This window comes from Nothobranchius furzeri, chromosome 13 (genome assembly GCF_043380555.1).
Source record: "Nothobranchius furzeri strain GRZ-AD chromosome 13, NfurGRZ-RIMD1, whole genome shotgun sequence".
Classification (NCBI taxonomy): Eukaryota; Metazoa; Chordata; class Actinopteri; order Cyprinodontiformes; family Nothobranchiidae; genus Nothobranchius; species Nothobranchius furzeri.
In genome coordinates, this window is record NC_091753.1 from 25,397,973 (window position 1) to 25,470,061 (window position 72,089).

General features: G+C 41.1%; 2 protein-coding genes across 10 annotated transcripts; one reads left to right on the plus strand and one right to left on the minus strand.

Moving 5' to 3' along the window:
* Nucleotides 1-5,354: 5,354 nt before the first annotated feature.
* kcnj1a.1 (potassium inwardly rectifying channel subfamily J member 1a, tandem duplicate 1) lies at nt 5,355-8,350 on the plus strand. Its single transcript, XM_015952020.3, has 2 exons — nt 5,355-5,433; nt 6,675-8,350. Exon 2 carries the CDS (start codon nt 6,693-6,695, stop codon nt 7,812-7,814), a length of 1,122 nt encoding a protein of 373 aa, XP_015807506.1. The 5' UTR covers nt 5,355-5,433; nt 6,675-6,692; the 3' UTR covers nt 7,815-8,350.
* A 6,059-nt stretch (nt 8,351-14,409) lies between these two features.
* fli1 (Fli-1 proto-oncogene, ETS transcription factor) lies at nt 14,410-53,221 on the minus strand. Of its 9 annotated transcripts, none has more exons than XM_070543176.1 (10): nt 53,077-53,221; nt 51,735-51,811; nt 40,590-40,801; nt 39,830-39,984; nt 37,110-37,313; nt 27,395-27,463; nt 16,422-16,481; nt 15,950-16,012; nt 15,363-15,410; nt 14,410-15,086 (listed from the first exon to the last, which is right to left on the minus strand). In XM_070543176.1, exons 2-10 carry the CDS (start codon nt 51,771-51,773, stop codon nt 14,557-14,559), a joined length of 1,380 nt encoding a protein of 459 aa, XP_070399277.1. In that variant the 5' UTR covers nt 51,774-51,811; nt 53,077-53,221; the 3' UTR covers nt 14,410-14,556. The 9 variants fall into 9 exon arrangements, with proteins under 9 accessions (XP_070399277.1, XP_070399276.1, XP_070399274.1 ...); XM_070543175.1 differs by having other exon boundaries at nt 15,950-16,009; nt 39,830-39,981; nt 51,708-51,811; XM_070543173.1 differs by having other exon boundaries at nt 39,830-39,981; nt 51,708-51,811.
* Nucleotides 53,222-72,089: the final 18,868 nt, after the last annotated feature.

Here is a 72,089-nt window from a genome sequence, read left to right on the forward strand (position 1 = left end):
GTACCTCATCACCTTCATGCATCACACCTGGCTCCCTCCTGTCACCTCCAGCCAAACCCTGTTTCCACAGCAACCTAACCTACACCTCATCAGCTCATCACACACAGCTGCTCCTCCTGCTATATAACTCCCAGCCTGCTCTCCAACCAGTGCCAACTTATTGAACACTCCACGGATCCGATCCTCTGACCTGCCTGCTCCTCGTGCCCTCATTGGATTACCGCCTTGCTCCCGACCACGTCTTTGGATTTCCCCTATTGGAGTTACTGCCTCTCTGACCTCCTGGCCACGACCCTGCTCAGTCCTCGACCACGTCTCCGGATTCCCCTGTCGGATAGTCAGCCTCTCAGATCTCCTGGTGACGACCGCCTGTCTTCTGACCTAGCCTCTGCCTCTCCCGTCATCGCCCCTTTTCCCTCTTTAATAAACATTCTTAAACGTGTCATTCTGTGTTGGGTGTTTTTACGGGTCCGCCAGTTTGAGTACATTACAAGCTCTCCCCATTTTCTCCTGTTAAATCCACAGCCTGTGCGCAAAGCATGCTGGGATAGCCTTGTTCTGTGAGGATACAACAGACCCATCCTCGAAATGTGGGTGGAGCGAGGACATGTTTGAGGACGCGAGAATGAGTATTCTTGGAATTCGGACAGTACTCGTCGCTGCGCTGTGACGTCATCGACCTCAAAATGCACTCTTACAAGCATCCTTCCCGTGGATTCGGACACACCCAGAGTCATACTGACTTGAGCGTGTAGCTAAACTGAAGTTAAATCATCTCGGTCTGGAAGTTAGTTGGTTGATGTGCTTTCTCTTTCAGGAACAAACTGATTCCTGAGCTCAGATGTTGGCAAATAGCTGAATAAACTCGGCGCTGAGGAAGAGGAGTGTTTTCAGTTTGTCTGAGATTGAGGAGGTTAACGCTGCAGATGCCAAGTAGTAGCGTGGATGCTAATGAATGTAAACAGAGAGGAGGGACTGCAAAGCACTGTGGGATTTGTAGTCTTTGTGGCAAAATCGGCTGGAGGGACACTTTTAATAAATATTTGATATTTGATCTCACGGGCCAAATAAAATTAGACCGTGAGCCAAAATGGGCCAAGGGCCTGAGTTTGCCACCTGTGATCCATGAAAATAAAAAGCTATTTCTCCAAACTGAGGCTACCTAAGAAGCTTAGAAAACGGCTGGTTTTGATAGTTACACACACACACACACACACACACACACTAAAAATTGCACCATTTTCAATTTAAAATCCAACAAAACCCATTTAGTTTTTAGCTAACTCCATACCAGCTTTAGCTTAACACACCGATTTGAATGATAATGAATTGGTTTACAAAGAAATACAAAAAGGCCTTCAAAGGCAATGTCCAAGGAGAGCACGAAGGAACCCTCCTGACATCTTTAACACATTTGTTAATCTGTGATGTCCATCGGCACAGAATGTTGATGTCAAACAAACGGGCATCCTCACTTTAGGAGTGTCTTCCTCCAAACGCTTTGTGTTCAAAACAAATTGTGCAAAGAACTGCTGACAGGTTGTGTTCTGAGAGACTGAATCTTGTACCGTGTCATCCCTGGAGGCCAAAACATTAGGACATCTCTAGAATGCAATATTGTAGCCCCGGGGTATGGAACACGTGAGAGGTTTTATGTGCAAGTTTAAGGACTTATCTTCTCTTTTACCTGTGCTCTGCTTTTGTCTGCAGGGGGATGCAGCTAGATCATCATCAGGACCAATGCATCCTGGAGTTTAGTCTTAGATTTCAGATTTCAGATTTATTGGCCCAGTAAAATTACATTTACAAGGAATTTGGCTTTGGTTGATGTTTGCTCTCTAAAACATACAACAACCACAATAAATGAGAATAAATATACCTAAAAACATATAAGAACATGTACACCCACACACATGTTCATTTACACACACACATATACAGTACAGCTGCACAAAGATCTTTTATTGTTTAAGTCTCAATAAAGCAGAAGAAGAAAGGGTAAAATTGTATATGATACATTACCTGTTCAGTACATGCAGCCTTTTAAAATATAAGTAAATGGGATCAGTCAAGTGGAGCAGGAGTTACATGGTTTTTTGTGCTTTTGCAACTTGGCGTCGATTTCCGACTTACAGAAGAGGAATGCGGCTCATTGCTCATGTGGGACTGACATTACTGCTGCACAGAGGCAGGGTGGAAGAGAATAGAATGAATAAAGGAAGTGATATGAAGCGTTTAAAGAGGGGTTAGTATTTCCTTTCCCCTTCACTGACTTAATTATTCAGGCTATGTGGCTGCTTAATCAGGCTGAAGTCCTCTGAGTGGCGACTCTGTGACAGCGAGTGGAGATCTTAATTTGACCTGAGAGTCAAAAGTGAGCCGTGTCTATGAACACATTAATTCACAAAGGGGAACGAGATGTCAAGCATCACTGAGATGATGGATTCCATCAATTAGAAACTAATTTCAAACGTCCTGCAAACCTTAACGATGCCGTTTCATACTTCATTGTTGGTTCTTTTTAAAACACAGTAGCGGTTTCGTTTTTACTGTGCTGCTGACAGTTTCGTTCGCGGCTGCGAACTTCCTCAGAGCTGACGATGATGTTGTTTCATAGCTGAGGATGAGTTCAGAGAGTGTATCACAAACCTTGTCAACATGAAAACATGGAGGTGTTTCTGAGCTCAAAAAGGTAGCGGACATTATGACAACGTTCTGAACTGGAAATTTCCATCAGATCCTGCCGCACTAGGCATTTAACAGTTTACCTGCAGGCCTGAAAGTTGCAGTCCCCACCTTCTGCTGGAATTCACATCAACACTGAATGCACGGACCTTCAAGGTCATCACAGCCTGTTTTATTCCTTCATGCCTAAAAGCAGTTGATAAAAAAAGTCAGCTAAGAGCAAATGAACCTGCAAGAAATGATTTGTAGCTTTGGCCGGCGTTATGATAGGAGCTAAATACTTTACAAGCACTCTGCACAGCTCCTGGATTGCAGTGCTTGGCATTTAGAGTGCTGCCATTTTTACTCTAGCAAAGATGGAGATGAAATATGAATGTTCAGAGGTAGGATGGCCCAGCAAAATGGTACACCCCCTCTGTCTCACAAGAACATATTCGTACATCATCACTGTCTTTGAGATGGCTGTTGAGTTCACTCTATTGTACACACAATTGAATGTGCTGTTGTTGTGAATGATTAAAATGTAGGTTTAGGCTAAGAACTTAAGAGAAAATAATACACTTAGTAAACTAACCCATTGATAATCAATGGCACCTGCAAATAGGACAACATGAAAAAATACAGTTTAAATGATTGAAGTACAAGTGAAGTTGAAGGACTTGAGCCTGAAAGATGAAAACAGGGTTTGAGCATTATAAATTATTCACATATTTTTTATCATAAAATTAATTGAATAATAAATATTAGGAATATTATTCACTGCTTATTAAAGACGGAATGAAATTTCCCCTAAAAGCTTCACCCTAGTTTCATTACTTGCTTTGTTAGTTCCTCTTTTAAAATGTAGCTCGGCAGCAAGGCTCTAGCGAGTTGGGCCTACCAGCCTCGTTGATCTCAGCCAGGCCCAGGGATTTGGGGAAAGCCCTAACCCTAACTTCTTATTTTTTCCTTTCTGGTATTTTTTAGGCCTAAACTGAAGAATAATTCCAGGCCACTTGGTCTTCTGCAAATGTTTACTTGATAGGCTTCAGTTTCAGCGTTTTCATTGACCTGCTCAGGTCAACAGACAACATCAGTCTATAATCTCATAAAGATTGATTGAATAGGGTTAGGGTTAGGGACAACTGAGGTTGTCAAGTAAAGCCCATATCATCAGAAGAACATCTTTACCATCAGAAAAGGAAACACTGTCCTGATCTAGAGTTATTCAGCACAAATCCTCTACTAAAATGTATTTTAGAAAAAAATAATTATAAAAGAGGTCCCAAAACAACAAGATCCTTTCCTAAACCACGTGAGGCACGGCTCCTAATAAAAGTTTTAGTTTGGTCAATAAAAAGTTGCAAAGGATCATGAGGTCAGAGCAGATGACCCGAAGGCCTGATTCTGTTACAGAAACTGGAGCTGCTAATTTATGCTCATAAAACTTCTGATCTATTCTATCAAACATGTTCCTACATTTATTCATAACAAAAAGATGTTAAACCATTCAATTTCAGTTGGTTTTTATTTTACTGGTAATGGCCTGAGTGAAACCAACCAACCAACCCAACAGTTAGCATATGCAATCAGGTGGCTATTCATTGGCCCTTTGTTTAAAATAAAAGGAGTAAAACAAAGCAGTTTGTGTAAAGATGGAGTTGATTCAACATGGAAATAAATAAATATAGAAAAAAAATAACTATCCTGAAAACCAAATGATCACCATTCTTCACCAGAGTAAACTAATAATAAAATAAGAATAATATTAATTTAAAAAACAATACAAGAAAAATTAGACCTGTCAAATCTTTGTCAACATAATTAAATCAAATTAATATGCTGCACTCACTGCTAGAACAAACATTACACAGCACATCTCGCTTTTTATAGGATTCATTTTGAAAAGCAAATCCCCTAACAATTTACAACTTTAAATCCCCTCATGATCCAAACGTCTGCAGGCCATTCATTGATTTGGTTTCTGAAAAAAAAAACCTAAGCGCTGCTTCTTTTTCATCTTTACAGCATCTGTTGTCCCATCTTAAACCCAAGGAGGATAAGGTTCATTACTTAGATAAATAGAATGCTACTTTTGAAACAAAGATTTGGTAAATTAATGAATAAATAAGAAATGCGTTAAAATGCATTAAGAGATTCGACTCATGTTCTCTTTGACAAAAGTTGCACCTTTTGTCCATTTGTGGGTCAAATAATCTATAGCCTAAAATAGCCAGGAACCGAATTAGCCTTCTCCAGAACATGCCATTGAGAGTCAAAGGCAGAGTGTGCGTGCATAAGAACTGACAGTTCCAGTCCATTTGACATTGAGACACAGCCCACTAATGTCATGTACGGATACAGCACATTCTAGCCTTGCATTGACATTGTCAACACAAGCTTGTCTTCCGTCTCTTAGAGCAAGTGCAGCCGCATCAAAACTCTCAATCAAACAAGAAACAACCAACTCGGTTCATAGTCGACTGACAGAGGTCAGTTTGGTCCTTGGGTGCCAGGTGTTTGTGGACACAACAAAAATTATTTTTGAGCCAAAAAAGGGCATGAAAGAAGGCGGAGGGTTGCCTGATGCATCTGTGGGCGTGAACATCACCTGGAAGACTGAAGAACATCAACAGACAGAAAGTATAAATACACTCAAATACCAGTCACCAGACAGAAGAGGACACACCTCTACTTCATCTGATCATTTTCCAGCTGAGAAGACAGCTGCCCGTCCGCCTTTGGAGATTTCGCAAACATTTCTGTTTGGTGAGTTCAGACTTTAAAATAAAAATTTCACTTTTTAAATCATTCAGTTTCACAATTTATGTAATCTAAACATTTGTTTATCTGATTTGGCTTCTGCTGTACTTATTTGTAAAATGACAGGAAAAATGAAACCACCCAAAAAATATAAAAGTAAAAATTTATAACTGTTAAAACTTCACAGCACTGTAGGCACCATTGTAAACATTCTGGGATCACAATGACCCAGAGATTATGGATTACAGTTTTGAGATTTCAACCGAAACACATTTAAAAATGTCATGTGACTCAATAAAGGAATGCGCAGAAAGAAAATACAGAAACAAGTGTCTGGTATAGTTGCTGATTTACTTTGATTATTCAATGAAACGAGGGCACTGAGCATAATTTATACTGAGATTACTTACAATCTAAGATATCAGTGCATCACCTTACAACCGTCTCATCTGATGCTCCTTCCTTTGTAAATGTAATTTTCCAGTGAAAAGCAATAATTTAAAGTCACTTACCATGCATGTTTAAAATCCCTAAGTACCTGAAATTATTTGACTGCAGACCTTGTTACTGCATGAGTTCCTGCTGACCTAATGAATAGGTGTGGGATGACTAGTTCCAGCACTTAGGGGATTAAGGTGTGCAAATAATTTTGCTGCGCGACTATCTGATTTTGTTTAGCAAAATTACAAGTTGTGTATTTGAGGTTTGCCAACAAGGAGAAAAAGATTAAACTCCCTGCACCGATCATTTTTAGGACTTCTCATTGGCGTTTACGCATAACATAATCTGAATGGGAGTTTGCTTGCCTTTGCAAGAACAGGGCTTCTACTTAAACCTGTGCCACCAGTACTGCTAGTCACCATCTATTAAGCAGCACATCTTTGACAAGTACAAGCTGTATTAAAGCTGGGGACTGTTATCTCTGTGCAACGCCAGAGCATGAACAAATAATTATTTTGTCTTCATTATATCAAGACCTCCAAATAGTTTTTCTGTGAGGTCATATACGCAAAACATTTAAGTCAAAGTGCTTTAAGTGCTGCAGTGCGACACAGTGTGGATTAGGGTAAACTTTAAATGGGGCAGCGATGCATGAACCCTTAGACTCTGTGCATTAACAGAATACAGCAAACGTTTATCGTGCATTTGAGTTAATAAAAAGTTGGAATTTTATTGTTCTTGCTTATACAGCACTGGAGTGGCAAAATTTCCATCATGTCCTTACATCTTATGTTATTATCTTACAGACTGTTGACTTGTGGAAAATGATGAGCTCCTTAAATCAACGAATCAGAGACTACATGGTTGACAGAAGGAGACAGAAGACCAGACTAGTCACCAAAGATGGCCGCTGTAATATTGAGTATGGAAACATCAAGTACAGCACACACTTTGCCTTCCTGGCTGACTTCTGGACCACCTTTGTAGAGATCCGATGGCGTTATGTCCTCTTCTTCTTCAGTGCATCTTTCAGTCTAAGCTGGTTTCTCTTTAGCCTGGTGTGGTATGCGATTGCCCGCAATAATGGAGATCTAACATGGCAAAACCCCTCAGCAGATCACATCCCGTGTATCGTCAATGTTTATGGACTCACCTCAGCATTCCTTTACTCACTTGAAACCCAGACAACAATTGGGTATGGTGCAAGATGGATCACGCCTAAATGTCCAGGTGGTGTGGCCCTCATTGTCATCCAGTCCATCGTTGGTGCACTTATCAACTCTTTCATGTGTGGAGTCATCCTGTCCAAGATCTCCTTACCTAAGAAGAGAGCTAAAACCATCACTTTCACTGAGATGGCTGTCATCTCCCCCAAAAATGGTTCTCTTTGCCTGTCAATCCGAGTGGCAAATCTGCGGAAAACCCTGATGATTGGGAGCCAGATTTATGGCAAATTATTGAGAACAACGACCACCCAAGATGGTGAGACGATCATCATGGATCAGGTAAACATCGACTTTATTGTAGACGCTGGGAAGGATAACCTCTTCTTCGTCTGCCCTCTCACATTGTACCATGTCATCAACAAGAGCAGCCCCTTCTTTGAGATGGCAGTAGACACTCTACAAAACCAAGACTTTGAGCTGGTGGTCTTCCTAGATGGCACAGCAGAGTCCACAAGCTCCTCCTGCCAAGTGCGAACCTCCTTCATTCCTCGTGAGATAATGTGGGGCTACAACTTCTTGCCTATCATCTCCAAGAGTAAAGAGGGCAAGTATAGAGTAGATTTCTCCAACTTCTCCAAGGTAGTGCCAGTGGCGACTGCACACTGTGCTTACTGTTACCACAACATCAAAGGTCACCATCTTCATTCCAGAAATGGCCAAGACAATCCAGGCTTTGAGGTGATTGAAATTGACAGCCCGCTTGACATCACCAAGATGTGAGGCTCTTACAGTCCACAAACTGACACTGTTGGTGGAACGAGCTTCTCATAAATTGACTCCTCCATAGCAGCCCTGAAGGGTTAGCCCTCTGTGGAATTCGCAATGTCATGATTTCACACATGAAGCAATATTCCAACTCAACTGATATTCTTTCAGACTGAACAAGGATAAGAAAGACTTATGTGGGACCAGGGGCGTTGAATGTATTTGTATGTTAAACCACACCTGCCATTGTCTACGGACATTAAAAGCTGTTCTCAGAATAATGGCCAGGTCACATTAGGATAAAGTTACAAGAACAGAAAGTTTTCTATGTCATGTGCCAAGAGATTAAAAATGGTGCTAATTGTTTTGTTAGTTATCTGGTCAATATTTTGTGAAGATACATTTTTAGAAACTTTGACTTGAACAACCATGCTGAACTAAGCAGGTACTTCCGCACTGGCTGACTACCGGACTTTTAGGCCAGTTTTTTTTATAAATGTGAGTTGTGTAGTTGTGGTTTTCTTCTTGAATTGTGGTATTTGAGAAAATGGTGCTCTCAAACGTGTATTTTGGCTGCATGCAGCACTGACTTTATTATGAACAAGATTTGTAATTTTTTTAAGTGATATAAGGGATAAGAAGAAATAAAAGCTTTTTTGCCCTCAATAATATCTGTCGAGTTATTTTTCACGTTGGGTGACATAATGGCTCTGTGATTAAAAAAGGTCAAAGCAACAGAAGGACAGGTACCTCATACTGGCTTTAGGTGTACACACAACAATGTTGTGACAACGAAATGGAATCGAAACCTAACAGAAGAGAAGACAGATGAAAGCTGTCAACCATACTGTCCATCATTTAGATGGCATGCTTGAACAGGAAGCTTGGACTATCTGTTTGGAGTAAAACAAGAAAATAATGGATTCTTCTATGAAGATCTTACAGGTAGCACAAAGAAAAACAATCACCTCAAAAATTAATGTCCACACTTGGTCCTTGGGATCTATTATCATTCATGTTTCCCTGTTATCAAATACCTTATTTGATATTTAGCACACATTCAAGCTATGCAGCACTCTACTAATTACCCAGTGATTAAAATCATGTTTGCTGGAACAGAAAAACTTTTAAAATTTCCAGGATTGTTGTCCCCAAGGATCTGGGTTTGACATTTCTGGCCTAGAAGCTCTCTCAACTACATAAGGTTTCAGTATGAGGTTGAGTCTGCAGCCAACAGTGTCTAATAAAGATTGCTGAAGCATAATGTAAGCCAGTGAGCCATTCTGCCTGACTTAAATAACGGCCCAAATAACAAGGGATGGCTTTTAAATTTGATGGCAATTTGATGACCCTGGAGGCCTATGAACAACCAACTCTAAGATCTTAGGTGTGCCTTTCAACTCAAAGCAAAGATACTCAAAAGAGTCAAAATCACCACACACACAAGCTGTTTACATAAAAATTAGTCTTTACAAATAGCAGCTACACCACCACCTCTCCTGCCAGATCGAACTACGTTTATTGATGTGACATTTGGTGGTGTGGATACTATGAGAACTGGTGCACTGTTTTTAGCGTTTAACCAAGTTTCAGAAGAAAGCATAAAATCAAAATTATAAGCAGAGTTAAAATAATTTACTACAGAGCAAACTGAGCAAGTGGTAGAGTTGTGTTGCTGTTAGTCAATCAGAGGTTATCGGTAAATGACACCAACACTCCCAAGACTCTGATAAGAGGGGAACTGGAAAAGGCTGCAGGAAGCAAAGAAACACTTTGGTGAAATATGGGAAAGTGTGGGTTTCTCCACCCTAGCTGCGACAGTTCTCTCTTGTTGTGTTTTGGTGTAGCACATTTGGTACCACATCAGATCTGGATGCGAAAAAAGGGCAGCGACAATGTACCTGTTACTAGTGTAAAGGCCTTAGAACCATTCAGAACTGAGCTGAACCAGGCTGAGTAGGTGCTAATAGAAAAGGAACAGAAATGGATAGGAAATAGAGTGAATTAATGACCAACTAGTTGTGTGTCATCAATACATAAAATAAAGATACTGATTTCCAACTATCACTTGTTTCTTTTTCTCTTCGCAATTGCATTAAAATGACAATACACATTATAAAATATATTATATAGACAAGTATATGATTATTGTAATGTGTAATATTATTTAATCAGCAGTGCTATTATTCTTTTCATGTCTGTTTTGAAATAGAAACAAATCATCGTGAATTTCTTTTTTTAATGCAATGATCATGTTGCATTTTTGCTTAAAGTTATCATACAAGCACATGTCCAAGCTAATCTTTCACCTTGTAATGTTTCAACAAAAATACAGGGCTGGGAATTTGAGGTCAAAACTGGTGTTTTTATATTGAGTTGCTGCAGAACAGTCACACGTTAGTTAGCATGTCATTTATTGTCATCTTAACATTGTTTTCACATTTCAATCAGTAAAAATAACTGGTCACAAGACTTGCTTTTGTAGGTCAGAGGTAAACATTTAGTAAAACAATAAACAGACAAGTGAATCGAAATATTATTGGGTGTAACACAAACCTTAAGCTTGTTGGTCTCAGGATTAGATACTGCAGATTCTAAGTGAAGCATGTAAAAAATATTAGACCCTTGTGACAGATGGCTCTGCTGCGGATGTGTTGTGTCAAAGTTATTTATTAAATGAAAAAAATCAAACTTTCTGATAAGACATACCGTAAATCCTCTAATACAGGCCCAGGCCTTTATTTGACTCAAGCTCATCAAGCTCCAGGCCTTTATTGGAAGGAGGGCCAGTATTAGAGCCAGGCCTCTATTTCTATTTGAGCAAAATGAACTAATGGTTCGCTGGAGTTTTTGACAATTAAAATTGCGCCCACATTTTCAAAGTTAAACACATTTCTTTTAACAACTGTAGTTCCTGCTTCAGCCCTCTCCCCCCTCCCCCTGCGCAGCGGCCGCAAACTCACTGATGCGCCTGCAGCCTCTCAGAGTTCCTGCTGCTCTAAACATTAAAATAATTATTTCATTTTCTTTTCCTCACTTCTGATTACCTTCAATGGTGTCTGTTTGTTGCAACCACCAGGTAAAAAAACTAACTTGTTTTAATTTGTCTATTTTTCTGTCCTGCCTGTTTATTATCTTCCTGCATCTCCTCTCAATCCTAAAGAAAAACTGCTACCTGGGTTCATACATATTCACCTTATGAGTTACCTTTGAATTGCAGTTCTAAAAGATCTACCGACCGCAAAAACAGCGGAGTGCTCGCTGCTTGCCGGCCGCATCAGTGATCGGTGCGTCACCGGATGACAAGGTGATGCGTCCCGCTCCACAGCGAAACGCATCAGGCGCAAATAAAAGACAGAAAACATCAAAGGAAATGAACCGACATGAACGATCACATGTTAAATAATTTTTTGAGGTGGCGACACCTGATTTTTACTGTGGCCGTGCTCAGGAGGCAGATGTACTGACCGCAAAAACAGCGGATTGCTCCCTGCTTGGCGGCCGCATCGGTGAGTGGGAGGACAAGGTGATGTGTCCCGCTCCACAGCAGCGAAACACATCAGGCGCAAATAAAAGACAGAAAACCTTAAAGGAAATTAAACGACATGAATGATCGCGTGTCAGTACCGACGCTCTGGCATAGCGCGGTCCCCCCCCCCCCAGCGCAGGAGCTTGTCACCTGCTGACAGCAGGCTGCTGTCTTTTCCGAGGGCTGCCTCTTGCCGATCATTGTCACGTGACAGCGACTAGTCGACGACAGGCATAAAAAGTCACTATAGTGAAGGCGACGAGTTCATACGACCCCTGCTACTGCTCCCCAGAGTGTTCTGCAGCATAATCAGCACGTTCTCTTTGAACTTGATATCAAATGTTCGCCTCCTCATCGTCTCCGCACGGTTAAAGTTACCCTCGTGGTCTATCACTGGCAAATCAAAAGTGAGACGATGACACAACCGCCCCCCGTACTTGCTTGTTACCACATTCCACCCGGCCACAATAAGAGACCGACCATTATTCACCTCCGCCGACTCCGACACCGGCCAAAATTGGAGACCCGGCCTTTAATTGAATACCGGCCTGTATTAGAGGATTTACGACAAACCTATTATTAGCAATTGCTTAAAGAACTCAAGTTGAAAAGAAACTAACTTAGCAAAGAGTTATAAACAAAAGTTATTTTTAAAATAAAATATTCAAGCATTCATCTGTGTTCTTGCAGATGTTTGCAGGCAGGCAGCAACACGTAACTGAAGAGGTAAAAACATTTATTTTGTCACATTTTCCTTTACAAAAGCCATTTTCCAAAATGTTTTACTTCATACAATGCAGGAAATAAAATAATGATAATAATAATAATAATACACTGCTTAATTGGTTATACACAAATATAACACATTTGATATCCAAAATACATTGCCTATATGAAGTAGCACAGATCCCTTTTCATTGATAATGCTTTTGAAACATGAATGTTGTGGGTACATTGGAATAACTCTAAATGTCACAATTGACATGTCCCCTTTAATTTGTTCTTTTTAAGCAATACATTTGCAACCTAAGCTGGATGTAAATATTAATACTGCATTACTGAATATAAAATTCCTGAACATTTTTAAAGCACTGGGCTGACTCTGAGTTTTAGCCGTGAAAAGTGTGTGACAGCTGGACAGATTCATCCTCATCACGTGTTCCATACGATTTAAAGAAATCAGGCATTTGTGGCTTTGGGAATACAAAAACATACAGATATATATTTTACACTTAAAGGCACATAGAATTTTACAACTGGTTTAAAAAAACAGCAATGAGAAAACAAAAATGTTAAAGTGTATTGCCCAAATGTACAGATATAAAAACACTTCAAATGCTTAACAAACTACTCATCAGAAATGGACTTATACGTTTTGCATTTTTGACCGAGGTCAACTCGTATTAATTCTCTTGACTTTCTTATATTGTGTCACATATGAAAATAACTCTGCATAATTTATACAGTAAGTTGCTCTAATGCTTAGTTGACTGCTGTTTATAAAATAATAAAACATAGGTCTGACAAACGCACAGCGTTTGCGAATCTGAGGATTTCTTTGTTTCATGTCATACTTCATTGGTTTTGTTCTTTATAAAAACTACTCAACTGCAAGCAGTTTATTTTCAAGTGTCCATTTTCCATAGAAATACTTTGGCTATCAACAGCTGTGAACACCTGTAGATGGGTATTTTGATATACTGCTATGACTTGATTACAAATATTTTCATTTGCACTTTACTGGGCATTGAGATCAGTGGTGAATACGATTCAAAGAAACATGTTGCCCATGATCCAGCCCTAGTGAAAATATAACACGATTGTCTACAAACATGACTTTATACTAAGTCACTTATGTGTAATGACTTGTTTGGTCCTGACTGGCCTAAAACTAGAGCACAGCATGGCAGCTAAAACCCAAATTTGTTTTCCTTGAAAGAAAATGAAGAATGAGTATGGTGTCATCCATAATCGAGGGAGAAGATATGAAACAAATCAGCAGGTAAATCCTTGCACTAACTCAATAAGTGTTAGGGCTTTGATTTTGAGTAGCTAGCAAAACTAGGTGAACATTAATGGTCTTTGGGTAGCTAAGCACCATATGGGGAAACAATGGTAGACAATAACACAATCACATACTCGAGAGAATTTTTTGTGTTTTAGATGGTGGAATTTAGGTGAACACGAGTTGTTTTTACAAAAAAAACTCTTCCGACATATTTCGGAAAAAGACAATTTGTTACATTTCTTTTCACAAATTATAAGACATTCACATTAATACTGATATGGTTTGAGCAATGAAAGATCTGGAAATGACATGGCTGAGAGACAAAAACACATCAAACACCTAACAACTCCATGTGTGGTCCACTGAAAACCTTAGACCTGGGTGGAATTACTCCTGCAACTTGTGGCAATTATTCCTTGACATGGCTGTAACAACTGCACACGTCACCCGTCGACTCCTTTGGATCCATGCAAAATACGCTGAACACACTTCCAAGCAACTGAGTTGATACAGGTCAGCAAAACTTACAGCGCTTCATTCTACGGCGTCTTACACTTCTGCAGCCCTTCCAGTTTGGAGGATAAATTAAATGGCATCTCAAGCGGCAAATTCCAGTCGCCATTTTTTTTTCAGTGCTAAGAAAAGTCCATTTCACAAAACGTCTTCCTTGTCCAACAAAATTCAGAGGACTCTCCACACAAATATAAAAAAGATGCAGACAAGTAGACAGAGACAGTGGAAGAAACCCCAACAACGTGGTGGACAAGCGACAAAGCCAGACGCGTTCAAGCATAATGTACTGAGGAAGATGTAGATTGAGACCCATGATTAATAGGTCCATGTCTGGTACTGTAGCATGGCCAGAAGGCAAGCAGACTCAGGTTCTCTTTAAGCTTTGGTATAGAAGGGATGCTTACTAGCTTTGTGGAGCTTGGCAGAGAAAGGCACAGGAAACTTAGATGTGCATCCATAAAACAAAGAGTTACTAGTCTTGCAAAATTAAGTAGTATTCCATTTTGGACCATAGTATCCAGTTGTTTATAGAAATTTACACAAAAATTAAATTTAATAATCCTTCATTCAGGCAAAAATTCCTTTAGAGTAATAATGCCTCTTTTAATTCAGTCTTTGATGTTATTAGGAGTGCATGTCAGCAATTGTGGATTTTGTGGGGGGAAGGGTGCATTTTCAAGGTTGGTCAATGGTCAAGGATCTCTGTTTTAATAGTAACTGCCCAGATGAGATGGCACATGAGTATTAGGATGGCGAGGGACATTTGGGTTGGGGTAGATGCCAGCAGTGGGTGAGCTCCAGTACTGGGCAGTTGGTCCAAAAAAATTGGAGGAGGTGACTGGCATGGATGGAGGGTGTGGGGAAACAAAGTTGACCTTCTGCTGATGGGCGTGGTAGGAAGGCACATACGCCAGGTCCGAGGGGTACTTATACATTGATGACTCGGTAGGGTGTGGCTGCAGGGCCTGTGCAATGCCGTGGAAATCAAACTTGTAGGCGTAGCGTTTGCCATGCACCTTGGTCATAATATTTTTGTCATAGTAGTAGCGCAGTGCACGGCTCAGCTTGTCATAGTTCATGTTGGGCTTGCTCTTACGCTCGCCCCAACGCCGCGCCACCTCATCTGGATCCGTCATCTTAAACTCGCCATTGGTTCCCTCCCAGGTGATACAGCCTGCGTTGGCGCTGTCGGACAACAGCTCCAGGAGGAATTGCCACAGCTGGATCTGACCTGAACCTAAAAATGGACACAATCACAAAAAATTATAAATGTTTGGCTGATTGAAGTATCTAACTCTTCATACCTAATGCAACATAAAGAGCTTTGAGTTAATTAATTGTTCCGCCAAGTTGCTGATTTTTGTAATTTAAATCTCTCTCTGCACCCTATTGGTCAAAAGATGCTTTGCACAATATAGTATCAGCCACTAAGTACATGATGGGAGAATTAAGTAGCAGAAGTATGAGTTAACCAGCATTCAGTGTAAAGTAGTGACCATGAAGACAATCTAACCTGGGTTGGCAAGGCGACTGCTGGTGGGGCCCAGAATCTGGTAAGGATCTGTGAACAAATGAAGAAATCACCATGACCACAAGGGAGTCTGGGGTGCTTGTTATTTTGCTAACATTTGCAACCCCCAGGGTTTTTTGACCCTAATGGGCATCCATTGGTAAGGTCAATCACCAACACAAAAATACTGCTTGCTTGCAACGATTTAGGTGTCTACTGCCCCCTATCACAAGGAAACATACACACTGTCACTTTAAGTTGATTATTGATGTGAGTTAAATGGTTGAAATTTTTATTTACAAAACAGTTGCATCGTGGGGGAAGATTATCAGCAGTCATGAAAATTACTTACTGACATACTGTATAAACACACACACAGAGAGAGAGAGAGAGAGAGAGAGAGAGAGAGAGAGAGAGAGAGAGAGAGAGAGAGAGAGAGAGAGAGAGAGAGAGAGAGAGAGAGAGAGAGAGAGAGAGAGAGAGAGAGAGAGAGAGAGAGAGAGAGAGAGAGAGAGAGAGAGAGAGAGAGAGAGAGAGAGAGAGAGAGAGAGAGAGAGAGAGAGAGAGAGAGAGAGTGAGTTAGCAGTTACCTGGTTGAGCTCTGGGTTGCTCAGTGGATTTGGTCACATTCTGGTTTACTACTGGTGAGCCTGCTGATAAAATCAGTCATTAGTCACCAAGCAGCAGACAGAGAATAGGACATAAAAACACTCAGAGAGAACACATCATCGGAGGCGGGCGCACATAACCAAACTACACATCCTAAAGGTATGTCAGCAGAGGTCCAAACTAAATAAGGCAGCAGCTAGGCCAATGTGTTTTGTCTGTGCAATCTTTAAAAAGTCTGCCCTACATGTCTAGACTTAATGTTTGTTAGACGTTCACTGCCTATGTGGCAGATTTAGTTTTACTCTATGTGTTAGTCATTTGGGCATTGGACTGGTGCTTCATGCTATGTGAGAAGCTTCATTTTTCCTGGTGAATTGAAAACAAAATTTCTTTTCTCACTGGATCATTATTGGATTATTCACAATTTGCTGTATACTCAAAAAGTGACCTCACCTTTTCCACTGTGCATGTTGTTGGACCACCCTGTCCGCCGTACAGCTTCATATGAAGGATCTGACAAAAACACAAGAAGCATTCACTTAAATTTTACCAACTGAAATCATGTCGAAAGCTTAACTTTAGTTGTGGAAAACTAAAGTTTAACAGCCATGAAGCACAGTTGTTAAAAGCTTCAGGAGAAAAAAGTGTTCATTATTCCTCTGTTTCTTACACAAGATATTATGAGTTTAATTAAGAATAGTGTGAGTAGGCAAACTTGAGGGAAACTACACATTTTGGTAAAACAGTTTAAGAAAACCCTGCCTTCTTTGAAAATCTGTAGTTTAAACATACACTGAACAAAAACATGAACACAACACTTTTGATTTTGCTCCTGTTATTCATGAGATGAGCTCAAACATCTTAAAAAAATTTTACACGCACAAAACACCCATGACTCAAATATTGTTCTAAAATCTGTCTACACATGTGTTGGTGAGCATTTTTCCTTTACCAAGATAATCCAACCCACCTCACAGGTGTGGCGTATCAACAGGCTGATTAAACAGCATGAATGATGCACAGGTGTGCCTTAGATTAAGTCTGTCACATCAGAGGAGAGCTTTAAACATCAGGAGTTGGACTCTTATTTCCTGATACTTGGACATTTTGCCTCAAGATTGTTTAACAGCAACGCAACTCTCTCACTGACTCGGTTTGCTTTGCCACAATGTTTTATCTCCACAAATAACGCAAACCTGAAGGAGCTTCTGCTGTGTGGTTGAGTTGCTAATGCTAACGGTTAGCTTCTGCTAGTTGGGACATTCTCTGCTCACTCTGGATGCTAAAATAACAACAGCCTTCCCTGTTGCATATAAAGATGGATGAGCCCAAGCCACTGCTTGATGTAGAGCTGTCAGACTTTGCTAATCTTAGACTTTCACCATCTATTTTCTACTTTTTGTCAGAAGCGAATGCAGGAGAGTGACCGTTAATGACCAGAATTACTCATTAAAAATGATTTTTTTCAGTGAACCACACCTTTAATGTGTTTACACTTGTGTTTTGTCGGCGTATACAGTTTAAACACAACCATACCTTTAGGTTTAGATTATGAGGATGTGAATCACCCCTTTTTGAAGAGTCCTGACTTTCCAACAATATTTGCAAACAGACTTTTCTAACTACCCCAACTTATCAATAATCTATACATTAAAACATCTTCTTTATTGTCTCCTTTCACCCTATGTCTTTCTGTGCCGTAGGACAAATAGATTTCTCTCAGATCTGTCCAGAGTACAGAGTTTACATCCTCAGGCTTAAATAGATTTATATTGTATCAGAGCTCATTGTTTTTCCTTCAAAACTAGAAGTGCAGGGTCTACCTAACTAATTATTACCTATTCATGAAACACTGTAGGCAACCAGAATTTTAAATGGGACCACAACACCTGTCTGACACTTTTATTGCAAGATTATTTGCATGGCAGTTGTTTTTCACAGCTTCAGTTTTATTTCCAATAATCCTGAGTGTCTGTCTTTAGCCTTGTACAGTTTATACATAATATCTATGAAAGTTTCCAGTTAGATTTTCCTAGAGCTCATTCTACTGAAACAGCTCTTCTTAGGGTCTCTAATGACCTTCTGACTCACAGAGATGAAGGGGACTGTTCTGTTCTGGTCCTGCGATTTGGTGTGACCTTCATCACCACCTTCTCCTTATTCATCTCTGCCTTTCCCAGGATCCACTGACTTCCCTCTTTCCTATTCCTTTTCTCTTGACCTTTTCTTACATTTTTATTCACATATTTTTATTTACATGTTTCCCTAATTTTAACCATATTTATTAATCAATAAATAAAACGAACCAATAAAAATATTTTTATATTACTTTTTAATGATTTTTATCTTGAGCAGCGCTATATAAAAGGTTGTTTTCTTTCTTTCTTCACAACTAAACATTTAGCCAACTCAAAATGATAGTGTTTCATGTCTGCGTCGTACCTATTTCAGTTTAGCATAGACGGAGTTGCAAGTTCTAGCAACTGATTTTTGTGCAAGAGACCCACTCAGTTAGAGAATAACAAGACAGTTACAGGTTGCGGGTGTCAAATACAAATAAATCAGTCAAAAACTGGTTTGCATGTTTCTCCACAGGAAATCTGGACAGGGTCACGTGGTTTGGTTTGGCTCCGTGTGGTGGGTAAAATGTCAATGGCACAATCTTTCATCAAGAGTGCAGTTGGCGAAGCTGCTTGCAAAACCCTGACCACAAACAAAAGGACTGATGCAAATTAACGTAGAGAACACGCATGCACACACACTCAGTGTGTGTGCACAAAATCAGCCCTCATCTCATCTCCCTGTACAAGAAGCTTTCATGAAAGGTTGACAAATGGCCGAGCCGACCCAGTCTGGATGAGCCCTACCTGCTTTGTCTGTCACAGGAAGTTGGACAGAATCCACCAACGATCAATGACTCGGACGCAAGTGCATGCAACAGAGACTGCAGCGGTCCTCTGGCATAAAAGCCACTCTACACGCTCACACTGCACCGGTCAGCACCCTGGACTGTTTGCATAACTGAGGGATCACACACATTACCAAGACACGCAGGGACACATGATGTAGTTTGTAGTGGGAGATGCTTTACACTGTTTGTGCCAAGCCTGCTTTCCAGAGTGTTCTCATGTGCAGATCTTTTTGTCAGCAGCGTTTCTCCCAGAGGGTTGCAGACAGACAGTGTGATGGACACCATCGATGGGATCAGCAAGCTGGGTGAAGGTCAAGATGCAGCAAATGCTGAATCTGTATAAAAGTACAAATTGTACTCTAAAACTGTCGGATGGAATTGTTTAACTCTGTATCAATATGCATGTTATCTTGATGATTAAAATATTATTTATTATGTTTACAGGAGATTTGCCTGGTTTATTGAGCTTTGATTGATGCAAATAAAGATGGCCTTACCAGGAAATGCATACTTATGGATCATTTTAAATCAACTGATGCAAAGTATTTCAGAGTGCTTTTCTAATTACAAACCAAGAAACTAGAATAACAGTAGAATAAAATGAATATTTATTCACCCCCAGCTTAATTAGATAAGTGCAACAGTTATGTATGTGTAGGTGTATGTCACACATGAATATTTCAGCAAAACCAGCAGTTTTTATTTATCACAGTGTTTCAAACCACTGAAGAAAATAAAAAAACATGTGTATTTTGTATTGTACTGTATTTATTGTATTTCTAATAATAATTCACACAAAAGTTTAAATTTAAACACTCATTGCACACATTTAAATGTGCTCTAAACCATAAAAATCTTGACTTATTTTATTTTTCAATGCCGTCTTGTCCCATGTGACTTTCTCTACACCTGCCGTACGTCACTAAACACTTTACAATACTGCCCTCTTGTGGATCTAATGGTAGTGACGTAGTATAAACTCAAACTCAAACGCAAATATTTTCTAAACATAAATTCTTGTCTCATGTTTTATTTGTATACCTACTACAAAGATGAAGTTTATCTGGTAACTATTAATTATTATTAAAAATGTCAGCTCCTCTTAGGAACAACCAAATGAAAAATATTTCACAGCTAATGAAATAAAACCTTGTTGCGATTGTTCCTGGAGTTTTAAATCTACAAAGGAATTTTGTAAATGAGGGAAAGGTTCCTCAAGGTGACAGCACAAAGTTAAATAGTAATCCCAAATTTAAAAAAGTATTTAAATGTGAAGGTGCGATAGAAAAAAGAGGGAGGGAGCACTGCTGCTGCAGCTCAGAGGAGCTGTCAGGTTCAATCTGGTGTGGGCTGCAGGACAGCCAAGCAGCAGTGACTGGTGGAGAGTCCTGGGAGACTTGTGTTTCCTGCCTGCTTCTCCTGCAGACAACCTCTCTTTGTTTTACTGGCCCTTTTTTCCCCTGTACTCACCGACAGCCGCCTCCACAACACCTCACCCCCACCAACTGATCCCCATCCCTCCCACCCCCTCCAGCTAAAAAAAAAAAAAAAACCAAACCCAACAGGGGTTTACCTCCGTACGTGCACAGAAGGTGTTGGTGGGGGAGAAGAGAGAAGGAAGATGCAAACATGCAGAAAATATATAAGAAGTCTGTGCCTGAAATTGAAAGAGGGAAAGAAAAACACTGAGTCGGACAAAATCAGCCTTTGGAATTTGAAAAGAAAACAATGGCGACCGACCCAGATCCTGTTGGAAGGGTCACCCAGATACTCTGAAGTAGGAGTAAGTCCCAAAAATGATTCTCTCTTTGTCTCGTGCAAAACACACCTAACAACACAAGGTTCTAATCTCAATGATGTGAAAATGTCAGCTTGTTAATGGTGAAATGCCTTTACGCCACACGCTGAAGTAAGAGTCCATGATGGAGCAGAAGGAGGAAGGATGGCTGCAGCGAGGGACGGGGGAGATGTTGAAAAGGAACCTGGTAGATACGAACGTTTTTAGAGAAAGAAGCCTCATCCTCAGCCTATGCATTACTCCCCCCCCCCCCCCCCCCCACAATCCCCCCGTCCCACACACACACACACACACACACACACACACACCACCTTCCTACTCCTGCCTTCATTTTTCCAGGCCTCGCTCTGACTGCGACTGGAGCCAGTTTCCACTCTGGTCTGGGGTGTGGTGCAGGCTCCTGGGAGACTTAAACTACAGGATCGGTTAGTCAAAACAAGACCAGAGCACTAGACAGAGGAGGAGGAAGAGGAGGAGGCAGACTGAGTGCAAGGAGGAAGAGAAGAGCTACCAAGACAAGAGAGAAGACAGAGTCTCGGCCAGCGAGTGAAACCCAGACAGGCTGAACTTTTTAATACGGGTCTAATACAGGTGCTTCAAAAGCCATCTGTGAGAGAACCGAGCCGCGAGAGGAGGAGAGAGATGGCGAGCTGAAGAAGTTTGACAGAGAAGAGACGGAGAGTGTACCAGAACAAAGAACCATCTGAAAAAATATTTGAATAAAAATATAAAAATATCTGATTTACTTTTCCTTAGTTTTGCCTTATTTGTCATACTATGCTGTGACTAGGGGAAATGCGGGGAAATATGTATAGTCTTTATTTAAACTACAAAAATGGCCATTAGAGTTATTAACAAAGTAGAATAACTTACACCAACCAACAGTTTATTTTTACAAAATAAAAGTTTCAAATTAAGGGACATTCTAAAAGTTAAAACCTTAGAAATTATCCATAGAGTAACTACTAACAAAATCCCAACTATTAGAAAAGATTGCAACTTACAGATAATCAGTATAATCTTAGAGGTGTGTTTATTTTTGAATGTGCTAGATGTGTTTAGTGTAAAAATATGCAATGAGTTAAACGGTGACTTGAAGAAATGTACTTATTTACCAAAATGTAACACATATGTCAGGTGTCAGATACTTAAAGAATAGGAAAAGGACTTTTATTCTCTTTTGAAGCACATACTTGGAGAACAGGGTGGACGAAATACGCATTGCTTCTGCCTATTCCTTTTTGGGTTGTAATTCATAATGTTGTCATGATACATCTTTGTTGTTTCAAACTCTTATCTGTTAACTGGACAACCAAAATAAAAAATCAATCAAAAACACAGTGCTCAAAGTGTGTGTGTGTGTGTGTGTGTGTGTGTGTGTTTGTGTGTGTGTGTGTGTGTGTGGGGGGGGGGGGGGGTTGAAGTCACGTTCAAATAAAATACTTGCAACCAAGAGATTTGTCTGAGATACAGTCCAAAACATGCTCCAAACCACATACATGCAAATATATCCAGAAAAAGGCACACACACACACACACACACACACACACACACACACACATTCTTGTCCCACACACACACACACACACACGCACACACACACACACACACACACACACACGCTTTCATGGCTGCTGCATTCCATGTCTTATATGCCCTCTTTTATTCATAAGATTGTATTTTACACCACTGTCTGGTGCAGATTAGGGCTCGTCTCCCGCCGTACACTTGTGCTTACTCTACCCCTCAGAGCCTTGAAGGTATTTGACCGTTCTCAGAAAGGCAATAAGAACAAGAACATCTGGCAGCGCTCGTCTGCACAAACGCTGAAAAAGACTTTTCCCAACAATAAGACACGCTTTTTCTTGCAGAGTCACCAATTCCTGATTTGAACTTTTCATGTTTCATGTCTGACAACGTGGTTGGGTCTAAAGATTCCTCTCCCTAAAAAGTCTTCTGCTTTTTCCTTAATGTCACATGTAAATGTTTCAGATCAAAAAACACATTTCAATGCCAGACAAAGGTAACCTGAGTAAATTATTATTTCATTAGTTATTTAAAGGCTAACTAATATGAGAGAGTAGCTGCTCCCCAAATCTAATATGGTCATAACACTCGCTGGTCATGAGTCTCACTCTTATTTACACAGTTGTTTGAAATCAGCCACATTGAATGGTTTTCCAGCCTGGATGTCATATTTAATGTAAATAATCAGATATTCTCCTTCAGCATTTCTCGTAAAGAGCAGAAATCACGGTTCCATTATTCACAACAAGGTCCGGATGTTAAAAGAATCATTTAAAAACAGGGATTTGTATTAAATGTGGTTATTTTTGTCAGGTGTAGAAGTGTGTTTGGAGAAATGGAACATTTAAAAGTCACAAAAAGTAAAAACAGAAGAAATGTGTAAAGCAACAGGTGCTGTTTTTACACTAGTGTGAGTCCGTACAGCAGCTACAGAGGTGGAGTCGGTGTTACAAGAGCCCGTTATAGAAATCACCTCTTGTGGAAAGGAAATGCTCTCGAAGGGAGTGACCCCGGTGTTCCTGCCAGTCTAAATACCTGGCGCTGAGAACCAGGAAGACCGGGTTCGAAGGTGATGGAGCAGAATCTTATCTGGCCTGCCCATTGGTCTATTAGCACGGCGCTAGGCGAGAACAAGTACCAGGCCTGGTGACTCTCACCACTGGGGCAGATAGAGAGAGAGAGAAGCAGAGGGTACTTATCAGCCCTGAGTATTTCCTCTGCCCCTGCTCTGATAGGGCCCCTCATCCTGTGAGCGAGGCTATCGCTGTTATTGCAGTCCTTTCTCTCCACTCTGGTGGTGACATTTTATAGCAAATGTAAAGGAAGACTTTTTTCTTTGTCTTACAGATATGCAGCTTTCCCCTGTTCAAGTCATGTCAGCACAAAATAATGTTTTTAGGTTGAGAAGGTATCAGGAGGAAAGAGACGGTCATCCTAAACTGCTGTGAGCCGTGTTTTTGGAAACTCTGCTGAGCTGCAACAGTGTTTCAGGTGATGGATGGTTTTCTATTCAGGCTGTTTTACCTGTTTGTTTTTGTAATTCAACTAAATAAAATCAATCATGTAACAAACGATCTAACCCAACACAATAATCTGTAAGTGATTTCAGAAAATCCTCTTGAAAAAACACATAGGTCTATATGCTGATCCCAATAAAGCTCTCATTCACTAATTATTTCAATAAATCTGCGGTGGTCTCTAGCATACATGCATATAATGTGAGTTGATCTCTGTAGGAAAAAAGCTGCAATGTTCCTGTTTCAGGAAGTAGAATTGAGCCGAATGAGTGGAGGGCAGAAAACAGCAGATTCTTACCCATTAATATTCATAATATTCAGAGATCTTGTCCCTGATTGGCTAACTGAAACGTGACTCTTCCAACGCCTCCATTTGCTCTGCAATGTTGACATTTTATCTCCACAAGCAACACAAGCCTGAAGGAGTTCTGCCGTGTTGTGGAGTTGCTAATGCTAACAGTTAGCTTCTACTAGCCGAGACAACCTCTGCTCTCTTCTGGACGCTAAATGAACATTAACCTTCCGAGTTACGAGCCAAAATGGATTTGGATATCTCTCCTCTGATTGGCTAACAGCAACAAAACTCTACCACTGACTGTTTGCTCTGCCACATGGATGTTTTATCTCCACAAAATATCATAAGTCTGAAGGAGTTCTACCGTATTGTGGAGTTGCTAATGCTAACTAGGGGTGTAACGGTACGCTAAAATCGTATTCGGTTTGGTTCAGTGTTTTGAAGGTCACAATTAGTCTACAGGTGAGGGCAGAGCGTCTCGGCTAGTAGAAGCTAACTGTTAGCATCAGGGGTATAACGGTTCACGGGGGAGTGTTAAACTGTTTCGGCTCAGCCTGCTGGTTTTGGTCCACTTGCGTACCGTTTGGGTTTATTTTTTCCTTTGAATAATGAATTTTTATTTGCTTGATTTAAGTGCAGCAGATAAAAGTTCCTAGGCGAGTTTCTGCACAGACGCAGTATTGTGTGACGCATGATGGCTGCACACGCCAGATCTCCGTTTAGAACATATGATCTGCACTTTATGATCAACGCCTTTCAGAGCGGATCAAACCAGTTTTAAAGAAGAAACTCTGGGTGGTGTGAGGTGAGTTTTTATGGCTCGCTACAAAAACAAAAACACAACACTTGTTTGTATGAGCGTGAGACTCATAGCTGCACAAATAACCTGTGAAGTAATTAAAGACATCATGCTAGGTCAGCAGCATGTGATGACACCTGGTTCTGCTCACTGTAGGAGTCGCTTCAGATTAAATAAATATTATAATAGTTTATCGAAAAATAATCGAACTGAGCTCTTCAAAACACTGAACCAAACCGAATACGATTTTAGCGTACCGTTACACCCCTAGTTAGCATTAGCAACTCCACAATGTAGTAGAACTCCTTCAGACTTGTGATATTTTTGGAGATAAAACATCCATCTGGCAGAGCAAACAGAGTCAGTGGTAGAGTTTTGTTGCTGTTAGCCAGTCAGAAGAGAGATATCCAAATATCAGGAAATAAGACTCCAAAACCTGTCGTCTACCTCTCACCTCTGATCTGGCTCACTTCTAGTTCCTGAAACAAGAGCACCAGAGCTTTTCTCCTCAGAGATCAACTCACAAGGCATTCACTTATAGGCCACTGCAAATGTGTTGAAAACAGACTGATCTGTATGCGGACCATAATGATACTTTATCGAATTAGGTCAGAAAAGCACGAAACATTAGCCTCAACTAATGAAAAAGGTCACAATACACAATGAAACGTGGCTACCAACAAAAACCGTTCAGCAAAAAAGCAGCAACAAATTTAACAAGCTGTCTAAAGTAAGGATCACAAAATCTTTTCATCCAGCAGTTTCTTGACCCTCTTATATATTTTTGAGGTTTCACTTGGTTTGACTAAAAATCCCCCTTTTCATTAGCTTTGTTCTGATTGGGCCCTGTTGACACAGCAGCATTTTCAAACAGTGAGAGAGTGCACATGTGGCGATAAACAAAATCACAGATGTAGCAGCAGGTCCAAATGAGTGTGGTGTCTGACCGCATGGCTAAAACTACACAATACACACCGACCGATTCACACATGAACATTCCCCATTCGGGCGGCAAGTCTTCCAAGATCGAACAAGACTTGGGTGTAAACAAACATGGTGGAGAAAAAGTGTGCGGCGTTCTTCCGTGAACTTGCTGTACATTCATCAGGCAGCATGGTCGTTTGTCAGATAACCCATGTTTGATAGCCCTGACTTTAGTGCTCTTTAGTCACCACACATGGCAGGAATACCAGATAAGATCTTTGAAGCCATTACGATAATTGGGCGTGCCCTTAAGATTATCAGAAGGGGAAGAGACTCTCTGCCTGATTCTACACGTAGAATCACTGTGGCTGTTGTCCTCTGCAGGTGAGCCACTATCGACTCATAGCTTCATCATCAAACCACAGCTACAGGTGAAACTAGAAAACTTGAAAATGGTGCAAAAGTCTATTTATTTCAGTAATTCTTAGACTGAGAGACCATCTAAAGGTTCAGGAACCCTTTGCAGGTGTTTAGGATTCATTAGCTGATTAGAGTGTGACACTTGGAGTCTAGAATTTTGAACCTTTTCACAATATTCTAATTATTTGAAATGTTGAATGTGGGGTTTTCATGAGCAGTAAGCCGTAATTATCACAATCATAATAAATAAAATGGTTGACCTATCTGACTGTACATGTAATGAGTATTTCCCATGGATTAGTTTCACATTTGTAAGTTAAATTATTGAAATAAATGAACTTTTGGACCATTTTCCAATGTTTCCAGTTTCACCTGTAAAGCACTGCAGCTATACCTTTAGGAAAATGTTCAGAAGAAAAAGTGATTCATAAATACTAAACACATCTTCACAAGAAAAATGAAAAATTTCAGTGGAGGGATGAAAAATGACCAACCTGAAACACATTCAAATAGTCTAAATAAGAATTAGAAATAATATAAACATAAAAAATGTGTTTGCATTTTTTTCATTGCACAGTTATTATTCACCAGCTTGGTCTAAAAATGATATTTATCTAATGTGAAATGTGAAATGCACTGTCTACAGTAAGCACACATTGTCTCCCCACCCAGCACCTGTTAGATCTCCCTCTCCACCCAGTAAACATCCTCTTTCACATCTTTTCTCCCACAATCGCCGCATTTGAAATCCATTCATGCTCCTGCTACTTTAGAATAAAACTAATCAGCACAACATTTTTGTTTAGTTTATTAAAATGCCCGTCCTTCGTCACTGCACCGTGCAGCTTCTCTGTGTGGTCACAGCCCGCTGGTAGCAGCCCTGAAAGGCGCAATCTGCTGTGGTATCATGTCAGCTACACAAAAGCTGCACCTGCCCAGAGCTTTGTCGTCTGTAATCAGCCTCTGCCCATGCTTTGGTTTGGTGGGAGCTCATATTTATAAATTGTGTGTGTGTGAGTGTGTGTATGCATTGTTTTCTTGTTATTTGCATGTCTGAAGCCGATAAGAACTGTTATCAAACAATGTTTTCAATAGATTTTTTAAATACATTTTCCCATTTTTAAATTCTATTGTTTCCTTTAGATTCATTCAAAATAATTTAAACAAAACAGCAATCACTCCTAATAATAATAATAATAATAATAATAATAATAATAATAATAATAATTCCTACCTTCTTTGGCAGCCAGACGTTGAGAGGGGTCTGGGTGAGATGGTGTGTTGTAGGATAATGATGAACTACCTGTGAGGCAAAACAAACAAACAAATAAATTAATTAAATTAATCTGAAAACATTAGATTTTCTTTAAGTATATGGAAATATCTAGAATATGAATTTAAATCTGGATGTGTTATCATTAATAAAATGTAAAGCCATTTCAGGTATTAACCAGCAGGTGGCAGCAGAAAGCTCAGCTTCATTTGTTTCAAACTGCACAGTGGAGTTGTTACTTGACCTGATCTGCTGGTTGTTACTAAAATAATGTTGATTAAAAAACATTTTCCTCAGACAAGTTTAACTGCAAAAAAATACATAAATAAAAAAAGAGAAAAAAAGCTAATGCAATGTGAGGAAAACTGCAGAACCTCTCAGTGTTTTCAGTCCAAGCGCTGCTCCCGGGAGGCGAGAGTCCTCATACGGCTGCTGCCTATTCACTTCACCTTATGGAGCAGAACTCTGCGCTGCATTCCTCCACTTACACAGGCACCCTGGGCGGCACCAAAATGCTCTCTTAATTTTAGCTGCCCCCAGGCATAAATCAGCGAGTGGAAAAACAGACCCGAAAATCCACAGAGAAAACATGAGCGCAGTTACTACTCGGAGTGCAGATTTAACTCGGAGACAGCTGAGAAGGGAGGTTACTTCTTTTCTGAATGGAGCGATTTCAAAGACAACTTTGAGTCTAAATGTAAAAAAAAAAAAAGAAAAGATATCCTGCAGGTATGTGATGTTCTCCTGAGATCCGAGGCTGGAGCCATACCTAGCTTAAATCACCATTGGCCATGGGGCCCATCGTCTCAGACTTGGGCTCTGTTGTTTTAAGGGGGTGGTGATGGAGGTGGAAGAGTGGGGTGCTCCACAGATGCATTAGCCCCAGACCCCACCCCTCCCAGTCCTACCCACTCCATGGCACCCCCAAGGGTCTGGGTCTAGTTTAGAAAGCCAGGGGCCTTAGAACAGGGGATCCATTGTATAAGAGGGGTCTCTGCACAGCAATCAAACGCAGCTCCCCGTACAAAAATAATTCCTCACACGCAAAGTAAGCACACGGGGGCAAAAGAGCCACCAAAGCTGTGTCTTTGGAATGGGAAGGGGGTGTGTAAGAGAAAGATGAACAGACGAGGGAGTGAAGGGAGGAGGAAAGGCCTTTTAACCCTTTTCCTACTGTGTGCCACATATGTGGGCTGACCCAGACAGGCAAACAGGCCACATTGCAGAGAAAACCTCAAACCATCCCACAGAGAGATCCAGGCCTGCCGTGCAGCAGAGAGTGAGAGTGGCTGAGACAGACACCACAGCTGACTGCCTGCTGAAGGGAAGTGTTGCCTCTGCTGCCCATTTATTTGCCCTGCATCTTCTTCTCCTCTGAAAACAAACACGTACCAGTATAACCTGACAGCACAGTGGGAGGACTGGCCAGTGTTCGGCCTCTGAGACCCACACTCTCCCTTCACCTCTCCATCACATCTGTTCAGACTCTGTTAGATTACATAACATCCACTAACAATTTTCTTTTCTCCCCTCCTTTGACTGAAGGGTTTTTCAGAAAGCTGTGTGCATCGGGATGACATGCCCAGAATTTGGACAGATATTTTTCTGGGCTTGTTCAACGTTGTCTTGGACCCCCAGATGGCCTCTGCTGTTTATTCTCTGAAGCTACATGACACCATTGCTCCAAACTTGTGGTCTGAGTTTAATCAACAAACCAAAAATCACCCAGTTTTGAATATCTTGCCACCTAAGAGATGATGAATGGGTTCCAGCACACAACACCTTCACAGGGTCTCTCTGAATGATTTTCTAACAGCCAATAAAACAATTTGTCACCTGCATTTTTTTCTGCTGATGAGAAAAGAACTCAAGACTTTAAATTTACTGTTGTTTATTTAGTTTTTTAAGTTTTTGTACGATTTCAACATTTCAAACTCTGCTGTTAGAGATGTGGTTTCCACTCGCAAATTTCAGAGGGAAGAATCACCTTCATCAAGGCAGGGTTGCAAATGCTGCCAAGATCTTAGAAATCTCTACAGCTTAAAAATAATCACACAAAACTAGTTTATAATAACTGAGATTTTTACTTGTGAGGGACAGTGCAGGGAGTGAGGGAACGCTGGAGCGTGAGGTCGACAGGCAGATTGGTGCTGCATCTGCAGTTATGTGGGCGTTGTACCGATCTGTCATGGTGAAGAGAGAGCTGAGCCCGAAGGTGAAGCTCTCGATTTACCAGTCGGTCTATGTTCCAACCCTCACCTATGGTCATGAGCTTTGGGTAGTGGCCGAAAGAAGGAGATTGTGTATACAAGTGGCCAAAATGAGTTTTATCCACAGGGTGGCTGGGCTCTCCCTTAGAGATAGGGTGACAAGCTCAGCCATCTGGGAGGGGCTCGGGGAAGACCCGCTGCTCCTTCACATCGAGAAGGGCCAGTAGAGGTGGCTCATGCATCTTGTTGGGATGCCACCTGGTCACCTCCCTAGTGAGGTTTTCTGGGCACATCCAACCTGGGAAAAGGCCTAAAGGAATACCAAGGACACGCTGGAGAGACTATGTCCCTCAGCTGGCCAGGGAACGCCTTAGGATTCCACGGAGGAGCCGGCCCAAGTGGCTGGGGAGAGGGAAGTCTGGACCTCCCTGCTTAGGCTAATGTCCCCACGACCCGACCCCGGAGAAGCGGCTGAAAATGGATGGATGATTTTTACTGTTGTCGATCATATGCCATCACACCACACACAAGGCCATTTAGAATAGAAATTGGCAACAGAGTATGATATCTGCAGCTTTTTGGTCCAGACTGTATTACTGAAACTTCTCCTATTTGTGAGAGTATTCAGGCAACATAAAACTGAACAGCATTTACGAAAATAGCACATGAATAGCCCAGCTGTGGTTAGTTTTCAGCTTTTATTGCTTGGTACTAATGTCTACTTGCTCAAACTTAAACAGAGAAGGTATTAAGTATTTATAATTTTCCACAATTCAAATTCCAATTTGCCCCTTGAAAGCATCTTATTTAAACTAAAAGAGACAACGGAATTTCTGGAAATGAATAAATGATGTCCGGTTGTTGAAAAATATTGGCAGCTTTACACCATATAACCATAAAAATCAGGTCCAAAGTATATACGGTGCAGGTCTAGTGTCTTTGGGGATGCATATTGGATGCGATGTTTCCTCCTGGCCGGCTCAGGGTCCTGCACCTGTTGATGATGTCACACTAGATGATTTGCTGAACGTCTGACTTACGGAAGTTACGTTTCTGAGCTCTCCTTTTCTGTGGCCGTCTCCAAGTTTCGGTCCTCCACCACCTCTCTTACCCGTGGTGTCCCACAAGGTTCTGTGCTGGGGCCTCTGCTCTTCCTCCTCTATCTGCTTCCTCTTCAGCACATCCTGAGCTCCTTCAAAGGAATCTCCTACCATATTTATACAGATGACATCCAACTGTACATCTCCTTTAAGCCCCATGAGATGTCTAAGCTGCAGCTGTTACACACCTGCTTAGACTCTATCAAAACCTGGATGGCTGGGAGCTTTCTTCAGCTGAATGAAGATAAGACTGAGATCCTCATCTGTGCCCCAAACAAGCTGGTTCTCAAAGTCAGAGACTCTCTTGGTCAGCTTGCTTCCCACATCAAACCTTCTGTCAGGAATCTAGGCGTGACCTTTGACCCAGCTCTCACCCTGGATTTTTATGTTAGTTCTCTTGTTTGCTCTTCCTTCTTCCATCTCAGGAACATTGCTAAGCTGAGCCCCATTCTGTCTCGCTCTGAACTTGAGACAGTTATCCACACCTTCATCTCCTCACGCTTAGACTACTGTAACTCTCTTTTCACGTGTCTGAGCAGAACCTCCCTGAACTGTCTACAGGTGGTTCAGAATGCCTGTGCTCGGCTTCTGACCAAGTCCTCCAAACACACCCACATCACCCCGCTTCTTCTCCAGCTTCACTGGCTGCCAGTCAACTTCAGGGTTCATTTCAAGATCCTGGTTCTGGTCTATAGGGCCTTACATGGACAAGCACCATCTTATATTGGTGATCTTCTTAGTCCCTACACCCCCAGCAGGTCCCTGAGGTCCAGTGATCAAAGCCTACTGGTTGTGCAGCACCAGGCTAAAGACCAAAGGTGACAGATCATTTGCTGCTGTGGCCCCCAGACTCTGGAACTCTCTCCCCCTGAGCCTGAGATCAGTGGACTCAGTGCTCTCCTTTAAAAATCAGCAGAAGACTCACTTGTTAAAGCTGGCTTTTGTATGACCTTCTTCACCACTCTCTATTTATTCTGCTCTCCCCACCTATTCCACCTTCCTCAGGATCCACTGATTTCCCTCTTTCCTATTCACTCTCTTTCTTAACATTTCTTCTTTTAAATCCCAATTGCCTATTTTTGCTCATTTTAAATATATTTTTAAACAGTTTATAAATGCTTTTTTATATTTTAACATTTTTTTGTTTTTGTTTTTGTGAAGTGAAATGATATTTTCTTCTTCTTCTTCTACCACGTTCAAAGACATTTAAGAAGTAAGAAACATGAATTTAACAACAAAACTGTTAAACTCTTTCCAAAACATATGTGAAAGAAAGAATCGAAAAAAAAGATGCAATATATTTTGGCCAAGCAGTATTGCCACAGTATGATGACATCATCAGCAAGTGCAGGACCCAGAGCAGATCCAGAAACTACAGTGCCAGAAAACTACAATCAGTGTTGCATTCTCTTGATGGAATTAACTGAATAACCAACAAAGTCTGAGGAGTCACACCGAGCCCACGTGCTTTGTGCTCCACATTTAGTGTTTTTTTTAACTAGCAACAGTCAACCGCAATATGGTGTAAAACTACCCTGAAATGTATGTACTGCCCCCTAGTGGCAGGAAACTACACACTGCAACTTTAAGGGCATGGTTGGTTTGACGGACATCCTTTGGGCTCCCAAGCTCATCCATCCCTTGCAAGTCATTTCTTCCTTAAAAAAAAAAACAAGGTGAGAGCTATATGACAAACTCGAGGCTTCTGAACTGTGGCCTTTTAATTAGCTGGTTAAATCATAGTGTCTACATCCAGAGTCCATGCATGACATATAGCACCAGACTAGCGTAAAAGACTACATCTAAACTTGTTCAAGCTCTGCTGCAAACTACCGATCTGGTAAAATAGCAACAAATATAAGTAACTGTCTCATATTTTTTCATGAATATGTAATTAAACTAGTGCTGTTAATAAAAGAAAGTCCAATACTGTGACTGGGCATACATATGAAATACAACTATCCACATCCGTCTTACATCGCAACACCATTCTTCTTCAAACATTATTATGCAGAAAAACAACAGAACTGTCCTTTTTTTCCCTTTTGAAGGCCTGAGCTGACAGAAATGCAGCGGAGGCTGTGACTGATGAATGGATTGACATAGTGAGTGAATGTGGTGCAGAGATTACATTCCAAATCGTACCACCAGCCAAAAGTAAGTTCTGGGAAACTCAAAAGACCACACCTGAGACTATTCCAAAGCTCCACCACAAAGACCAGGGTTGTTCTAGGAATTAACATGTCTGGCATGATGTGTTGGATGGGAAAACTGTTAAGTTCACTATGCTGCAGACTTTCAGACCTGTTCTTGTCAATAGTCGTCAAAGCCAGTTAGCCAAATAAACAAACAGTGCTTCTGATCTCACCTTTAAAGAGCTGAGGATTAGGTGGATGATGTTGGTGATGCTTCCTAATGACAGTAATATTACAGAAACTACAAAACCCAATGAGGTGAGACCTTAAGTCAGTAGGTTTCTGGGAAACAAGTCTGCCTGTGTTGCTGCATCTGAAACAAATTCAAAAATAAAATACGTATCGTTCATTCCTCAATGTTGGAGAGGAGCTCTGTCTATTTTAGAGCCTTCAACCACCATAGATCAATTGTGAGAAACATACATGACCAGAGATGTTTGTCATTATGAGGTGACCTCCTATAGATTTATGCTAGCCTAGAAATCTACATAAACTGTAGCAGTAGAATAAGATTATGCTCTGCAGATCAGTCTAGCCACGCTCAGTTGCAGCCATTGGCCCAAACAGCTGTATGTCTTTCCAATCACAGCACTCTATGTTTGTTGGGCGGGCTTAGGGCTATGAAAGGAAAAATTCAAAGATGGAGTCAGCTCAGGAATGGCACTTGTTTGAAATAGAATACAATAGAAAAAAATAGCATGCAGAGACAGTTTGAATGACAACCTTGGATTCCACCTCACAACCAAGTTGTATCCATGGATCGTGGCCAGACTATCATATCTATAAGATGGCTAGCTGGGCTAGGTGTGTACCATTCTAGATGAGAACATTTCTTCCATCCATCCATCTGGTGGAGCCTCCAGCTCCAGTTTTATCTGAGGGTGGTCCACAGAGGTAACAGCTCCAGGTCAGAGAGTACATGTGAAACCTCCTGCAAGTTCTGGGTCTGCGCTCTGGTCTCCTTCCACTTCCCAGTAAACCTCTATATCAGTGATCCTCAACTCCCTTCTCCAAGGGCTGGTATTCAGCATATTTTACTGTTTTCCCTGCATCAACACACCTTATTTTAATCAGCAGGTGATTAACAGGCTTCGGCAGAGCCTGATGAGCTGCTGAACAGGTAAATCAAGTGTGTTGGTTTAGGGAAATGCCTAAAACAAGCTGGATACCAGCCATGGGGGGAGGGCGTTGGGGATCATTGAGGAAATCGAGACAGTAAAATCAACCCCGAGTTTTCTCGATGATAGAGGACCTCACCGTTACCATTTGGCAGAGGTCAGCAATTTTTTGTCGGGTCATTTTCTACACTGATACAATATTAATAAAAAATAAAGAACTGTCTCCTGGTATTAATAAAAGTGCCAAATATGAACATTTTTCAAATCAAATAAAAAAAACAACTACCTTACAATAAAAATACGCTCCTTTCCGTGTTTAAACCATGGCGTCTGCTTCAGATCCCTTTCCACTTATGCTATTGTGACATGAACGTGGGTTCCTGTAAAAGCGAAGTGTCTGAGCAGTCAAGTGAGCAGCCACAGACGGCTTTGTTACGGTGGCTAACGGCAGACAGCTAACGGGCTCGGGGCCAGACTGTTGAGCCCCGCTGCACCAGTGATAATCTGCCAATAGAAAGGACTAATGCAAGGGGGAGCTCAATAAAAATGTTGTGAGGGGGAGAAAATGGAAGGAGAGAGTGAGAGCTCCAGAACTCCTTTTTTCCCTACTCAGCCTGCGAGCCCAGATGTTTATGGCCTGTATAAACTGTTGAGGGTTCGAGAATGTCCCCCCCGCTCTGATGAGAGCAGCAGTGGAGCAGAAGCCCAGACTTATCACTCTCCCTCTCAGTCCTGACTCCCTCACTGTAAATCCATTCAAGCACACAAGCAATGGTGACAGCTGGGAAACAGAAGTGTTGCTATTCTCCAACATCTCTGTCGTTTCAAACCATTTCCATACACACCAAAAATGATCCATCTGCTCCATCCTTTTAATACTTTTGTTCGAGTTTCATCCTCTGACTCAGGCTAACAACCTCCTGTTGTTACCCTCAAATCACTACTATCCCATTACCATTCTCTCTGTCAAGGATTTATTCCATCGTTTTGTTCGTACGATTATGTTTCTGTAGAATTACCGCAGATCCGTTTTCAGTTTTCTAAAGTATTTGTCTTTCCCCTGCTCTCCTCTGGTCTGAAGACACAGTCTCTCGCTGTTTGAGGTTTGTTTCTCTGCTCTGCTTCCAGCACATGTGGTATCAAAACGACCTACATGGGTGCGATAAAGCAAACAGTCCGCAGTCCCCTCCCTGACAGACTAATTTGAACAAATTCTCAAATTGCACCCCAAATTGAAAGCACATTGGGGTGTGGGCGGCCATCACTTATAAAAATCTGGATAAATGACCGGCAATTAGGCCAAAATAATGCTCAGGCAACAGCCCTTGTTACTGTAAGCAGCTGGGTACCCAGACAGATGTTCAGCTCGTGCCCGTGGCTGGACCGGCGTGGGTGTCTGAACATTTTCGAGGATGACGTGGCAGGAATGTTTTGTTATGGCATGGCTATGGGGTGGGGAAGGCTGTCCCTGCTCTCTGCCAAGTGTTCCTACAAGCCCTAATGAAGCTCAGGAATGGTAATCAAAGGTTCAATAAACTGCACTAAATGCACACATGCTAAGCACACGCATTTATGAATTGATGATGATTGCACCATCGGTTTCTGGAGGATTGAGGGTAATATCTGAGGCTGTGGAGACTTGGAAAGGAGCTTGACATTGGATGACCTGTAATCACTAATACTTCCAGGGTTTGGCTCTGCCCCCCATTCTTTTCCTCTTTCTGTATTCTGGAAGCTCGCCGAAGCTCAAGCTCTCATGAGTGAAGCCAGAAGTCTATTTTCTGGACACAGCTATTCCTCTGCTATGATTTTTTTTGTTTGTTTGTGCTGTGGGGGTAGAAGAGAGAAAGGATCTAAGAATCGCTAACCCTGCGGTGTTTGTGTTAAACGCAACCCTTTCCTTTTGCATCTTATTTAGATTTGTGTGCACTAATATGGTTCATCTTGCCTTTAGGCTCTTGGAGTTAATAAAGTGCACTTTTTGCATCTTAAAAGAGTTGTGCAAGTCATCCAGCCTACGGGATAATTCATCTTTTCGACTGGTGGGAAAAGATCCAAATTAATTTCAACCGGCAAGCAAAGAGGAGACCCTTCTTGTCTCCAAAACACATAAAATATCCATTTTTTAAAGTGCAGCGAGGGGCAGAGTTGCAACACAGCAAACATAAGCTCAGTCCTGCAGCCAGTGATCATTATGCAAACTGCTCTGCAGAGCGTGCCCAGTGGTGGTCAGACAAATCCACCCGCTACAGCACCGCACAATGAGCCTGTTATACTTATGGCAAGCATCTCACTCTGCCCAGACGCAGCACACATAGAAAACTGTTGACACCCACAAAATACAGTACCCATTACATCACATCAAGGTCCATCACAACTTTTTGGGGAAGAAAAGTTAAATATAGCGAAGCTAGCAGCCACTCCACCCAATGTGTTGTCATGCTATTCTGCAACAGCGGCAGAAGAAACTCTCTTTACTCGGAGGAGCCTAAAGCAACGACAGTTGAGTATTCAAACCACAGCCCCTCCAGATGTTACGTCTTAGATCAAAACTCCATTTGCATACAGCTTCAGAAAAACACTGGCTTTGTTTCCCCAAAGAAACATATGAAGCAGGATTTCTCTGAGGTGCGCTTCAAAGGTAGGAGGCTCACATTTAGTTGCCTCCACTGCAAATTGCAGCTCAGAGTTCTTTGCTGTGCTGAACACGCAGGCCGAGCGCCGATTCCTGAGGCTATGCACCTGGCCTTCATCTCTCTCTCTGGACCATGTGGAATAAGGTCCTGCAAAGTGTAGTGGGGGGTGTAGTTGATGGTTATCTTGAGATAGAAAGAAACTTCTCTTGGTGGAAGAAACAAACACCAGTAAGAGTCGTTTGATTGATAATTGGAATATTTTTTCTAGATTTTTGGAGCAAATTTTTCAAATTTGTGCTTTGCCTTTTTAAAAAGTATTTTTCTGCGGACACAAGAACGTTCTAGTTTACTGATCACCGTCCTTCTCCCCAGCCTGCTTCCTTTGTTTCAGATGTCTTTTGCACACTGTAGACTTACTTTCCCTGAGGTAATTGAGATGAGAGAGAAGCACTTCTGCGTTGTACATGGAGGTGAGCCGGAGGAAGTCGTCCTTGCTCATCTTGCAGAGCTCCTTGCCGTCCGTGTTTTGAAACAAAGACGTGTCGATCTCCAGCAGGCCGTACTCCTTGATGGCCCATTCTAGCCACTGGCGCACGTGGTCCTGGGACCACAGCGACGGGTCTGCAGGAGGACAGGAGAAGAGCGGAAGTTTATTGACTGGGAAAAAAGAGCTTATTTATGGACACTCGGGGAAGGCAACCGGGAAGTTCCTAAAGCTCACTGAAGTGGAGGGAGGGTGAGAAATGAACAGGCTGAAAACTGAATTTGGCTCAGAAACATCAGGAAAGTCATTAAATTCTTTTTTTTTATACTTTTTTTTAAACACATCAGATGAGTTTCCCAGAAGCAGGAGCTTCAGACACATTTTCAAGCACAGAACAGATCTCACAGTTCGTTTGTGATTGATAAAATGTTCTTTGGCCAGTGTTACGACCCTGTGGGTCCACCTGTGGCTGATCAGGACATCCTACATGATGCACCTGACTGACATCTCTGTTAGGTTTAGTTTGCACCTCACCATTTGAACTTCTGTTTCTTTAGAGGCTAATAAATTGTGTTTAAAAATTTAATGGGGTCTCTCTCCTTTTGCTAAGACTGCCTCATCATGACGACGTCAGCTGAAACAAACACAAGCAGAGTTTTGCCCCTTAAAGTAAAAATAGAAACAAATTAAAGAACAACATCTAGGACCTGCTGACGGACTAACAAATTCACCAGTGTAATTGGAAAAGTATTAACGGATTAAATAAGTAAAAAGTCAGACTCCCTAATGTTACTATGGTGATATTTTGTTGAAGGAGATCAAACCTAAACTGTTTATTGTTTGCTGATTTCTCTTTGCAGAAAGAATGAATGACAATGTGCCTTTATTCATGCCATTCATTTAGACTATTGAGTCATATTATGCTCTTCCCTTTATGTGATAACTAAATTCACCATGGCATGCAGCATTCAGCGTATCGTGCTCTGCGACAAACCCACTCACACACCCTCGTTACACCTTGTACAGGTTTTGAGGGTAGGTCAAAAAAGTTGATGCTGATTTTTGAAAGGGTTTCAATTCTTATTTCTTTATACCAGATAAAAATGTCTTAATATGTAAATAGTCAAAGAATCATCTCTCATGTTGGTGAAACTGCTTTGATTCATGCTTTTCTAATCCCCTAAATTTGCCATAAATCCCTTTAATATTGAGTTATAACGTCTTCTTCCGCCTATCCAGGTCTGGGTCGCGGGGGCAGCATCCCAACTTGGGAGTTCCAGACCATCCTCTCCCCGGCCACCTCCACCAGCTCCTCCGACAGGACCCCAAGGCGTTCTTGGGCCAGTTCGGAGATATAATTTCTCCAACGTGACCTGGGTCGACCAGGGGGCCTCCTACCAGCAGGACATGCCTGAAACACCTGCCTGGGGAGGCGTCCAGGAAGCATCCTAACAAGATGCCCAAACCATCTCAACTGACTCCTCTTGATATGGAGGACCAGCGGCTCCACTCCGAGTCTCCTGAATGTCAGAGCTCCTCACCCTATCTCTAAGGCTGAGCCCAATCACCCCGCGGAGAAAACGTGTTATTTAATTATATAAATATATTGTTTTTACTGTACTCAAGAAAACTTCCAACGTTTGCTTAGTTTTTAAATTGACTGAAGATGTGTTCTCTTTCTTTAGACTGCTGTGAAAAGTTAGCCCGACCTGCCAGATACGCCCTCTCTCTACTTTACACAGTGGACAAGTCTGGTTACTCAGAGGCAGAGTCACATGAGGGGCGGGACTAGCCAGCTTAAAAAATAACCAATCAGATAATAGGCGGAAATGACGACTGTATCGCGCTACGCTGTAGTTTATTTATCTGTAGTCAAAGATGGAGTCTGTCAACGCCGCTAACGTCTATCCTCGGAAGAAAGGCTTTTAGCGCTTTTTCCTCTTCTTGTGGTTTTAAGGACATGTCCAAGTTATTGAGAACAGAGGAAAGAGCAGCAGCGAACTCTGCTTCAGACGCCATCTTTGTTGTTTACGAAAAACTGAGCATCACGGTGTGTGACGTACGCTGCACAGCGCTGATTGGCTCGGTTAGAATTCTCAGCGGGTGGGGTTATTTGAATGGGAGCGTTACCCTTTGCTTCCTATGAGGAAGCATTGGCAAAGCTGGCCATGGCTAGTGAAATGTTGGAGTTGCTACTGAAGGTCCTACGAGTTACGTTAAGAGTGAATCTTGACATCAGAGACCCAAGTTTTCCATTTATACTGGCGCTACAACCAGCCGACTCAGCTGATCTCTCCTTGATCAAAATACCACCACATAGCAGGAAAAGCAGAAGGAGAACCATGAGCGGGAAGGAGTAGCCACCATGTATTGGTCTTTAGCTTTTCCTTCTGTCTTCTAATTTTAATTTTATTTTCTTCAGTAAAGACTGAATCTGAGAGAATGATGAACTTATTTATGCTACCAGGTAGACTCCTTAAAGTCAAGGTTATTGCATCACATGTGGATATTCCAAAAGAAGTAAAGACAAAATTAACATTCAAAACTAAAATTTTTCCATATAAAAAACAAAGATGTAATAAACCTGCTTTTAGAGTTGTAACACTGAGAAGCTCTACATGTTTGTGTTATTTTGGTGATGTTCTGTTTCTACCTGCAGGTACGATGACTCTTCGCTCATTGGTGGTCATGTTGGGGGGCGGGGCGCTCTTCTCATCCATGTAGTTTCCATAGGTCATCTGAGATGTGTCATTGCCCCCCACAAGCTTATTACATTTGCCCACACTGCAGTCCACAGGAGACTCCCTGCTGCCCAAACACACACTTAATGCATGCATAGTTGTAAAGACATCATCAGCAGATACATCGGGTGTTGGAGAGTTTCCTTCTAGAAGCTGACGTTGGTAGCCTAGAAATCTAGACCAACTGTAGTAAAAGATTTAGCTTTGCGGGTTGGTCTAGCCACGTTCCACCGGACCGTCAGCAGCCCTAATATTGGCCCAAACAGTTTTCTGTCTTATATGTTTGTTTTCCGGGCTTTGCACCAGAGCTGTGATGTAGAAAAACAACAGCGGGGAAATGACGCTTAAACTACGTTGGCATCAACTTTGAACAATTTAGACTTGAGTTTTTATTTGAGACATGAGCAGATAGAGGTACCTAATTAATTTATTTAAAAAAAGATGAATTTGCTTCTTCTTTGAAGATATATGGCAGACTGCTTCATTTGCTGAGCGATGAATATGTCACATTGGTTGTTTCTCTGATTGGTCCTAGTGCTAGCTTGAAAGACAAGCGTATGGCAATGACTCACCCTTCATTTTCCAGCTATACCAAAGCTTAGAAGCTAATTGTTGGTTAGATGCAGTGAGTGGTGTTAAATGACAGTTTAGGACCGATGGAACAGAACTTACCTGGATCCGTTCATGTGCTCGTATTCTCTCTTGACATTGACCCGAACAGGCTGGTTGATCCACTCCTGCTGGGGGGGAAGAGGGTTGATTTTGTGGGTCTGGCCATAGTCCTGTGTGCCAGATGCAGTCATTTCTGCTTTGGGGAGAGGGGCAGCAGCAGCGTATGGAGGCTCAAATAAGGACTGGTCTTCACTCACCACTGATAGCGCCTCCTGCAGGAGGGGCAAACAATCACTCATTATTTCCTTCTCAGATTCAGAACTATAGGGAATAAGTTACAGGACACATACATCAAACACCTATGGTTGCTGCTTAATCTGAAAACATGCAACTGAACAGCTTTTCCTCAGCAGCTTTAACTCTGAGTCTTATCATCTGACCCTCGAGCAAACAAAAACTCAAGTCCATAATTTGACCAAAACTTGTGATGTAGAATTCTCAATCTCTTGTGTATTTTTGTTTACAGCAATTATGTGCAGTTATGGGTCATATCACAGTCTGGGATCCTCAGTAGTTTGTGTACACAGTCCGTGCTGGGACTGTGGCTTCCTGTTGACGATAAGATGACTTCAGTCTGCAAGGTGAGATAAGATGCTACAAACGTCCTGGTTTAATCACATCCCAGCTCAATAAACACAGCAGCAATTAATGAACAATTAAAACATGACATTTCTCACTTGTGATTCCAATGCCTTTACTAATACCCCCCCCCAACACACACACACACACACACACACACACTCAAGAAGACACAACAGAGAGAAGGGGGTCACCGCTACTCTGACCTCTCTGCTTTTGGCTCAGATGGAGCGATGTATGTTTATTAAAGAAAACAAACCCAGAAACTTGTTGAGTTGACCAAGCAAGCGCTCGCTGGGCTCCGACATGCTGCTCGTGTGACGTCTCCAAAATAAAACATGGATTACTCAGTGGAATTGTGTGTACTGAAACTCTAATTTCCCTCTGGGATTAATAAAGTATCTTTGATGGATTGATTGACAAGTTACTGCTAAAGCAACGTGTCAGTCCAGATCTTTGCCGATCACCATGTGTGCAGCTAACAATGATCAGCTAAGTCGGTTTTTGTTTTTGTCACACTATTAAACTATTGGCAGAAGTAAAACAAACACGTAGAAAAAAAACTATAAGGCCACAACTGAAGCAAAATCACAACAATATGTGTTGGAGGATTAGGCTCAGTTCTGATGTACATCTGGATGTGATTGGATCTGATGGCACAGCTCAGACTGAGACGTGTCTAATCCCAGAGGATAGACTCATTTCATTCCAGCAGGCCACATATCTGCTTCAGGGGGAAGATGCTGGTTGATATTCATTGATCCGTATTTCTAACGTGTAGCCGTTGCGTTCTGTAAAACGTTACTTTTATTAAAAGTGAAATCCTCTTGAGCTCACATGACTTCAGCAATATTTCTTTCAAGTGCGTGTCGTGAATGGAAAAGGTTTGTGCTTTCCCCCATTTGAGTGAGAAATGTCTGTTGTTTCTGAAGTGGATGAGTTCATATTTTCATTGGACAGATTTAAAAACAACAAAAAAAAATGGTTTGTTGATGGTAAAGAGCAGGGTTTTAATTTCCTCACCAGCTCCAAGCTTACTGACATGAACCATGCACAGGGGCGGCTCTAGAAAAGGGCTTTCCGATGTGGGCCCCACCAATGGGGGTGGTACACCAAAACCATAAACTAACAGAGAATTTCATAGGGTTTTTGGCTTTTGCCTTATATTTAGACTAGTTGAAACACTACAGGGTGAGAATTGTACTCTTTTACATTCAATTATCAGAAAAACTAAATGAGTAAAGGCTGTGACGCTTTAGCACTTTTAATTCTATTAAATACAATAATCTGAAAATCTTATTATTTAAAAAGTGGACTATTACTTAACTAATGTTAGTGTAGCATTTATACAAATACCTAATAAGTTTTTACTATGTAATTAAAGTTTGAAGCTGGAACAATTTAATAAAAAGCTATTTTAAAAAAAAATAATGCCTCCACGGGGCATGTAGAGGTGTTCAGAATGAAGGTTCAGTATTTCATTTAAAAGCTATATTTTAATTTTAAAATAATCAAATATGTATGTTGACGGGCATGACACTGAGGTCAATAGAGGGCACCATTGTGGGTTTCCAACCCGTCCATTCGACACAGCAAGGCTGGCACTACGGAAAATGGCGGACTTGGCAAGTCAAGCAGCTGCTTCTGAGACCAGAAGATGTCTTTATCCTTCTCAAAAAAGGAGTGACCATAAAAGCAAAGTGAGTTCAGGTGAAGCCTAAAACAGATGGACCCAGATAAAAAAAAGTTTCACGTATCGGAGCGAACCTGGCATCCCGACGGCTGGAAACTTTGTTCAATTGTTGCAGCTACAACCTCCACTAGATGTCGCTTTGGTGTTTGTGTTCCATATTGTACCTTTAAAAACCAAAACAGTAATAATAAACTAAATAATATTGGCTCATTCTAACTGGAGCACTTAGACACTCCACCAGAGGGCCAACAGCAAAAACCTGAAGTTGTTGTCTGTCAGTCACTCAGTTGTCTTCCCCGTTGTCTCCTCATTCCTTCCATAAAGGATTTGATATGAGAGGCTTTTGAAGAAAGAACTACTTCCCCTAAGGATGTAGAGCTTGGATAGACCTGGACAGATGCAAATAAAACATCTAAAATAATCAAATCCTTATTTGAAAAATAAAACGTCATGACTTTAAAGAAAAGAAACTGATGAAATTTGAAGTTTACATAGCTTCTCATGGGATTAGAAACCCTGACTACTTTTCAGACTAAAGTTTCCTTTTGATAATTTGTTTAGTTGGGATTTTGCTTTGCTACTCTTGCTTCATCCCTTTAGTTATGCTATTAAGGCTCAGCGTTCAATAGAAGACACATTTGGCCCAACTCTTCTGTTTGTCTTTTCCCTGCCTCCCAGAATCCACTCCTGCCAGAAGGAAGGCCTGCTGGAGGTTTCCTTCCCATAATCAAAATGAATTGACAGCTTAACTGGCTCAAATCTGGACTCGGTATGAAGTAGAATTTTTGCTTTTTTTTTTTTTTTTTTTTACTAGTTTGACGTGATTTTAGACTGGCTCCAAAGAATCAAAATAAATTAAGAAAAAAAAATGGATACAGGAGTAAATATTACCATTAGGGATGTTTGATAGAATTGGTCTACCATTTGTATTGGCTGATATTGGCGTTAAAATGTAACATGGGAAAATATCGATATCGATTTTCAGTCTTTTATCAACTCAACTTTTATATGGCACACACCTATTATACACCAAACTCTTCAGCTGTCTCTCCTCTCTCTCAAAATGTCAAAATAAAACAGATATGAGGTAAATCTTTTGAGATATTTTAGTTCATTTGGCAGAACTTGTGAAGTGGAAACTTAGTAAACATATGCTGTTCTCACAGCATGTAGCTATGTGCAGCTAGAGAGCTAACATATGAATAAAACAAGAGTCTCCGCGCAAGGCTAGTTTTTCTTATCTGAAAATCTTTAAGAATATTTTATCACCTTAACAACACACACACACACACACACACACACACACACATATATATATATATATATATATATATATATATATATAATTATGACACGTTATTACAAAATTAAATTAAAGTTGTATAGTAAGAGACATGGGATGTTAGTGACCTGAAGTTGTTAGTTTTTCCAGGGGGGGGGGGGGGGCATAAGAAGGGAACACAGCATATTTGGTATAGGAAATTATGAGTCAGACAATAACAGCATATTGGTTAAAAACAGCTGATATCGAGCATCCCTATTATGAAACACTGCATCCAAATTGTTCATTTCTACTAACTGCCTAAAAATGTCATTGTTTTCCTAACAAAGCGTATCAGACTGAATGTTTTGAGAAGCAGTGAATTATCCAGCAATAAGAGTGAGCAGATACTTACAGATCAATAATGAACGAGTTTTTTTCTGGAGGTTAAATCAGCAGAAAACACATAAAAGCTGTTTTTAATCCTGAAAAGTGAAAACATTGAACCCCCCCCCCCCCCCCTCTGCTAAAATAAGCGTATTTGTCTTCATTCTGGTGATTTCACTGGAAGATCATCCATCACACAACAAGACACATTATCTGGGCAGAGCACAGCCGCCGCTTAGATGATAACGTGTAAAAGAGTGAGAGAATGTCTCATTGCAGCCTGATAAGGGGGTAGCAAACTATTTTGACTGTTGCTCGTTATATTTACAGACATATCAGCCCGTGCAAATGGAGCCATGATTGACAAGTGGTGTGTGCCCATCAAGATAACAGTATATTGTTTTTATAGCATCCTATAACCGGACTGACAGTAGCGATTCTCGGTTTTCTCATCAGTATCTTTGAGAAACACACTCAACCTATATTGAGATTCTGTCTGCGTCACACTGGAATAGATTAACTTTTATTATCTATGAAAAAAAGGTTGTGGAAACTTTCTCTGCTACAATTTGTCAGGTTTTGAAATATTTCCTTCAAAAATTGACAGCCATAAACTCCTTTCTCTATTTTTACAGTTGCAGCGCTCCAGACAAAAGGGATAAATCATGAAGGCGTCACGAGCATTGTGTGAGTGCATGTGACACCTGCTGGGAGCCACCTCTGCTCTGTTTACACCAGCCCGAGTCAGACCTCTCTCCAAGATGCGTCACGACGCGTCTGGATGTGCGCTGCACACCGAGGCTGCACGTGCATCTGTTTGGAGCTCACGCGCACGCGCCGCAACTCGCATTCAGACACACACCTAGGAGCCACCCTTGAGGGTAAGGGGATGGGGGGGGGGGTGCATTCCTGTCTTTTTGTTTAAGGAGGAAAAGGAAACCTGTCAGGAAAAGATTGTGTGGAGCAGGAAGCTCTCATGGCTGTGGGAGTCTTTCCTCTCTTTTAGCCACAGTAGCAGTCATTTAGACCCTGAGATTCAATTCTCACTTCATTAAGTGTTCCAACATCTTCCTTTGTTATAGAAATCACGTCCTCCTGCTGCAGAGACCTCCATACCCACTGGAAGATAATGCCCAGAACGATAAATGGAGGGGTTTAAGTGGCCAGTCTGTTCCAAAAAACGCACACGCACCACACCCTGCTGCCAGAGTTCATTTTGAATTTCCATAAGAAAACAATTCATTCCACTTCTCAGCAATAGCGACAGAAAAAGTGCATATTTCTGCGCTTATGCGCTCAACGGGGTTTGTGCCACTCAACATCTGGTGGCTGCAGCCATGATGCATCTGGAATTCCTGCTTCAGCAGCCAGTAGCCAGTGTGTTAATGTGGACCAGCGCTCTGCCACCACTAGCATACTGTTTCAAAATAGTTGTGTAACTACACAGGGAACGAGCCAAGGTATCATTGTGCAGCCCTGCGGTTTGCAAGTGTCGCAAACTGGGCAGTTGCAGCACTGAGTGGCCAAATGACAGCTTTTCCTCACAAGTTTACCAACAAGAACAAAAAACGTAAATTCTGGCGCCAGTGTGCATCTTAGCATCACAGATGAGAGATGGTTAACTACATGGGACCATCACAGCCTCCAGACCCGCGACACGATCTCCGGACCGAACCGGGCGACGTGCCACAACGCTGTGGCGCACATCGCATCCAGCTGTTCCCAAACTCCTCACTAGAATTTTAAAAAATCACGTTTTACTAAACAAAAATACAGATCCGATGTTTATGTTTCAGTCTGAAACGATCAATACGTCCTTTGTGCGTTTCGTGCGTAATAGTGCGCTTAGGTTCTCCCCCACCACCTCCACCTCCTCCCCGAATAACGTGATTCTGGTTAAGTCCACAAATCCTCGAAACGGTTTGGTGAGAAGAGGGAAGAGAAACTCTTTCAAAGAAGGAAGGAAAGGAGGAATTACCGCTTTCAGACCAAGAGGACAGCGCCGCTCATCGCCGTCAGATCGGTCCCCTCCGCTCTCTGACCGACACGGAGGAGCGTTTCAATCCACTGCTTTAAAAAAAGGAGGCGCAACTCGTTCCCCCCCAAAAAACTCCAACACCCCGTTCAGTCCTCCACCCTTACCTTAATAGTTCCGTCCATTTTGCGCACTTTTCATCGGACCCCGACCATATCCCGAACATGACACGCTCCTGAGTTAATCCCAGTCCCCCGGTATGTGGCGCAGAGAAAGACTTTTTTTTTCGCCGGATTGAGTTTTTTTTTCTCCTCTAAATTTGGGAAGTGAAGTCACCACAGTTTGAGAACGCTTGAGAAGGAAGCTGTGTGTCACTGAAAAGCCCTGCCTTCAAAAAAAAAAAAAAAAAAAAAGAAAGAAAAGAAAAGAAAAGAAAAAAAGGCAGGATACTGTCCAAGAGAGATAAGCAGGGAAAACAATTGAGTGTGATGTTTTTTCTGCTCGGAAATATTTACAGGATGAGATGCCTGCGTTGCGCGGCCACTGCTGTGTGCGCCTGCCGCGGAATACTGTCCACCCCCCCACCCCACCCCACCCACACCCCCGTGTGTGTTTATTGTGTGTGTGTGTGTGTGTGTGTGTGTGTGTGTGTGTGTGTGTGTGTGTGTGTGTGTGTGTGTGTGTGTGTGTGTGTGGGTGGAAGGCTTTCGTGTTTGTCCGACCGCTGAGTTATATCTGCGTCCATCTGACAGGTTTTCTGGATAAACTTAGAGTTCATGTTTTAGTTTCTTTTTTACGCCTCCAGAATCACAGCGCCCCCCCCCCCCCCACACACACACACACACACACGCGCGCGCGCACACACACACACCTCCTGTATAAATCAGACACACTTTTGTGTGTCTCATAGTGGAAGCAATGCATTTCATCCCCTTAATGGACAGATGTTTCTCTCGGAGCGTTAAACCAGGAGGAGATAAACCCGAACACCTGTATCGACACTTTTCCCTTTCTTCCTTTTTTCTAAAACTGCGGATTTTTCCCCTATAAGACTTTCAGCTCGTGACTGCATCATGATCATGGTCTCCATGTGTGCGTCTGCAGCGGTGCAGAGGACCAAACGGATAAAACTGAAGCCTTCATTGCTCTTCATTAATTATTTGATGATTCTTAATCCCAAATTACCCTCCTCAGTTCAGACACAATCCGACGCAGATATTTGACTCAGAGCTATCATGAATTGTCTTTAAGGTGTTGCAAAATTAAATTTTCGGGGACTGGTGTGTGTGTGAACACAAATGTGCCTCTTTTATTATGTTGAAATTATTCTTATTATTTTCTAATGTTGGGGTGATGGCTGTGGGGTGGGGGGTAGTTGGAGGGGTTTCTGCCTTAGGGAGGGCTTGTCAGAGCCCTGCGCCTGACAGCAGGGCCGACCTGTCTGCTCTGACTTTGGGGTCTGGTGGAGCAATGCCCCCCCCCCCACACCCCCCCTTGGGACCACCACATCTGGATCCTGCTAAGGGTCAAGGCTTCTCCTGCCTGAGGCCAGTTCTGACTCGTGTAATTAAGGGAGACACCTTGTTTAACTCTTTAGTGGCCATATTGGTTTCTTTCCCTTTGTTTGTGTCCACATTCCAGCGTCTGGAGTTTTCACATGATGTCTTTTTTAAAGATGAATGATATTAAAAGGCCAATTGTTTATTTATTTTTATTGTTATAGATTGTTGTCTAAAAACATATCTCTTTAAAATGTGGTGTTTCTGTATTTTATGGATTTGCATCAACTAAAGGCATGTTTACCCATATGTGACTTTTTTATTGCAGGCATTCAGACAAAAGAGAAAAAGGCATTGAAAGAGTGTGATACTTTTTGATAACAGACTAATTCTTCTATGTCTAAAATACCAGTTTCAGACAGACTGGAGAGGAGAAACAGGATCTCCCAAGATCATAATGATAAAGTGGTAACAAACATTTTGGAGGGCCAATAAACAGATGCACATCGGTTTACACAGTGAACCACAGAACATCTGGCTTGACGCTTGAACTAGACAGCCAGACATTTCTTCTTCCACCACCAGCCAGTAGCTCCTCTGTCTCTCTGTTTGGGGCGACGAGCCAGAGGTGGGAGGAAACTCTGCTGAACTAACGTGTGCAGCAGGCTTTTAATTGTTAGGGTCCAGTCTGTAATAATCCTAAATAAAATTAGATTATTGATTTTAATATAGAAGGTTTTAAAGTTTATTTTCTTACCATCAGAAAGTTCTTCTCAAAAAGTAAGTTTTAAACAAAAATGTTTCTCCTCCTGCTGAGAGACAGTCCATGTGCGTCTGCCATAGCGTTCCTGTTTATTAAACTTCAGACTTGTGTTCAGATCATTCCTGCTCTCGGGCTAAAAGGCAGCTCAAGTCAAAATACTAAGGGCAGAGAAAATAAAATACAAAAAACGTGGAGTCTGCAGCTCATAGTAGCACGAACTGTCTGGCCCCTCGCTGCAGGCCATAATTAATTTGAGATTTATTTTTATTGGAGAGTTCCAGTCTCGCTTGGCTTTAACCAAACAAAACCAAATGCGAGGGCCTTTTTGCAAGCGCTTGAATGAGGAATATTTCTTTTAACTTTTGTATCAAGGCGTGTCACATGAGCATCTTCCCGAACGACAGGGGAACCAGTGCAGGACTGCACGCCACAAGAATCCAGCAGGTAAATAGAGACAAGAAAAACAAATCTGCATGTTTCCATAGAAAGCTGAGTTTTATGATCCGATTGCAAAGAAATAACTTATACTGTAATTTACCAATTTTCACTTAATATGATACGAATGTTAAAATAAACATTCAGAATAAACTCTACACACATCAACTTAAATATAAATGAGAGGACATTTAACTAAACATTTAGGTAACATACACATTCAGACTGCTTTATGACCAAAGTAACCCACCAAAGTAAAAGCATGTTTAAGAGATCCCCTGCCTAACGTTTACGTCCTTTGATGGTAAGGTGGTAAGTGATGTTTATCAGTGTTCCTGTCTGTGTTCTCCCTTTACCTTCATACATGAACCTTGGTGTGTTACCATCAAAGCACCCCTGAGGTATTAGATAGAAGATAACTTCACCACGCTTTTATTTTGATTAGCTCTTTAAATTCTGCAGATTGAATTTGTATACCTAATTTGTATGTGAAAATTTTACTTGATACATGAGCTGATTCTGAAAGTTTGTAAGGTTATTTTCCTATCCTGTTCCATGCTAATATCAGTGCAGAAATCCTGCAAAACCCAGTGTCTGTGTCCTTTATTCTCTTTCTCTTTTAATAAACTCACATTTTAATTTGTATTCTTTATTATCGAAGCTTATAGCCCACTAACTTTGTGTGTTTTACCTACATACATACATTTTTCCTGTATGTGCCACCTTGACAAGTGAATTTCCCCACTGTGTGATTAATAATGTCAATTATATTCTATTATGGCTTTGGGTTCAAACGTTTAGACATGAAAGAGTAATTTTCCAAATTCATGTGAAAAAAAAATCATGCCCAACTTTTTATTGTTATAGAAAGCTAAATGTAACAGAATGTAACTTCTTTTTTTTTTGTTTTACAGTCCAGACATCAAAAGTAACGGTTGTATTTGACACCATTTGTTTTAAAAGTTTAATGTTGAATCCAGGATATTTATAAAAACCTAAATAGTGCAAGCCAACGCACGTTTAAACATATGAATGTGCCAGTTGTGAGCTAAATATTTAGTTAAGTGCTGTAAAATGGAAGTGAACGTTTAAAATGAATGCATGGTCCGTTGTAGCTAGCACCTCACAGACCACATGATGATTGATTCATCTGTTTGAATATGAATGATTAATTTATGTTTTTCTGCACACTCTGCAACATTAACCAAACCCACTCACTTTATACTCTGGTATCAGACGGGATCTTTTCACGTGCTTTTATTTTGAAGTTCAGTTTCACAACAATCTGACTATGCATCTCAGTTAAGTATTGAGTTAAAAAAAACACACTTGTGTTTAAATTCCAATGTTTCCTTCAAACTTTAAACATTTATACTTTGTTCTACACATTTATTTATTTGGATTTACACATTTAGAATCAGCACCCCATGTCAGCGTTGGCTCCAGCATTTCCCTTTTTTTAGGGGGGAAGAGTTTGAGTTCAATATTTTCTCCTTAAACATCCCTCCTCCCTATTCAACTCTCTCTCTCTCACAACTCAGGAATTGTTCGAAGGCCTGAAACGCAAAAGTCTCTCAGCGGTGTCACAAACGCTGTGGCTGCATGAAAGGAGCCCTTATTCAAAGAGAGGGTTAGGTCTTCCAAACATTAACAAGTCTCCCTTTGGAAAAATACGCTGATTATGAAGATATAACCATAGCTCCCTACTGTACAATGGGTCGTTTTAATCAGCACAATCCGCGCAGTCAAACGTCGCCAGCTTATTATGACGGATGTGCCCAAACGTTTCACCTCACCACTTGTTGACATTATACATTTATACACAGACGAGCGCGCGCTCACACACACACACACACACACACACACACACACACACACACACACACACACACACACGCACACACACACACACACACACACACACACACACACACACACACACACACACACACACACACACACACACACACACACACACACACACACATATATGAACAGCTTCACTTTGTTGTAAGAAAAAGAAACAATTAAAGGTTTCAGCGCCTTCAGTGAAGGCTGCAGCAGGTATCCCCCGCTGCGCCACATGTGACGCGATGCGGGTTTTATGGGCAAACCAGATGTGCGCTGTTTGCTTTATTTACATTCTCGGAACCGAGAGGGAGAGAGAAAGGGGGTTTCGTGACGTCACGCCTGATAATGAGCAGCATCAGTGCCGTTTTATTTTTTTGGACAGGAACATCAACTTTGGCACGACGCGGTTTCTGCTGACAAAGTGTGACAGCAGTGACATCGTCAATTAATGAACTTCGGTTCTGTTCATTAAAATGGCTGAAATAATTCATATTCGCTCAAGTTTAACAGTAAATTGGTTCTTAAACTGCAGTAAAACCTGCTTATGTAATGCGTAAACACGTGAGTCTGCGTGATGGAACAATTAATATTTATAATTGGTAAAAATTTTCAAAAAATATTTACAGGCTGGATACAAATTAAGGAAAGGACCTGAGCCAGTCCTTCCATTATTACCTGATCCAAGAGACGGTGGTGTCTTACCTTGACGTAAGACGACGTGTCAGGGACAGTTTGAAACATGGCAGCCAGGCCCGAGGGAAAGTAGTGTCCACTGGGCCCTGACGGAAGAGAAACAAGTCACATTACTATTAACATTATTATTATTATTATTATTATTATTATTATTATTAGTAGTAGTAGTAGTAGTAGTAGTAGTAGTAGTAGTAGTAGTAGTAGTAGTAGTATCGTTGGTTAGCTTCCTCGTCTGTTAGTTGACCTCACACAGCTTATACCACTTCCACTTAAATAAAGAGAAGTCAAAATCACCTAATGCCCGCACACGCGCGTGCGCGCGAACACACACACACACACACGTCACATTCATTCATAAACCCCTGAATGATTTTTTTTCGTCGTCTTTCAGCAGCGGGCTGCGGTATTGGATTTTGGGGAGGTTTTAATTACCCCCCCCCCCCCCCCCCGCGCACGCACACGCACGCACACACACACACACACACATCACCATATACATTTAACAGCACCAAACCACCAATAGATGGAAATTACACCGGTGACCTGCATCTGGGCAGCCGAGTGAGGGAGAAGAAGTGGGCCCCATCCCAACCCCCACCCACCCCCCTTCCCTGAAGCTTGCCACATATTGAAACACTTTTCCCTTTAATAAGTGCAGCTTACAAAGTCTGGGGTGAAAGGGCACTTAGAGGACGGTGTTTTTAGTCCTTCTCTATGAACCTCTGCAATTATTAGCAGAGGCAGGAGGGACGTCCTGCAGCATGATCATGCTTGATTCAACACTTCACAGGAAAATGCCAAGACAGCTAAAAAATAAAACTGTGAGCTTTTATGATTTATGTTATTGTTTTTGGTAAAGTTTTTTGCAAGCTCTCTTCTTGAAGTTCGCCAAATGCTTCCGATTTAAAAGGCCCACTCAGAAATCCGCATCTGCAGCCAATTAGGACGAGCTGGACTGGTGAAAAACGGCATGAACCTTCAACCGAGACAGCCCCGTGGGCCGAGACCCCTCTAGTGTTACATTTTAAGCATCTTACCTCGCTGTTATCCATCATAAACACGGGCCAACTTATTTTCAGCTAATTCCGGTTATTTCACCCCCTCCTCTCGCCCTTAACTCTCTAATGGGGACTTCAAAACGAAAAAAGTCATTTTATTCGTTGGCAAAAAAAAAAGTTTTTAGGAAATTAATTAAATATGATTAATTATGATCTCTCATATGCAATCAGAAACATTTCCTTAAATGCAAATGCTCCTGCAGCGTGACACGAACAAATAAACAAACGTGCAGAAATGGCTGGCATTCCTCCGCGTGCACAGACGTAGAAGGTTTGCGTTCTTCTGCACTCACCTGTCGTTTGATCGCTTCTTCCGATTCTTCGAAATACCTCCTCCTCTAATTTCAAATAATTAGTCCAGTTCGCAGGTAAAGGGGGGGTCTCTACGTGTTTAGATGTTTTCCCTCTTCCCTGCAACGATGTTGACACAGTTATTTTAGAAAAAGGGGCGCAAAAAGGAGCGTCGGCTTGTATGAATGGAAATGCTGGTGAGAAGGCAGAGCTGCGTCCAATGAGCAGCGAGAGAAAAAACCTCCACTCCGCCTGCAGAGTGAGGCCACTGGAGCATGAAATAAGGGGGGAGAGCAGAGCGAGAGAAAGGGCGTCATAAATCTGATTTATAAAGTATTCACAGGACGAAGAGCGTCGATTGTTTTGATGTTTGTATTGAATAATTGGAGGTGCGTCACAGTCTGTTCTCCAAAGAAAAAGCGACTCACTTTTGGTTAAATCCATTCAAAATTTTCAGGAAATCCATTTGTTGTCTTTGTATTTTTATGCTTTTATTTTGAAATAAAGACTTAATGCTTGACATGAAATCATCCTCAACCGGTAACATGACTGATTCTGATCTGCAACACCACATCCTCTTTCCTGCTCACTTGACCGAACGCACTCCACTGATTCCATTTCCCTCACGCTGTTCCCTGCATCTTCCAGCATGAGTTAACCCCCCAAACCCCCCCCCCCCCCCCCACCGCAAAGGATGTGGGACAATTCACGGTGAGGAAAGTTGTTCAGCCGTTGCGTTTTATAGCCTCATCAAGGTTGCAGTAATTTCACAGAGCAAACAGACTGAAACAGGGAGGTCCCATGTAAATCTATTTGTCCTATAGATACGATTACACACTTTAAAAAGTGCTGGGTTTAAAAAACAACCCTTTCGGTATAGGTTATTGTTTCAACCATTATGGTAAAAAAATCCCCAAAATGAGTTTAAAGATGTTATTTAAAGATGAAGTGGTTACACCAAACACATTTGGGTTACGATCTAATGCAGTCACAGTATGAAAAAAGTTCATTAAAAAAAAGGTTCCCAGAAAAAAGGTCTTTATTGTTTACAATGTTGGATCGTCTGCTTGAAATTTCAGCTTTCGTCACTGCTGAGGCCTTCTGTTTGTGGCACTGTTTCCAGAAGCAATGATTAGCAGCAACAACACTGATAATAACGTTCCCAGCTCAAAACAATGGACGGAAATCCCAACATCCTTTTGACTGAGAAAAATGCATTCATGCGCCGCTGAGCTGCCTTCCTCAGGATGCTACACCAAGTTTTCTAACACATTCGACCAAGTTTCTCCTCCCCAAAAAAAAACATAAAACAGAAGCATTTCTGCTCACATTTAAGCTCTTGCACAACATAATCCCATAAATTCCTACATACGAAATAGGCGTTAACGCATTTTGAACCATTCTAACTATTTATTGTTATTTCTACGTCAATAAAAAGTGAGGTAATCAGTTATTATAAAATACTGAGGCCATAATATTTAAAGGTCATCAAATCAAGCATTCGTTGAAGTATCCCTAAATTAAAACTAGAAAAATTTGCATTTCTTGCAGAAATGCTGTTTGAATGCTGGATAGCTGAATCTGTAAGCTGACGCTGCTGAACAGCTGAATTGAAGTTGAAACTAAGCAAAACTTTCAAAATGAGCTGAATGTCTTGAAAGATGTAGAAGCAAAAAGCACCAACCAAGTAAAGCACAAAAAGTATGTGAATAATAGAGAAAAATAATCCTAAACAGCAGAAAACTGAAATCGGTGAACTTTGTATAAAAATCTGGACAGCTAAAATGTCTAAACACCTGTTATTTCAGTAGGACAAGTTTAACAGTTGAATCTTTACATTTGGCTGAACTGTGAAATTAGCAGCGTACGCTAAATTTGGAAACTGATTGCTGAAGCTGCTGAACAGCTGAAGTGAAGCTGAAACAAAACTAAACTGTCAAAATGAGCTGAATGTAATTAAAGATTTAGAAGCAAACATCACCAACAAGTGTAATAAAGCTCTGAATATAGGTGGAGAATGGACAAAAAATGCTAAACAGCAGAAAACTTAAATCTTTGAAAATTGATTAAAAACTCAAAAGTTGACATGTTAAACAGCTGGCATTTGAATGAAAATAGTTTAACGGGTACATTTTTACTATTGGCTGAACTGTGAATTTAGAAATATTTGCTGATATCTGAAACTGATAGATTAACATACGTTCAGACTTGGTAAGGAATTGATGAATGGTTGGATGAATGAAACGATGGATGGACTGTTGGATGGATGTTAGATGGTTTATTGGATGGATAGATGGATGGATGGATGGATGGATGGATTCCTTAGGCCAAACCGATCGATTTGATGTCTCATGTGTGGGTGTGTAAGTCCATTTAGCCAGAAGATGATTGACCTCTCTCAACCAATTAGGGAGCTGGGTGGGAGCGGGCACTTTCCCACCTTTTGACGGTCAATCAAATTTAACGTGTTTCTAGTTTTAAATACAGATAGTTCAAAAAGATCAAAAACAGGAGTCTGTTATTGGCTCAATGTTCAGCTTTGTATATTCATTCCTATTTGTTTATTTGTTTATTTAAGGATCCCCGTTAGTCTTCACCATAGTGAAGACTATTCTTCCTGGGGTCCGCAACATTAAAAAACATTTACAATAGTACATATACAGTGTAAGAAAAATAACACAAAACATTTAAACAACTATATCCATTAATATCCCCCCCTCCTCCAACTAATTTATAAATCCACATCAGTCATTTAGTTTTAAATTATTATGTATGGCCAAAGTCTTAAGAATTATTATTTTTTTGAATCTGCCATGATCCTTTATTAATGCCAATCCTGGAGGCAGGATATTCCAATATGAAACAGCTCTGTAAATGACTGTTCTCTGAAGGCATTAGATTTTGGCAATGGAAGGGTAAAGGTTACTTGGGAGGCATTCCTTGTGTTAAAACCATATCTCTTACATGTCGGTAGCAACTCTGTGAACAAACTAAAAGGTTTATGAGATATACAAGTTTTCTGCAAAGAGATAATCAGGCTACATATGTCATGTACCTTCATCCAGGACAACCTATGGTGCATCCAGTTGTTATTGGCTCTATAAGAACAACCGAGAGCTAGCCTTGCTGCTCTATTCTGAGCTCTCTGTAGTTTATCCAAGTCCTTTTTAGCTGCACCGGACCATACAACTGGATAGTAATCCAGATGACACAAAACCAATGACTGTGAAACAAGTTTTCTGGTTTCTGTCAGCATATAATGAACATTGCTCCTAATTACAGAAATGTTCCTACTCATTTTAATCACAATTTTGTCAATATGTTTAGTCCATGACATTGCTTGATCTAATGTTATTCCCAGCAGTTTGGTCTCTTTTACTTGTTCAATTTGTTGTCCTTCCAAAGTAATGTGCAGCTTCTGGTGTTCTTGTTCCTGGAGCCCGATAGCATACACCTGGTTTTCAGCACATTCAGTTTTAGCCTGTTCCCCACCACCCACTCAGAAATTGACTTTAGTTCCTTCTGCAGCATAACATTGACCTGATCTAAACTTGAAGCCGAAACAGATATGGTCGTATCGTCGGCATATACAGTCATATGCATTTCACTGCATGCAAAAGACCTGTCATTGACAAAAATACTGTATAACAGAGGATCCAAACAACTCCCTTGGGGAATCCCACACAAAAGATCGATAGTGTTCAATAGGCAACCATTATATACAACACAGTGTTTCCTACTAGACAAGTAAGTACACGAAAACTTAATAGCAGAGTTTTTAAAACCATATGCTGATAATTTCATTAATGAAAGTTTATGATCCACAAGATCAAAAGCTGCACTAAAATCCAGAAAAACTGCTCCTACCAATCGCGTCCTATCAATTTGTCTCAACCATTCATCAGTGAGGGCAGTCAGAGCTGTGCTGGTAGAATAGCCTTCTTTGTACGCATGCTGAACATCAGAATAAATACTATTCACATGAAAATAATGTTGAATTTGTTTAAAAACTACTCCTTCCATCAATTTACCTAGAACTGGTAAGATACTATTGGTCTACTATTTTTCCCTGTCAACGTTTTTTTTTTTGTATTTTTAGACAAAGGTAGAACTTTTGAGATTTTCCACATATCACGATAGAGATATTCATCAAAACATAAATTAAAATATGACATAGAGGCTTGACTAAAAATTTAGCTACAATCTTTAAAAGTCTTCCATCCATGTTATCAATTCCACAAGGTTTGTTACTATTTATATTTAGCAACAATTTTTCCATTTCATCCTCCTCTACATGTTAAACAGAAAATGGCAGTCTTTCTCATACATTATTCGATTGTAAATTATAGATTTTGCCAATTGTTCACGTCCTCGAGGCATATCATCCTGAATTACACTCACCTTGTTATAATAATAATCATAAAAATAACTTGCAATTTCAGAAGGTTCAGTTATGAATGTTCCATCCACTTCAATGAACGACGTTGTTTGATTTGTTTTACTTCTACCCATAAGTTCATTTATTGTCCTCCATAATTGTTTGCCACTTTTACTATAGTTCTGAAATTCCTTTTGATGGTATTTATTTTTTTCTTTTGTCTATTTAACCTTGTTACCCTATTCCTTAGTACCCAATAATCCTCCCAGTCGCCCAGCCTTCCTGATGTGACAGCCACCGTTTTCTTTTCATCTCTGATTTTCATACTTTGCTTTATTTAATCATCCAACCATGGGGATCTTTTAAGTCTAACAGATAATTTTTTATTGGAGCATGTTCATCACATACTCCTGCAAATAATTTGTAGAAGTTGTCCAGAGCTAACTCAGGATGTGTGTGTTTTAGTACCTCTGTCCACTGTATATTTGCCACATCTCTAATAAAGTCATCTTCAGAGAAAGATTTATACATTCTTCTCCAAATTAATTTTGGCGCCACCCTTGGAATTTTTGTTTTATAAACCTGGGCAATAACATTATGATCACTAAAACCAACAGGCACTGATGTAATGTTAAAACATTTTTCAGAACAGTTTGTATAAATGTGATCAATACATGTATCCTTGTATCTTATGAGACTTGGTTAAAGTGATTTGTAGTTCCTTGTGTTGCCATGGTAACAGATGATAGGATTCTGCTTTAATAAAGCAATGTACAATGTCACATGACTCTTTTAAACTTTAAATATCATTCCTATATTAAAGTATGTTGATACAGTTGTGTCTAAAATGTTTTTAAATGTTGTTGCTAAGCACGTTGCCATGGTAACGCAGAACACAATATCAAGTTAATACAAGACTCCTGGGACCAAGCAGGTTGAATTGATGTATCATGTGTGGGTGCATATTTCCTTTTAGGCAGAAGAAAATTGAAAACTCTCAGCCAATGAGAGAGCAGCGAAGGAGGAGGGGGCAGTACCTGCCTTCTGACTAGTGTAAAAATGTCAGCTATGCTGCTAGTTTTAAGTGTATAGAGCTCAGAAAGATAAGAAACAGCAGTATGTTATAGGCTCAATATTAGGCTTTTCACATTCATTTCAATAGGACTTGTTTGGGGATATCCTTATGCACTTGTGTTACCATGGTAACAGATAACACATTTAAAATTGAATACAAGATTCCTGAGACCAAGCTGGTCGATTTGATGTATCATATGTGTGGGTACTCGATCCTGCTTGGACAGAAAATGGTTGAACACTCTCAACCAATCAGAGAGCAGCACTGTTTTCCCGCCTTTCCCCCTGGCTGTTGGAGGCCTGCAGCTGTACTCCTGTTTATGAGAGAAGCCTTTAAATCTGTCCTTCAGAAGTGAAATTGGACCTGTCAAACTTCTCATCACCATTTGAAAAGCACTGCACCGATTTGAAAAATTCAAAAAGCGTGGACAGCAGAAGGCTTTGGAGGTCATGTATGTGAAGTCTTCTGTGCCTATCACAAATGTTCTAGAAGATATGAGCAGTGGCGTGTCCAGATCTTTTAACATGGGGTGGCCCAGGTGAGGCACAACTTTGTGCATGGGTGGAACCAATGGTTATGCTTTTTTTTTGTTTTACCCCCAAGCCTTTTGTGGACAATAAAAAGCCTATTTAAAGGTAAATTAGTGTTGTGGCACCTGGGGTGGCCAATCAGATTCCAAGGGTGGCATGTGCTACCCCAGGCCACTCCCTGGACACGGCCCTGGATATGAGGAGAACATTTGAGCTGCCTGTCGGCCACAGGTGCCTTGTTTAAAGAGGTTTAAATGGAGGAAAGCTGGCACAGTCCTTCTTCTGGGGCTTATAGCACAAAAAAAATTAATATCAACAACAAAACTGAAGACATCAGTTTGAAGCTGACAAAAAACCTACTAAATTTGAGAAAATCATTAGTGTACTTTAAAAGATGTGGTCGGTGGAAATCTTTGTTTCAAGATTTTGTAAATCATGCATTTAACAGTGCTCAGCTGCTCAGATGTCATTTCAGACCTCTGACATGTCTCATCGCCATTCAAAAAACGCTGCACCTATTGGAAAATTAAAAATGCGTGAGCGGCAGAAGGTTTTGTTTGTTATCTGTGTGGATTTTTATGTGCCTACCATCAATTGTCTAGAAGCTATGATGAGAACATTTTAGCTGTCTGAAGCCAATAGGTGAAAATCTCTGTTCCTTTAACATGGGTTTCAATGAGACAGAATCAGGGTCTCTCCTCATTCTGAGACTTGTAGAGAAATAAATGTAACACTTATGGACAAAATGAAACCCATTCCGAAAAGCTAACAAAAATTCCTACTTTTTGAGATACAATTTGTTTCGGTACTCCAAACGGTCTGGGTGTTAGAAAGAGTTGTTTCCAGAAAATGTGAAGGTCAAAAGTTAGAGTGCAGAATTTTCAGTTTAGAGTGGTGAGAGACATTTTTTTTTATTTAAATATTCTCAAACAAATGAACCGCACAACCACAATGTTTGGAGTACAGTCATGAATTATAGCTCAAAACGAAGGTATATCCGTAAGCTGTACGCCAGCATGCATCTCATTTCAATCGGACCTACGGTTCTCTCGGGACAATGCCAGAAATGGAGCAAGGGAGGGTCACCACTCCTCTCTTTCCCCATTATAATTATTGTGATTTTTTCTGAAAATCTCAAGTCGTACCTCAACTTCTACCTGCGATTTTAGAAAAACTTTAATAGATATCAAAAAGATCTTTTAATCAGTAATAGCTGAAAGTCTAGTGAGTTTGTTGAAACTTGAATGAAATCTCTGGGTTAATGTTAAACTATAAGAGTAAGAGTTTAAAAAGTGATAGGATTTAGCTGAAAATTGAACAATCCCATTCATTTCAATGGGACCAAAAATTGCAGAAAAAGCTGAATAATAAAATTTAATACCAAAAGTCATTGCCGGCATAAACTGAACAAGCTGAACGTTTTGAGACCAAAACTGTGTAAATAGAGCTCCGGACGTCACGTGACTCTCAGAGAGTAGACGCCATGTTGGCAGGCAACAAAAGTAAACAAAATGAATGGGATTGGCTTGGATTTTACTTCGTCCGAGTTTACTTCACACTTTAAAACCGAAGAAATCGTTTTATATAGTCAGAAATTAAATAGACTAAACATCTCCGACCCTTACCGTGCCCCTGGGATACTTTAAAAAAAAACAGAAGCTGTTGGAGCGGACTTCTTACCGGACCTGGCCGGGGAACCCCTTAGGATTCCCCCTGAGGAGCTGGCCCAAGTGGCTGGGGAGAGGGAAGTCTGGGCCTCTTGACGCCACTGCCTCCGCAACCCGACTCCCGCTAAGTGGATGAAAATGGATGGATGGATGGACAAATAACATAGATTTACATGTAAGTAGTTTAAATAGAGTGCTGTGCTGTTTGAATGTATAAACTGAATGCCAAGAGAAATCACTAGTCTGATTTTTTCCATGAATAAAATAAATATGTCAGGCAGGAGCGTCTCAGGTCTGAGATCTGTCTCGGTGAGACAGATAATAGCAATCTTTTCATAAGGGGGACAATGGAAATTTAAGGATAGGCCTCTATGTTTGTCCTTGTGGTAACTCTGAGAGTGTTCAGCCTTCATCGCTCCGTCATTCTTTGTAATTGAAAAACAACGTGCCTGCAACACAGTAACCTCAGGTTTTTTTTAAATTTAAATTTACAACATATTTATTAATCTACTTAATAAACATTGCAATGCGTTTGCCAGCAATTGTGTGTGTGTGTGTGTGTGGGGGGGGGGGGGGGGGGGCTTCCCTGGCCACCCCTAGGGAGCGCCACTGGATGAAGAGTTCAAATACATTTAAACAAAAATTGTTCTTAATGTTCACACCAAGAAAAGACAATTGATTTTATTTTATGTTTCAATTTTATTAGTCGTGTTCATGAATGGATTTAATATAATAAAACAATAAAAGTGATGTCATTTGTATTAAGGCATCATAGTAAATATTGTGCAACTTTGTATTGTAAAATCCTTCAGAATTTATTTTTTAATTCACGTTTTTATGAGTTAACCCTCTGGAGGCAGGCGTTGCAGGTTTGTAACAGTTGAAACCTACCTGGTTACTCCCTATATGTGTTTCATGAGCATTTTTTAACTCAGAAGTACCCGTGAAGGACTTAGTTGTTCGTCCTTTTTTCAAAACTTATTTTGAGCCTGAGAGGGTTAAACTCATTAGGGACTAAAACACAGAGAGCCTGACCCAGCATCAGTATGTGCTCTACAGCGACGGTCAAATGTTAGACACGTCTTTTCACACATCATAAGTTGACAGTATTTGTGTTTTAGAGCACTTTGACAGTGCTGTCTTTGTTCTGTGTAGGAAATAGCCTCTCGTGTTTCTTAAGGATGCAGAGAAAAAAGAAAAGAAGAGGACTTCAGATCCTCTGTCTTACTGTTTCATCAAATCTTGCATCTGGCATTGGTATTAGATAGGGAATGTGGCTTTCAGATGATCTTGTCAATGGCTCGCTCTTTGCATCCTCAGTTTAACATTAGTGAACAAATTCTCCCTGTGCGCTTTTGTCAGACCATCCCAAAACGATGCCAGATTATCTCTGGGGATCCACTTGTGTACTGAAATGATGTGAGCAGCCTGTGGACATTTGTGATTACGTTGCCTGGAGTAAATGAAGCTCCTCACTCTGAACTGTAATGACTTATTTATTTAGTTGAAGCTGAGAGACGATCATGGAGATGGAGATTTGGTTTGTTCCAGCCCCGTATTCCTCTACTCCTTAGGGAGAGAGAAAATCACAGTGTGGCACCAGGGAAGGCAGGGCAGAACATCACATCTTTACATGCATGCTTTCAGGCACTTACAAGGAATGGCGCATAAGCACAAGACTGATGTTCAAAAGGACGGATGTCATTTCATCTAAAAGTTATATTGGTTTGTATTTGAATGATTTAGGGGAGGTGTTGTGCAGAAACATGTGATGACTGCAGCTATAAGTCAACCTCATCCAGCTGCAACTAAAGAGCTGCACGATTTGCACAAATCTTCCCATCATTTCAAGTGGAAACGTTAAATTAAATTAAATGAGTCGCGCTATCCAGGCTCGGTTTTATAAAGGAGTCCTGCATACGATCAACCTGCTGGGGCTTCTTTAATGTGTCGCTCTCATCAGGTTCTGGTTCAGCCCTGATATGGAATCTATTCCCTTTTGGTATTTTTGCCCCGCAGGGTTAAAGTCGACATGAGATTTGGGGAGAACCAAAGCACACGCGATGGCGAGACAAAATGCATGTTGCCATTACTATGCTTTGGTATGCCCTCAGTCAAAACGGAAGAACGCATTTGAGTCAGTGTTTGTGATTTATGCAACTGCCGTGTGTATCTATGTAATTACTTTTAACAACACCACAAATTGCCTTGGATTTCTGACAGCGTCTGCACGGGTCTTCCAGACCACCTAACTTAGCCCAAAATGTGGGCACACCCAGCCTCTGGTCCAAGCTGAGCACGGGAATCTAAGGTGCTCAGTTTACATTTCAAATCTGTCCCAATTTCAGTGGAAGCCATCAGTGTACGAACAGCATGAGAAAAACGATGGTTCCTGTGGAAATAAAGAAAAAAAACATCAAAAGTGTGGGAGAGCAAAAGCACGAGGAAGGTAACACCATTTAGAAAGCCTAAATCATCCTCTGAACTATAAATCCACTGACCACTCATCATTCAACAGTGTTTTAAAAAGCCCTTAAAGAAAAACACAGTGTGAAATGAATATGCTGTCACCTCTCATTTGAGTCTGGCTCACTGGCTCAATAAGAAAAGTGTTGTTCCCTGGAAGAGCCCGAGCCGAGCTGAGCTCTCAGGTTTAAGGTTTACCCCTGTCCTGCATTCTCAAGGCTTTCACTTGAGGCCAGAGTCCCCTCCTTTCTCCCCCCACGTTCCCCCCAGACATGTCTGACAGGCTGAACTCGATGTGGGTTGCACACCAGACTACAAAAATCATTCATCTGTGCCTTCAGACGGTCAAATCTGGATCTAATAAAGAGGGCCTGCTCATTTACCCTACTCACGGGGAGTGCACTGCCCACTTCAACCGCTAGAGGGAGCTCTGGCTCCAGTAAGATGTATGTAACTCAGGACTTGGCACTATCTACAAGAAAAAAAAAGTTGAAATAAATCTGCCCAAGTGGTGTTTTGCAGTGCTTTTAATTAGAAAAATCAATTATTAAAAATAGTTACAAATTTAAAATGAGGGTAGATGCTTAGGGGTGTGTTTGAAGTTTAAAAAGTCAATTTCAAGGTCAAAGATGCATTTATTTCTCTTATGTTCCTAAAATAGTGAAATTTTTTTTAATAAAAATAAGGCATGTTGGTCATTTCACCTTCCAGTAAACAAAGCAATGGTTTGTTTTACAGAAGAAAATGTGAAGACCCCGAAACACAAGAAAAATCTCAGCAGGTCAGGGAAGTATTTAAGCATGAAAGAAGAAAAATTGGTGAAAATGAGTAGTTTTTTTAGGTGTGTGTGTGTGTGTGTGTGTGTGTGTGTGTGTGTGTGTGTGTGTGTGTGTGTGTGTGTGTGTGTGTGTGTGAGGGCACTACCCAGAAAACCGCAGCATTCCTCTCCGGCCCTTAAAGAGACAGGGCGACGCTGTCATCATGGTTATCTGGGGAGTAAAGTGTTAACACATGGCGTGGGCTGCTGGAGACAGCTGGTGAGGTGTACAGAAGCCCTCAGGTGTCGATGCCACCCCTCTCACCCCGATGCTATTCATACCACATCAAACCATCTGTCTAACAGGAGATGATATAGAAATGTATGGTTTAATTCAGAAAACCTGGAATGAAACAGCAAGGACATCATAGCTAAATCAAATAACATTTATTTTTTTGTATAAATAAACTTGTATTTTTCTACCTTTGTCCTGCATTACAGGCAGTAACCCATAGAGGGCAGAGTTTCACTGTAAAGCGCATTAAAACAGCCAAGTGGCTTCCAAAATACATTTTTGACTTTTTAGTTGCATACATTCCTAAATATGTCCAAATTAATTTACACACACACACACACACACACACACACACACACACACACACACACACACACACATGCACGCACATACACACGTGCGCGCACACACACACACACACACACACACGCACGCACATACACACACACACACACACACACACACACACACACACACACACACACACACACACACACACACACACATACACACACATACACACACACACTAATGATTATACATTTTGACCATTTGAGTTTCTAGAGGTCCTGAAGTCAGAAGTGATGGTTTCTGCTTTAGTTTCTGGGAAATTGCCACTTAGAGCCAAAGCGTCTTCTGAACTTGGGCTTCAAAGTGTCTGACAGATTAAATGCACAGATTGTTTGTCATCTTTTAGGATTTTTTTTTCTCTGCAGGAAAGAGTGCAAACGAGGATCAGAAACAGAACGAGATCACACGAGAACTGTGGTGGAGCGAGCATGGTGGTGATGCTGGCAGAGAGCTGGGTAGAGAGACAGAAAAAGTGTTCTGCTCTGGAGTGTTTGGACAAGGCTTCTGAGAGGATGCAGAGAAGGAAATGAACTGAGATTGGGGAGGAACCCGCCTGTTTCCTCACTGAAAATCCATCTCACAGTGTGGACTTAGTATCTTTAAAACCTACAACGGATCTCTAAAAATAGCCCACTCTGCACAGACAGAGCTGTAAGAGAGGGCTGAGTGAGGTGTGTGTGTGTGTGTATGTGTGTTTGGGAATGGGACTCAACTTGAAACTGTGTGTGAGAAGATGGAGAGAAACACCAGAAACCCCAACCAGCCTGAAAGCTGCAAGAAGAAATGGGTCAGAGTCTGTGTGTGTGTGTGTGTGGGGGGGGGGGGGGGGGGGGGGGGTACAGAATAGTGGAAGTGATGGAATGCTATTCCAAGTGAACACACCTGAGTTCACCTACTAGATTAATGCTGCAATTGCAAATTTGGAAAATAGATTAGCTTAACTTTTTTCAAGCCTCCTAACAATGTTCTAAGCTATAAATACATTGTATTGTGTAAATATCAAATATTAATAAAGTGGTTCTCTGACATATGTCTAAAAACCTCTGCCAATAACACGTTTCGGCCCAAACACAACTACTGAAACACCCGGTTGTCTGTGTGGCCGAACCTCCGCCTTCCCTGCGTTCTCCATTCATTACGTACTTGATTCACGGCTCAGTAATATTAGAGAAGGAGAAACAGCTGGCTGCTACCACTTCAACTTCAGGACAAACTACCAGAACCCCTAAAGAAAAACAATTTGAAGTAACTGACAACAAAAACGCTTGGACCAAAGACATTTGGACGGGTGTTTAGAGCTCTCTCGTTTCCTCTGGCAATGTGGATTTCCAGTTCTGGCAGAAGAATTTTGGAAGATACCCAGCGGGAGGGGTGGGTGTTGGCATGACCTTGTTTGTGGTCATAACCTAGCCTGTTCTGTAGATTCACTATGGAAGCTTTAAACACAATCATATATATATATATATATATATATATATATATATATATATATATATATATATATATATATATAAAGTGCCCAAGTATTTATGGATCCTGAGGACACAGAAACTATTTCAAAACAACAAATTTAGCTGAAAAACAAAAAAAAAAATGCCTTTATTCTCTTGGGATGAATCAAGCCAGTGCTTTAGAGATGTGACAAACTCATCAAAGTTAAATAACTTCTTGTGAGTCTGGACTTGACTAAGATCTTGGGAGTCTTAGCCAATGGGGCACGATGGACAGGAAACCTTTCAGACATTGTTCAAAACAAATACACAAAGTGCTGGTGGGTTTTGGTGTTATTTCTGTGTTTTAAGTTGTGGTCCTCTTAAGATCATTTCATCTTCAATTGACACCATGTAAAAGTCTTATTTCCTGCTGAGTGTTCATCTAAATTCATCACACCTGCTTTTGGTTTGTCTCCTGTTCTCCTAGGGTTTCTCAATGCCAAGGAACCTCACCTTGATGTCATGGACCCGCTCCGGTTGCCTAGGAGATACATCATCAGGAGCCGCCAAGACGCGTTCCAATGTTCATGTTCTACCGAGGCGTGTGTTCTCCGTTTGTTAGCCGTTTAGCTAGCTGAGCAAGGATACACGGGAGGTGTCTGGTAGCCTAGCCTTGGTCAAAAATTACACAGAATACACCGTATTATTTTCAAAAGGATGGCAGATCAGAAGCCGGTAGCTACTTCAGGGACAATTTTCAAGTTTAAAAGTAAGTCAAATAATTAAAAATGATTTTTTTTAGATCCAAAGAAGTCATCTATGTTTGTTTAGTTGCTCCGTAGTTGCCGCCTCGGTGGCTAGCAGGTAGTAGCTCACTTATATATTACACTGAACAAATAAAGTAAATTTAAAATAAAGTTTAAGGCTCGTTATATATTTACATATAAACTAATACATATAAAATATAACTTTATCTCCTGTGTCACATGACGTTATGTGACCGTCGTGAAAGCCGTGGTCACGTGATGCAAGTCTGTTCCATTTAACTGTTTTCTGTGACCAAGGAAGGACAGTGTCCTCGTAAGCAAGGCACCTGGCCTCGCAGGACATCGCCTCACAAGGCCAGGTGCCTTGACACTGAGAAACACCTGGTTTCTTTTGGTCTTGTTACTTCCTGGATTGTGTTGTTTCTATCCTTTGTGACTGTTGTTCTCTCTGCTTTGTTCCAAGTTCATAAAATGATCTTTGTTTACTCAGTTTTTAGACTTCCAACACCAAAAGCTCCCATTGCTTCTTTTCCATAAGCTGCACCAACGGAAACACAGTTGACCTCCTAATCAAGGCAGATAGACTCATTCTTAGGCGATGGTGGACAAATCAGTCAAGTGAGTGGATGAAGCAGAGCTGCACAGATATAAGGCTCTTGGCCAAAAAGCACTGAGGATTTCCCAACCACATCTGTCGGTACATGATGTTTTGTTCAGTAATTCCTTAGTTTCCATCACATTAACATTAGTTTTAGCTCCAAAAAATGTACTTGTTAATGTTTAGGACAACTTTTACACAAAAAGTGTTCAGACTCATCACCCGTTCAGATATGATGAAGCCCCTTTCTATTCCTAGATGCAGTTGGTTTTTGCAAGGACTTCACAATTCTAAACATGCTCAAAACTTCAATAGAATGGTGATGGTGGGTGTGAAGTGGTGGCAGCCTGTCAGGGTTTTGGTGAAGTGTTGGGTGGAAATGTTTAGTGGGTACAGAAAGTATTCAGACCCCCGTCAGTTTTTCAGTCTTTGTTGTATTGCAGCCATTTGCTAAAATCAATTAAATATTTTTTTCCTCATTAATGTACACAAAGCTCCCATATTGACAGAAAAACACAGAGTTTTAGAAATGTATGCAGATTTATTAAAAAGGACAAATGTAAATATCACATGGTTCTAAGTATTCAGACCCTTTGCTCAGTATTTAGTAGAAACGGCCTTTTGAGCTAATACAGCCATGAGTCTTCATGGTGAAGAAGCAACAAGTTTCTTATACCTGGATTTGAGATCCTCTACGGTTCCTCCTAGCAGGTCCTCTCCAGGTCTGTCAGGCTGGATGGTGAACGTTGGTGGACAGCCATGTTTTGGTCTCCCCAGAGATGTTTAATTGGGTTTAAGTCAAGGCTCTGGCTGGGCTATTCAAGAGCAGTCACAGAGCTGCTGTGAAGCCACTCCTTTATTATTTTAGCTGTGTGCTTAGGGTCTTTGTCATGTTGAAAGATAAACCTAGAGCCCAGTCCGAGGTGCTGAGCTCTCTGGAGAACGTTCTTGTCCAGGATATCTACTTGTTATCCTTGATTACAACCAGTTGCCTGTCCCTCCAGCTGAAAAACACCCCCACAGCATGATAATGCCACTGCCATGCTTCACTGTGGGGACTGTATTGGACAAGTGATGAGCAGTGCCTGGTTTTCTCCACACATAACGCTTAAAATTAAGGCCAGAAAGTTCTGCAGTATCTTGGTCTCATCAGACCAGATAATCTTATTTCTCACCATCTCTGGACTCCAATGAAGGTGTAGGACCATCTCAAGGAAGATGAGAAGAAATGGAAAACACCTGAATTAAAAATGAGTGTCACAGCAAAGGGTCTGAATATGTAGGATCATGTGATATTTCAGTCAGTTTTTTTAATAAATCTGCAGAAATTTCTAAATTCCTGTGTTTTTCTGTCTAAATGGGGTTCTGCTTGTACAATAATGATGGAAAAATGAATTGAATTGATTTTAGCAAATGGCTGCAATGTAACAAAGAGAAATAAATTGAGGGTCTGAATACTTTCCATACCCACTGTATCCATGACATGGCCCAGTGCACACAGCACAGGCTTGGCTTGGTCATGGAGAGTTTTACAGATGACTGGCCACATTGGCAACATGTATGGGCTATGACTCATCATACAAGAGTGGTACTAATATGGTGTGAATGTGTAGCTGCATCCCTACATGGTCTAATAGAGTTTCCCAAAGCAGGGAATGGCCCATTGTAATAGGGTAGGTGTATGTAGATGAGTGTTGTGCGAATGGAGGTATAGTGTGGCAGTGATGTAGCAGAAACTCTAGAGGATGTAAGAGATAACAAAGGAGTATCAAGAGTAGAATCAGTGTGAATAGGCTTTTCAAAACTGCTGTGATCCATTCATGTTATGCAAATGACAAAAGTTATCATCCACTGGAAACTGTCTAACCAAGTCAGTGTAGGCAAAGTTGGACTTTTCCTACGTCTATATAAATGTTATGCAGAATTTATTGATTATTTAGCACCAAAAAGTTCTGCTCATGTTATGTTTCTGTGTGAAACCACCCTGGAATGAACACAATCTGAACATATTCACTCATCAGTTTGCAGGAAAAACCAGCAGAAAGACACAACGCAGACTCCATGGAAAACCAGTTGGTGACAGCAGGTCCTCTCTTTCTCTCATCACCCTGATAAGCCTTCCTGAACCTTACCTCATCACAGGCTGCAGGATGAGAGAAGCCGACAGGTTCACTAACGGCACTGATGTTGTTATCAGCGGGAACACAAGAGGGATGTAGTGGAGCTAATGATTCCCAGTTTTATAAAAGGTCTTCAGAGAGACACTCAGGTGGACTCATCGACTCTGGTCCTTAATCACCTCCCATGTTTTAAAAGGCCAGATTAGGACAGTGAAGTAAAATGAGGGTTTGTGTGTTGAGATGCACTGATGGATTAACACAGTGAGCAGAGATACAACAGGACACATTTTAACTTCCGCAACTCATCGAGGATCTGTTTTTACTCTCTGTAGAGAGACCAGCACATATTTAAGACCAATTAATGTTAAATTAATGTTGCCTGGTAAACGTTTCTGAAAGCCTGATCCTGATTTTGACCACTTGAGGACCATCTTTGACTCTGGTGGGTTTCAAGAATTCACAACAGGAAGTAAAATGAAAACTAAAATAGTAAAAAAATAATTAAACTTTAGGTGTAGCTTTGCTAAAGGTGATTTTAAATGATTATTACCTTCAATTTTCTATACAAAATGTTTAAATTACAACAATAAAATGTGGAGAGATTATGAATTTACTAGCCTGACAGGCCATCCCACATATGTAAATATAGAGTCTGGCCATGACCCGTAGACAGAGCTTGGTCTTGGGGTGGAATCTGCAGTTGTCCATCAAACTGTCTCCGTACACTGTTGGACAGAGCTAGGAACAATCAATGCAACAAACAACTGGATGTATTTATTGATATAGACTTAAAAAAGAAGCAAAAACATCAATTTTAAAATTCAAGGAAATAAGTACTTCTATCTATTCACGTCTCATAGAAAAATCCAAGTCTGAATCATCCAAAGTCGATGCCTAAGCCATTTCAAATGAGGGCCAGTCCTGAGCTGACACCATCTCAGTAGTTTTTCTCTATTGCAACCCTGGTGCTAAGCCCAACCAAGGGTGTTTCTCAATGCCAAGTACCTCGCCTTGATGTCTTGGCACCGCCCCGGTTGCCTAGGAGATATGTCATTAGGAGCCGCCAAGACGTGCTCCAATGTTCATGTTCTACTGAGGTGTGTGTTCTCCGTTTGTTAGCCGTTTAGCTAGCTGAGCAAGGATACACGGGAGGTGTCTTGTAGCCTAGCCTTAGTCAAACATTACCCAGAATACAACACTGCATTTTCAAAAGGATGGCGGATCAGAAGCCGGCAGCTACTCCGGGGGCAAATTTCAAGTTTAGAAGTAAGTCAAATAATTTAAAACATTTTTTAGATCCAAAGAAGTTATCTATGGTTGGTTAGTTGCTTATTAGTAGGGGCGGATTTAGGACTGAAGAAGATCCGGGGCTTAACACACACGCGCACACACATGCGCGCGCACGCGCACTCACGCACGCGCGCACGCGCACACACACGCATGCGCGCACGCGCACACACGTGACACGCACTAGTCAACATCATATATATATATATATTTGTCTTGTACCACATAATGTTTAATCTGAAGCTACATATTAAGCATATTCAGGGCAGAGTATTGTTCCTGTTAGTGTTTAGTGTGAGATGATAGTAAATATTCCCTTTCTTTCTCCAACAACTTTACCTGATAGTAAGCTAACTTTAGGCAAACCAGCAGCACAACAAATATTTTCAAATAAGACTCATAAACCTGAGTCAACACCAGTCTCATCAGAGCTGGGGTTCTGTCGTTGTACTTTTGGTCTAAAAAAACGTCCTTATGTCCATCTTCACTCATGCGTTTCAGGCAGAGACTGTAGAAGAAGCTGGCTGCTGAAGGGCTTCTCTTCAGTGGTGGAGGCTCAGGCAGGCTGTATATCGACTGAGTGGCCCTAGTGGTAGAGTGTCCGCCCTGAGATCGGGAGGTCAGGGGTTCAACTCCTGGTCGGGTCATACAAAGACTTGGTATGAAAAATGGGACCCAATGCCTCCCTGCTTGACACTCAGCATTAAGGGGTTGGATTGGGGGGTCCACACCTGTATGTGTGTGACGACTAAATGGGACTTTACAAACTACTGCCAGCTGCGCTCTCTCTGTTGGACTTTGGTACTGCATGTTACTTCCGCGATTTAGATTCGGGGCTTATCATGAAAGATCCGGGGCTTCAGCCCAAATAGCCGGGCCTAACGCCGCCCCTGCTTATTAGTTGCAGATTCGGTGGCTAGCGGGTAGTAACTCACTTATAAATTTAATTTAACAAATATATGCACAATTTAAAAAGTGAAAATCTCGTTATACATTTATATTGAAACTAATACATATAAAATAGAACATTATCTCCCGTGTCACGTGATGTTACGTGACCGCCGCGAAAGCCGCGGTCATGTGATGCAAGTTTGTTCCACTTAACCGTTTTCTTTGACCAAGGAAGGACAGTGTCCTCGGAAGCAAGGCGTCTGGCCTCGCAAGACATCGCCTCACAAGGCCAGGTGCCTTGACATTGAGAAACACCCCAAGTCTTTCTACAAACATAAAGCACTGTGATTGGCTCGACCTAAAATTATTCTAGCAAATGGTAGACCTGATGATACCACAA

What these genes read in the sequence shown, in the direction of transcription:
- fli1 (XM_070543172.1), bottom strand. Translation starts at nt 51,773, where the DNA reads ATGTTTCAAACTGTCCCTGACACGTCGTCTTACGTCAAGGTAAGACAC. An exon ending in AAGAGTCATCGTACCTGCAG is followed by an intron (nt 37,314 to 39,829) that starts GTAGAAACAGAA and finishes GTCCTCCTGCAG; the next exon opens with ACCCGTCGCTGTGGTCCCAG. An exon ending in CAGTCGCCTTGCCAACCCAG is followed by an intron (nt 15,087 to 15,362) that starts GTTAGATTGTCT and finishes GTCCATTTTTAG; the next exon opens with GTTCAGGTCAGATCCAGCTG.
- kcnj1a.1 (XM_015952020.3), top strand. Translation starts at nt 6,693, where the DNA reads ATGATGAGCTCCTTAAATCAACGAATCAGAGACTACATGGTTGACAGA.